General features: G+C 45.2%; 2 protein-coding genes across 3 annotated transcripts in view; both read right to left on the bottom strand.

The window, feature by feature from the left end:
• The window catches only part of MYLK2 (myosin light chain kinase 2), a 79,990-nt gene extending 76,671 nt beyond the window's left edge, over positions 1–3,319 (bottom strand). The window contains exon 1 of the mRNA XM_073607326.1: positions 2,920–3,319. The gene's annotated coding sequence lies outside the window, so the exon portion shown is untranslated. The remainder of the gene's footprint in view (positions 1–2,919) is intronic.
• A 34,275-nt stretch (positions 3,320–37,594) lies between these two features.
• TPX2 (TPX2 microtubule nucleation factor) lies at positions 37,595–66,717 on the bottom strand. 2 transcript variants are annotated; one of them, XM_073607323.1, is made up of 17 exons: positions 66,624–66,717; positions 53,942–54,086; positions 51,946–52,029; positions 51,736–51,784; positions 49,487–49,600; positions 49,265–49,384; positions 47,754–47,884; positions 47,496–47,650; positions 46,918–47,089; positions 46,488–46,626; positions 44,806–45,019; positions 42,079–42,174; positions 41,653–41,826; positions 41,418–41,564; positions 40,218–40,329; positions 39,752–39,939; positions 37,595–37,771 (listed from the first exon to the last, which is right to left on the bottom strand). In XM_073607323.1, exons 2-17 carry the CDS (start codon positions 54,024–54,026, stop codon positions 37,661–37,663), a joined length of 2,091 nt encoding a protein of 696 aa, XP_073463424.1. In that variant the 5' UTR covers positions 54,027–54,086; positions 66,624–66,717; the 3' UTR covers positions 37,595–37,660. The 2 variants fall into 2 exon arrangements, with proteins under 2 accessions (XP_073463424.1, XP_073463426.1); XM_073607325.1 differs by having other exon boundaries at positions 39,752–39,918.
• Positions 66,718–72,089: the final 5,372 nt, after the last annotated feature.

Below are 72,089 nucleotides of genomic sequence, written 5' to 3'. Positions count from 1 at the left end.
GTGTGAACCAGCTCCACTGAAAGCCGGTCACATTCGCATGTTATGCCAACTGGATGCAGTTAAAACGCATTCCAATTCGCATATATGTGAACCCTGCCTAAGTGACTAACAAATGAGATCCTAACTCCAGCTAACACTTTTTAAGCACTTCCAGTGTATTACCTTTTGGGATAAAAGATTTCACTAAATGAATAAGAGTTGACCGTTGTAAATCGTGCTAAATGGTTTTTCTCAATCCTCTAATTGCCGCTTATGCTGGACAGCTTGGCCCGTTAAAGGAATTTGAAAAAATAACAGACCTACTGGCTGGATCAACAACTGTGTGACATAGGGGGACTCAGAATAACAAACGTTGCTGTGTTAATGTTACTGACAGACTGCATCATATATGGCATTTTTATATTTTTCCAGAGGAACACTTTAACAATTCCATACATTGTCTAAAATAAAATAAAAAGTTTTGGCTTTAGATACACGTTAAAGTTATTTTTCATTCTCATTGACTTGTATTCTTTCAAACTGATTTTTATTTAGGAAACGTGTAAATCACACCTATGGCAGATATGACATAGCTTTTTTTTTTTTTTTTCTCCCATCAGTTCATGCCTCACAGTTATTAAAGTGGAGGTCCACCCTAAAAAAGGAAATGGCATTAAAATGCATTAAAAAAAAAAAAAAAAAAAAAAAAAAATGAAAATAAATTTTTTTTTTTAACTTACCTGAAACCCCTGTTGCTAGGGCAGTCTTCCTAATCTGCCTCTTCCTATTCCGCGGCGCTTCCACCTCCTAAGGTGAGTGGCCTCCGTTGCCTTCTGGGACATGTGTGTCCCAGGAAACAACGGGGCCATTCACAGAGCGCCGCTCGCACATGCGCAGTAGGAAACTGGCAGTGAAGCAGCAGGGCTCCACTGCCTGTTTCCCTTAGTTAGGATGGAGGCGCCGCTGGCCGATCCGATGGACGGATCGGCCTCGGGGGGGAGGGCAACATCGCGGGCTCGCTGGACAGGTAAGTGTCCTTATTAAAAGTCAGCAGCTACAGTATTTGTAGCTTCTCTGACTTTAAAAAAAAAACAAAAAACGGCCGGAAGCCCCCTTTAACTTTTGTTCCACCAGCCCCTCCCTACTAGATTGTAAGTTCACAGGAGCAGGGCCCTCCTTATACCCCGTACACACGATCAGATAAATCGTATGACTGATCGTTTGCATTTTGTTGCATATATACTAATACCAAATTCAACAGTGCATTTTTGCACTCTACGAAATGTACGATTTTTTTTTTTCAAACAATTCTGGAAAACCTTCCTGTTTGCATAGCTACGTATCGGAAATGATGTCAAATACGTGTGACCCCTGTGTCTGCCACGCCTTTTGGCTACTTCCGTTTGTGTTGTAGAGGCATATTCGTGTATTGCTCTCTGCGCGTTTTCATTTACATGCGTGTTTTTTTCGCTTGTTCTGTTAATGAAGAGAACTGTAAACGATTTTCTGTTCGTATGTTGGATCATTTTCGCGGGAAGAACGCGGTTTAGGTTCTGCCATCTCCTTCCAGCTTATTTTCGTATTTTCCGATCACCGCGTGGTGGTTTGTCTATCGATTTTTAGCGGACGCATACTGTACTGATCAAACGATTGTCGTTCACTGGGCTATCGTTCGAGCAAAGTGTTCGTATTTGTCCCTTCAGATATTGCGGGACGAACTGTCGCGATCAGGCTGTCGAAAGCTGTATGCTAACGATAAGACTATAGCTGCGATCAATCCGAAAGCGATTTTTATCATCCGATCGTGTGTACGAGGGCATAACCCTCTTGTATTGAATTGTGTGCTTGGTGTATTGTCTCTCTTTATATTGTAAAGCGCTGCTAAAGACCTAGACTCATCCTGGTTGTCATTTCTTTGAATCATTGCCACCTGGGAGACGTTTTAGGGTGATTAAAACAAGGACAAATAGATTTGGGCTATGTTTCCACTAGTGCGACTTTTCATGCGACTTGGGACTGAAAAGTCGCATGACAAATAGTACCCCATGACTTCCAATGAGTACCATTCATATCTGTGCGACTTCAAGTCGCAGCGACTTCAAAGTAGGCCCTGCAATACTTTGGTCCCACTTTGATGCGACTTGAGGTCCATAGACACAGGCATTGCTTCAAATCGCGGTAAAAATCGCGGCAAAATTGCGCAACTTTGGGGACGCAATAGTGGAAACATAGCCTTAAAGAGAGCTTTTTTTTCCCAGGGCTGTTAAGGCTATCAATGCAGGAATTAAATGAAATAGGTTTTATTTTATTGTCTTGTTTAGTTTTTTTTTTTTTTTTTACTATGGGGGCACTTCTTATACTTTTATAATATGGGGACACTTTTATATATTTATATATATTATACGCTTTTTGGTATAATTAAATCCTATATGTGGTAAATGCACGGTTGAAAATTGTGATGTATGAATAATGTGTGGAGTAGAAATGTAATTTCACTGTGATTTGTTTTACAATGACAATAAATCTTATCTAGCTTACAAACTTTTGGCGCTATATAAATCCTGTATAATATAAAACTTTCTATATAAGAAAGAAGAAATAAATAAAAAAAAAAAGAAAAGAAAAAAAGAAAAAAAAAAAAACATAGCTTTTAAAGGGCCTAAACCTCCAATATTTTTTCTTCTAAACCAGGAAAGGAATGACAGCGCACTGCTGGACCTTTTATTTTTTATTTTATGTTGGAAAAAACAAATGAAAAACTATAAAAGGGGCTGTATTAATACCATTGGGATTGAGAACTGATTAAAAAAAAAGAAAGCTACGGTGAAATCTTGTATGTTTTCCAAGTATTAATTAATTCTGCTTGTCAATATTTACAGACTACTCAGTATATTATACATAGGAGCAATATAAGTAAATAACAGAAGAAGGTGCAGTTACCTGGAGTGATGTTTTTCGGAGTCTCAGTAAGATGCAGTGACCTGGTCCTTGGTGTTGTTGATCTGATATAGAGAGGGGACATAGCTGTGCTCAGTGCACAATGCTGTGGGAGGGGAAGAGTATCCTTTACAGCCCGGGGTTGCGTTATTGCCACCAGACACACCTGTCACTGTTGGATCTGACTCCTCGGATACGTCCCATTCTTAAAGCTGAAGAATTTAAAGAAACACTGCAACGTCCACATGGCCCTTCTCCCGAACTCCCTACAGCCCTCTGTTCCTGGCTCCTCTATCAGGCTGTCTACTGGCATCTCCTCTTAGAACCCTCTACTCTCTATGCCCACAGAGCGTGCCCAAGTAGGGCACCAAGAGTTAATGCCACGAGCTGGGACACGGAATCCTATCCCCCCCCGCCCGCCCCCTGGCTTGCTCCCCTGCACTGGGATTACTGGGACAAATTTCAGCAGCTGGGTTGGGTCATTAGCAGCCATCAGTCATAGGAGTTTCCTGCCCAGGTTGGGCTTTGACAGGCAGGGATGTGAGGATGATCCGACTCCTTGTTTTTGATCGGGATGTGACCAGATCGATGAGGCTGCTAATCCAGGACCGGACCAGTCACTGCTCTTAAGAAATTATAAGTCGTGCTTTTGCCCGGAGAGTTCATCAACAAATAAAGAATTTGGGCACCAAAAGGTCTGACTTTTTTAAATGTAGAGCTGATGATCATAACTACCATTTCTTTATCTTTCCGGTACAGGTTACATAGCTCCCAACTGTCCCTGATTTCGAGGGACTGTCCCTGATTTCGAGGGACTGTCCCTGATTTCGAGGGACTGTCCCTGATTTCAAGCAATGTCCCTCATTCCTCCTCATTTTGGTCTGATCTATGTACTTGTATACAAAATGCACTTTTTATCTATCAAAAAGTGTTTCCCAGTGCTAAACCTTTCATCTGATTTCTAAATTGTTGCATTTGTAAATTCCAAAAGCCAATATAAAGGAATAGTAGTGGTAAAAAAAAAAAAAAGTTGGTTTAACAAATCTTGTTTTTTTTTTTTTTTTTTTGTACAATTCTCCTTTAACCTCCCTGGCGGTATGATTCTTTCAGATTTTAGGTGCTGAAAGCGGTACAATTATTTTGCATGGAAATTTGGCGTTTTATATTGTAGGTCTGTAAATCTTAACAATAGCGCACTTAAATCTGTCCAAACCAGAGTCTAGTAGATATCCCGGGTATGATAAAGTTTCAAACACAAAAAGATAAATTATAATATAATAAATAAAAATAATAATTTAAAAAAATAAAAATAAATAGTAATAAAATAAATTTCCCCACAATTCACTATCGCTCAATTCTGCAAGTGTTCTAATTTACTATCGCTGTTTTCTAGCTGGTCTAAAGCCACTTTTGACGTAAAGGGACACTTTTTGGTTGCTATGGACAATCTCCAGTTTCCAGGCAGAAAGAACAGTATATATCATGTAAAACTGCATGCAGGGCATGGGCCAAAGCACTGGGGACAAAAGGGATGTGAAATCATTTCATACAGTACTGTAATCTGTAAGATTACAGTACTGTATGTGTTATGATTTTTACACTTTTTTGAATTTGCCGCCAGGCTCCGCCCCCGTGCGTCGCGACGCTCGCAGGGAACGGAGCCTGGCACAGAGAGGTGTCAGGAGCCAGGGAGCGTCTCCGCTCGCCGGGCTCCGGTGCGCATGCGCACGGGACGAGCGCTTCGCCGCACACCCGTCCGCGGCCTGATGGTGCGGCGCGCGCGGGTGCACGGTGGTCCCCGTGTGCGCGCCGTAGCCCGTGCGGGTGCCCGGTAGCGCGTCACACTGACGCGCTCGCCGGGCACGGGGGGCTATATCTGACGGCTCCAGCACCCAGTCGGGTTGCTGGTTTGTCGTCAGCTCTCCCCTGTTCCTTGAGCCTGTATTCCCAAGTACTTTGCCTGATCTGTGTACCGAACCTCTTGCTGCCTGATTAACCACTACTCTCCTGGATTTGCCCTTGATATTCTGCCTGATCTGTGTACCGAACCCTGGCTTGTTTAACCACCACTCTGCTGGACAATCCTATCAGATACCTGCCTGATCTGTGTACCAAACCCCTGGCCTGTTTAACCACTTCTCTGCTGGACTATCCTGATTATACCTGCCTATTCCCTAACTTCTGCTTGTGTTTGCAGCCTTGCTCCCCCTGGATCCCGGGGCACCCGCTTCCAGCCTCTGAACCTGCTATCCGTCCGGAAGCCCGTGCCTCCGCGTGCCCCCAGCCTCCTGTACCCATTTCGGGGGTCTGGGTGCGCGTGGTCGTAAGGGCGAGCCGCTCTCGGCATCTCGGCCTCGGTAAGTACGTGTTCGTGACAGTACAAACCAGCCAGATGTCTGAGGCCGACAGAGCGCGCTCTCCTCTGGAGATCCTGTGCCAGCAAGTGTCTACCCTGGCGGACTCCGTACAGAAGCTACAAGAAGGTTATACACAAATTGATAACCGTCTGCAGCAGATCACCGGGTTACTACCCTCCGCAGCCGCAGCTCCTGCACCCAGCAGTGGGGGTCCGCTTCCCCAAGCTCCGGCCAACCCCACTGTGGTCATGGCCCTTCCTGAGCCCAGGGTCCCTACACCTGAACGGTTCTCGGGAGATCGCAAGAAGTTTAGGGCTTTTAAAAACGCATGTTCCCTCTACTTCGCCCTACAGCCAAGAACCTTCTCTTCAGAGATCGTCAAGGTGGGGTTTGTCATTTCCCTGCTTTCCGAGGAACCCCAGGCTTGGGCCCACAGCCTGATGGAACAGAGCAGCCCTGCCCTGAACACTATCGAGGCATTCTTTGAGAGCATGACCCAGCTCTACGATGATCCGCAACGCATGGCCACTGCCGAAGCTATCTTGCACCATTTGTCCCAAGGAAGAAGACCTATTGAGGACTATACAGTAGAGTTCCGTAAGTGGGCGGCCGACACCAACTGGAATGAGCCGGCCTTACGTTACCAGTACCGCCAAGGCCTATCTGAATTACTCAAAGATGAGTTAGCTAGGATGGAGACCCCTGCTTCCTTAGAGGAACTCATTCAAGCAGCTACAAAACTCGATCGGCGCCTTCGGGAGCGGCGCTCAGAACGGTTTCAGCAGCCTCGCCCTGCCTGGGCGTCACCACGACCTCACTCTACAGTACCCCAAACTTCACCTTCAGTTACCACTGCATCGGTCCCCGAAGTCGAACCAATGCAGCTCGGATTGGTCCGAGGTCCATTGACCTCCGAGGAGAAGCAGCGCAGGCGGCAGTCTAACCTTTGCCTCTACTGCGGAGGAACCGGGCACTTCCTGCGCAGCTGTCCGATCAGGCCCAGTAAGTTCCCTCAGTCAAACATATTGAACTTTCCTAACCATAACATCCCCAAGGCTTATGTGATGTTGTTTGTTTCTCTGCAGCTTCCGGAAAAGGAGACTCGCCTGCAGGCCATCGTTGATTCCGGGGCCTGCAGCTGTTTCATTGACTCCGCCTTGGCCCACAGATTGAAGATCCCTCTACAGACCAAAGAGCAGGATCTACAAATACACCTGGCCGACGGATCCCTTCCTTGCTCGGGTCCCATCACCCAGGAGACCCAACCTATTTCAGTCGTCACAGACTCCGGCCACCGGGAGTTCTTACGGCTTGACCTAATTCGCTCACCAATCTTCCCCATCATACTTGGCCTACCATGGTTGCAAGCCCACGATCCGCTAATCAAATGGAGCACCAAGTCAGTATCATTCTCTTCTCAGTATTGCTCCCAACACTGCCTGCTTCCGGATTCCAAAGTTTGTGCCACAATGGCGGTACCGCCAAACAACCTCCAACACGTCCCCTCTGAGTATCTCGAGTTTCAAGAGGTTTTCAGTAAACAAATGGCTGACCGCCTACCACCTCACAGGGCCTACGACTGTCCAATTGATCTTCTTCCTGGTTCCGAGATTCCATTTGGCCGGATATTTCCCCTTTCTGAAACCGAACTGGAAGCTCTAAAGCAGTACATAGATGAAAATCTTGAGAAAGGTTTCATCCGCCCTTCATCCTCACCCGCTGGAGCAGGTATCTTTTTCGTGGGAAAAAAAGATGGTACCCTAAGACCCTGCGTAGATTATCGACAACTCAACAACATCACAATTAAGAACCGGTACCCGTTGCCGCTCATTCCTGAGCTATTCCAAAGGTTTCGATCGGCCAAGGTGTTCTCCAAACTTGACCTCCGGGGGGCCTACAACCTCGTCAGGATCAGGGCTGGAGACGAATGGAAGACGGCCTTTAGATCCAGATTCGGTCACTTCGAATATTTAGTGATGCCATTCGGCCTCTGCAATGCTCCAGCCACCTTCCAACATCTAGTGAATGACATCTTCCGACAATATCTAGATGACTTCCTGGTGGTGTATCTGGACGACATCCTCATCTTCTCCCCTACGCTAGAGATGCACAGGAGGCACGTTAAAACAGTTCTTGCTATTCTTCTGCAACACAAGCTATACCTAAAAGCCGAAAAGTGTGAGTTTGAGAGATCAACCATACAATTCTTGGGATTCATACTCTCCACCAATGGGGTTGCAATGGACCCCCAGAAGATTCAGGCAATTCAGGAGTGGCCAGCTCCATCAAATAAAAAAGCAGTACAGAGGTTTATAGGGTTTGCCAATTTCTATCGGAAATTTATCGTGGGATTCTCTGCCATTGTGGCACCTATTACCCAACTGACTCGGCAGCATCATTCGTTCCAGTGGTCCGCAGCCGCTCAAGAGGCTTTCCTTAAGTTAAAAGAACTATTCAGTTCTGCTCCAATCCTTTGCCATCCTGACCCGACTCAACCCTTCGTACTGGAGGTAGATGCATCAGAAATCGCAACCGGAGCAATTCTTTCCCAGAGACAGGGACCAAAGGCCATCCTGCATCCAGTAGCTTTCGCTTCTCGGAAACTCAGCCCACCGGAACTCAATTACGACGTGGGTGACAGAGAGCTGTTGGCTATAAAGTTTGCTTTGGAGGAATGGAGGTATCTGCTGGAGGGGGCAGTTCATCCGGTGATGATCTTTACGGATCACAAAAACCTCGAGTACCTCAGAACAGCAAGACGGTTAAAACCCCGCCAAGCCCGTTGGGCCCTGTTCTTCTCTCGTTTTAATTTCCATATTGCATACAGACCTGGGGCAAAGAACGGGAAGGCTGATGCCCTTTCACGAATGTTTTCCGCAGACTCCCAAATACCCACACCCAGCACGATCCTCTCTCCTCAAAATTTTCTTGGACTAACTCAAGCAGACTTAATATCCTCCATCAAATCTTCATCAGGCACATGTACGGAACCAGCTGTGCATTCCCTGAAAAAATATGAAGACCTTTTCTGGATTAAAGGAAAAATATTTGTACCACAAGTGACTCGGTCCCTAGCCCTTCAGATGTGTCATGATCACAAGATGGCAGGACATTTCGGGAACAAGAAAACGGCTGAACTCCTTTCTCGTTCTTTTTGGTGGCCAAGATGGAGAAGGGACTGTAGGGAATATGTGGCGTCCTGTCCCCTATGCCAGAGAAACAAGGGCCAGAACACCAAATCCTGGGGTTTGCTCAGACCTTTGCCCATTCCGGAACGACCATGGGCTGACGTGTCCATGGACTTCATCGTTGACCTACCCAGCTCAGAGAGTTTCTCCACCATCCTAGTTGTTGTCGACCGCCTTTCCAAAATGGCCCACTTTCTGCCCATGAGGGGTACTCCCTCTGCCGTAGACACGGCCAACATCTTTCTAAAGGAGATCGTTAGGCTCCATGGAATACCAAGGAGCATCGTGTCAGACAGAGGCGTTCAGTTCACGTCCAAATTCTGGAGGGAACTATGCAAGGCTTTGGGTATCAACATTTGTCTTTCTTCAGCTTATCATCCTCAGAGCAATGGTCAGACAGAGAGGACCAACCAGACGCTAGAGCAGTACCTCCGATGCTTTTGCTCGGGTTCTCAGGATGATTGGGCGAGCCTCCTCTCCTACGCTGAATTTGCGTACAATAACTCTATCCATGCCTCCACCAATCAGACTCCTTTCTGGACCAATTGTGGGTTTCATCCCACATCCTTCGCTAACAACATTCCCGAAACGGCAGTTCCTGCAGTCCAGGATAGGATAATCTCGTTACAGTCCAATTTTCAAAGAATTCAAGATACATTACGCAAGACCCAGGAGGACTATAAGAAACAGTACGACCGGGGCAGAAAGGCAAACCCAAAATTTGACGTAGGAGACGAGGTCTGTCTGTCCACCATCAATCTAAAATTACCACTGCCATCTCGAAAGCTCGGGCCTAAGTTCATTGGGCCTTTTCAAGTCAGGAGGATTATCAACCCTGTGGCGGTGGAATTGACACTTCCCAAAACATACCGGATTCACCCCGTTTTTCATGTGTCACTATTGAAGCCTGTGGTGCCCAGCCCTTTTCCAGGAAGAAAAGAACCTCCTCCTCCGCCAGTCAGAATCGATGGCGAGAATGAATTCGAGGTGGAATCCATTCTTGGTTGCAGGAAGAGGGGCAGACAGTTACAGTACCTGATTCAATGGAAGGGGTACCCCCCCGAAGATAATTCCTGGGAGCCCGCCAGGAATCTACACGCTCCACAGTTAATTCGAGCATTTCATCAAGATCATCCAGAACTAATGGCCAGCCTTGGCGTCCAGTGTCCGCCCTTAGGAGGGGGGCACTGTCAGGAGCCAGGGAGCGTCTCCGCTCGCCGGGCTCCAGTGCGCATGCGCACGGGACGAGCGCTTCGCCGCACACCCGTCCGCGGCCTGATGGTGCGGCGCGAGCGGGTGCACGGCGGTCCCCGTGTGCGCGCCGTAGCCCGTGCGGGTGCCCGGTAGCGCGTCACACTGACGCGCTCGCCGGGCACAGGGGGCTATATCTGACGGCTCCAGCACCCAGTCGGGTTGCTGGTTTGTCGTCAGCTCTCCCCTGTTCCTTGAGCCTGTATTCCCAAGTACTTTGCCTGATCTGTGTACCGAACCTCTTGCTGCCTGATTAACCACTACTCTCCTGGATTTGCCCTTGATATTCTGCCTGATCTGTGTACCGAACCCTGGCTTGTTTAACCACCACTCTGCTGGACAATCCTATCAGATACCTGCCTGATCTGTGTACCAAACCCCTGGCCTGTTTAACCACTTCTCTGCTGGACTATCCTGATTATACCTGCCTATTCCCTAACTTCTGCTTGTGTTTGCAGCCTTGCTCCCCCTGGATCCCGGGGCACCCGCTTCCAGCCTCTGAACCTGCTATCCGTCCGGAAGCCCGTGCCTCCGCGTGCCCCCAGCCTCCTGTACCCATTTCGGGGGTCTGGGTGCGCGTGGTCGTAAGGGCGAGCCGCTCTCGGCATCTCGGCCTCGGTAAGTACGTGTTCGTGACAAGAGGCTTCGGAGGAGGACGGAGCCCGCGGACACTGCGGGGGACATCGCAGGATCCCGGGGACAAGGTAAGTAAGGAGGCACCAGGATCCTGCAATGTAATCCCGAGTGTGGCTCGGGGTTACCGCTAATGGTGCTGAATTTTAACCCCGAGCCACACTCAGGAAAACCGCCAGGGAGGCTACGGGGGCGTGGCCAGGGGTGTGTCCTATGCCTGCATACTTTTGCTGATAGGTGTCCCTCATTCCCATCTCAAAAAGTTGGGAGGTGTGCAGGTTACAGAATGAAAAGTAAAAAACTTTATCAGTAGCTACTTGCAAAAGCAACAATGCACAATGGCTCAGAGCTTAGAGTATATTATACTGGAATCGGAAGCTGCTTTGTTCTTATCCAGACAACGTACTCCAGCAACGCCCAGAGGCAAGCAAAACAAAACTCTTTCAATCAACATTAAAGCACTTCTAAACAAATTTTTGTATTAAAACAATAAACATTATACTCACTTGCTGGAATTGGAATGGAATTGCACAAAGCGGCCCCCTTCCCCCTCTTCTGGGGTTCCACGTAGGTGCTCTCCGCTCCTCTTCTTCTGTGCCTGCCCTCATAGCATGAGTCCATTCACACATAGAGCTATGGCTCGGCCCCGCCCCCTCACTCTCGTGATTAGCTCAGTGGCTGTGACTGACAGCAGCGGGAGCCAATGGCTCCCCATTCCTGTCCCAGTCATTGAGGAGGCAGAGTCTCCAAAGAGCCGAGGCATTCGTGCACATCGCTGGATCGAGAGGGAGCTCAGGTAAGTATTAGAGAGGCTGCTGCACAGAGAAGGTTTTTTTACTTTCATGCATAGAAAGCATAAAGGTAAAAAACCTTGAGCATTTAGAACCACTTTAACGTGATTGTAAACATTAAAGTGATTGTATAGGTTAATTTTTTTTTTTTTTAATAACAAACATGTCATACTTACCTGCTCTGTGCAATGGTTTTGCACAGAGCAGCCCCGGTCCTTCTCCTCTTGGGTCCCCTGGCAGCGCTCTTGGCTCCTCCCCCCGGTGAGTGCCCCCATAGCAAGCCACTCCCGAGCCCCCCGTGTGTCCATCATACCTCCTCACCGGCTGCGATTGACAGCCAATGAGGAGGAAGAGAGCAGAGAGAGCCTATGCTCTTGTGCACATCACTGGATCAAGATTGGGCTTTGCATTAAAGTGCATGGAAAAGTCTATTTTTTTTTTTGTTAAAAATAACAAACATGTCTATACTTACCTGCTCTGTGCAATGGTTTTGCACAGAGCAGCTGAGATCCTCCTCTTCTCAGGTCTCTCTTCGGTGCTCCTGGCCCCTCCCTCCCGTTGAGTGCCTACACAGCAAGCAACTTGCTATGGGGGCACCCGAGCCGCATCTCCCTGTGTCCATGTCCAGCCCCGTCCCCTTTCTCTCCTGATTGGCAGACTGACTTTGATTGACAACAGCGGGAGCCAATGGCGCCGCGCTGCTGTCTCAGCCAAAAAGGAGGGGAGTCTCGGCCAGCCGAGTGTCCAGCAACATCGCTGGATCTAGATGGCTCTCAGGTAAGTATTAGGGGGGCTGATGCACACAGAAGGCTTTTTAACAAAATTGTGTACTAAAGCGCTGATATGTGATTAAATATATCAAATTAGAAAATACCTAAATAATTAAGCTGCAACCATTCAAATAGTGCTCTGACGCTAAAATTATATGATAAACCAAACTACTTGATGCTTGATGCAGACACATCGGATGACGTCACTGGCTCCTCCCGACGCGTTGCATCACAAGTCACGTGACATGTGACGCAATGCGTCAGTAGGATCCAGTGACATCATCCGATGTGTCTGCATCAAGCATGGTGGATGCGGTAGGAGGAAAGCAATTCGTTAGCAGCGTCTGACTGTTCTCTAAGCGCTGATATCGTACAAGGATATGTGAGTGGATCTGCTTGTGCGCTGCATGTGTTGATGCGGTTGCTGATCATTGCGCAATGATGGGTTTCTTTTACCTCTATTTTATGAATAAATCAATCGGTGGAGCCAAGAGGATGAGCAGGATTGAATAGCAAATCATTAATGTTGTGTAATTTTGGGATTTTCTACCACCCAGCAATACTATCTATCACTGTGTTCACTGTGGAACTATCGGTTCATAAGGAATGTGGGACTATTGTTATTTGGGCTGACATCTGCTCCTTTGGAGGTGGGGGGTTGTATATCTCCATTGTTGGTGATTTAACATATTCATTAGCGGTGTTTTGAAGTTCTCCATATATTCACTGCTGATATGCACAGTATTTTTTCATTGTTAGTATTATTTATTTACATTCTTATGTAATTACCACTAATTGTTATTGCCTAATCACTAGTCTGTGCACTTTATTAGAAAGAAGGCTTTTATGCATAGATAAAAGACAAAAAAGAAGAAGATAAAAACCTTCTGCCTTTACAATCACATTAGGATAAAAAATGTTTTAGCTTTAGGACAACTTTAACAATTTTTAATCCTTATGCTGCTAGCATTAGTAAATAGATAGGAAGGTATATCATAATTTGTTTTTAACTTTCTTTCTACATTTCTTCAGTTGCTTCCTGGCTTCTGTCCTAGGCCAAAATGATACATCCCAGGAATCTTCAGGAAGGGAGGAGCGACTTTCTCAGCTAAACACTCCCTCCTGCCCGCATGCCTGAGCTAAAGGCAGATACACACCTCCCAACATTTTGAGATGGGAATGAGGGACACCTATCAGCAAAAGTATGCAGGCATAGGACACACCCCTTGCCACGCCCCCTTTAAAAGGAGAATTGTACAAAAAAAACAAGATTGGTTAAACCCACAAGTGCTTTTTTTTTTACCACTACTATTCCTTTGTATTGGCTTTTGGAATTTACAAATGCAGCAATTTAGAAATCAGATGAAAGGTTTAGCGCTGGAAAACACTTTTTGATAGATAAAAAGTGCATTTTATATACATCTATATAGATCAGACCAAAATGAGGGACAAGTGAGGAGGAATGAGGGACAGAGGGACATTGCTCCAAATCAGGGACAGTCCTTCGAAATCAGGGACATTTGGGAGCTATGGCGGATAGATTCCAGGAAGTAAAATACTACACGGATCATCTGCTCTTACTCAAGATGGCCACGGCTAGAAATGCTGGAGGGGTTGTTTTTCAATGTGATTTCTCAACAAAATAAAGCATGGAGACATGGATGGACGGGGGACTGTGCTTTGAGCATTAAATAGCGTTTTTTCAGCTTGTGGTGCTCCAACACACCAACGCTTTAACCCACCTGATTTTAGTAACTAGGGGCAACAGTCTTGCTTTTCCATGCTCTGGTTATGAACCATGCCTGCAATTCCTCTTATCTACGCACTGGTATGATTAATATCACTATAAGTGCCCTGTGAGAGACTGATGAGTGCCCAGGTGGCAGCCTTCTTTTCCTTTGCACGGGGGAAAACTGTCATGCTTGTGCAAGTGCTGACAAATTAGAATGTCATCTTAGAAGACTTTAACACTTGCTCATGACATATCGCCATATCAACAAATCTGCAAAATGTCATCCTGTTTTAAATTACGAGAGTAACAGCATCGGGCTATATATTACAGTACATAAGTTGTCAACCTGTACCATACCTATTCACCTTCCCTGCACCCCTGCAGGAACCGAAGAGAAGTCCTGAGTCAGTTTCGGGGTCAAAATTTGGATGAAGCTTACATAGGGCTGAAGCTCACCCCTACAAAGCAGCATTTGGGTTATGCTCTTGGCCATTCTGTTTATCTGTGGGGGTTAGAAGATGAAGTCACGTTACATTAAAGTTACATAGTTGTAAAAATGGGAAGGGTAAGTGGGACTTTAAATGAGGCACATGTGACCACGTGTCTCCATCCCTAAATCAAGTATTCTTCCAAAAGTTACATAGTCAGGTTGAAACAAAGACACAAGTCCATCTAGTTCAACCATAAAAATAAATAAATAAATAATAATCTTACAATCCCATTTGCACAATCCTATACCCACAGTTGATCCAGAGGAAGGCAAAAAACCCCCAGCAAAGCACGATCCAATTTGCTACAGCAGGGGAAAAAATTCCTTCCTGATCCCCCAAGACGCAATCAGATTTTCTCTGGATCAACTTTACCTATAAATGTCAGTACCCAGTTATATTATGTACATTTAGGAAAGAATCCAGGCCTTTCTTAAAGCAATCTACTGAGCTGACCAGAACCACCTCTGGAGGGAGTCTATTCCACATTTTCACAGCTCTTACTGTGAAGAAACCTTTCCGTATTTGGAGATGAAATCTCTTTTCCTCCAGACGTAAAGAGTGCCCCCGTGTCCTCTGTGATGACCGTAAAGTGAATAACTCAACAACAAGTTCACTATATGGACCCCTTATATATTTATACATGGTGATCATATCCTCCCCTAATCTCCTCTTTTCAAGAGAGAATAAATTCAGTTCCTCTAATCTTTCCTCATAGCTGAGCTCCTCCATGCCTCTTATCAGTTTGGTTGCCCTTCTCTGCACTTTCTCCAGTTCCCCGATATCCTTTTTGAGAACCGGAGCCCAAAACTGAACTGCATATTCCAGATGAGGTCTTACTAATGATTTGTACAGATGATATCTCTCTCTCTGGAGTCCATACCTCTCCTAATACAAGAAAGGACTTTGCTTATTTTGGAAACTGCAGCTTGGCATTGCATTCTATTATTGAGCTTATGATCTACCAAAACCCTCAGATCCTTCTCCACTATGGATTCCCCCAGTTGTACTCCCCTAGTATGTATGATGCATGTATATTCATAGCCCCCAAGTGCATAACTTTACATTTATCAACATTAAACCTCATCTGCCACATAGTCGCCCAATTAGACAGAGCATTGAGGTCGGGTTGTAAATCCTGTAAGGACGTTATTCCACTGCATAGCTTGGTGTCATCTGCAAAGACAGAAATGTTACTTTTAATCCCAGACCCAATATCATTTATAAAGATATTAAAAAGTAAAGGTCCCAAGACTGAACCTTGGGGTACACACCTTGATAACTGATATACCATTCAGAGTAAGAATCATCAACCACTACTCTCTGAATTTGGTCTTTTAGCCAGTTTTCTATCCATTTACAAACTGATCTTTCCAGGACTGTAAACTTTACCTTACACATTAGACCTGTGTGGGAAACTGTATCGAACGCTTTTGTAATCCACAGCCACCCCTCTGTCCAAGGTTTCACTTACCTCCTCATAAAAATAAATCAGATGTCTGACAACTTCTGCCTTTCATGAATCCATGCTGTCTGTTGCTTAAAATATTTTTTTTTACAGCAAGAACTCGTCTATGTGGTCTTTTATTAAACGCTCCAGTATCTTCCCAACTATAGAAGTTAAACTGACAGGTCTATAGTTACTTGGTAAAGACTTTAATCCCTTTTTAACCACTTGCCAATCAGCCGCCGCAGTTGTACTGCGGCAGAATGGCACGGGCAGGTGATTCGGCATTATGTTACGTCGCTTCCTCCGGTGGCCACTAGGGGCATGCACAGCTAGCCCCCAGAGCCAATGCGAGTGCCCAGCGGTCTCGATGACCGCCGGGCTCCTGCGATCGCTTGTAACACGGCGAGATCCCGGTTCTCTGAGGGGAGAAGTGACAGATCGCTGTTCATACAAAGTATGAACAGCGATCTGTCACCTCCCCTAGTCAGTCCCCTCCCCCCTTCAGTTAGAACACACACTAGGGAACACAATTAACCCCTTGATCGCCCCCTAGTGTTAACCCTTTCACTGCCAGTGACATTTTTACAGTAGTCAATGCATTTTTATAGCACTGATCGCTGTATTAATGCCAATGGTCCAAAAAAATGTGTCAAAATTGTCCGATGTGTCCTCCATAATGTCGCAGTCACGATAAAAATTGCAGATCGCCGCCATTACTAGTAAAAAAAAAAAAAAAAATAAAAATAATAAAAAATGCTATAAATCGATCCCCTATTTTGTAGACGCTATAACTTTTGCGCAAACCAATCAATATACGCTTATTGCAATTTTTTTTACCAAAAATATGTAGAAGAATACATGTCGGCCTAAACTGAGGAAAAAATTTGTTTGAAAAAAAAAAAAAAAACGGGGATATTTATTATAGCAAAAAGTACAAAATATATTTTTTTTTTTTTCAAAATTGTCGCTCTTTTTTCTGTTTATAGCGCAAAAAATAAAAACCGCAGAGGTGATCAAATACCACCAAAAGAAAGCTCTATTTGTGGGAAAAAAAGGGCGTCAATTTTGTTTGGGTACAACGGTGCACAACCGCGCAATTGTCAGCTAAAGCGACGCAGCGTCGAATCGCAAAAAGTGCTCTGGTCAGGAAGGGGGTAAAATCTTCTGGGGCTGAAGCGGTTAAATATAGGCACCACATTGGACCTACACCAATCCAGTGGTACCATTCCAGTCATTAAGGAGTCCCTAAAAATTAGAAACAATGGCTTTGAAATGACCAAGCTCAATTCTTTTAGGATCCGTGGGTGGGTGTCACCTGGTCCAGGTGCTTTATCCACCTTTATTCTGTCTAAATATTTCTGGGCCATATCACTTTTGAGCCACTGTGGATCATTTAGGGCTGTGCCAATACCACACCCAAAGTGGAACTAAACCCATCGATTTAATGGTTTCAAAAAGCAGATGCATTCCCAGCATGCCACATTTGCTTGTGCTCTCAATCAGACTGTCAAACCATCATGACTGATCACATGTGCAGCACTAGGGCAGTTTAAGGTCAAACGGAGGCTAAGGTGGCAGCTTCCTTGGCTGTAAAGAATAGGAGGGTTTACTTCCGCTTTAAAGTGAAACTTTAGACAGAAAATTAAGACCTGCTTGATCACTTCAGGCTGGCCCCTTTTGCAGGTATAAAAAAAAATTAAAATAAGTGCCCAAACTGTTTAACCACTTGTCAACCACAATAACGGTCATGTCAGTGGTAGCCCCCCCCCCCCCCCCCCAGTTATAATCACTCCCTAGGACTCATTTACCCCCTTGATCGCCCCCTAGTGTTTAACCCCCTTCCCTGCCAGTGTCATACAGTAATTAGTGCATTTTTATAGCACTGATCGCTGTATAAATGACAATGGTCCCAAAATAGTGTTGAAATTGTCCGATGTGTCCGCCAAAATGTTGCAGTCACGATAAAAATCGCAGATCTCTGCCATTACTAATTTAAAAAAAAAAAAATGAATAATAAAAATGTCATAAATCTATCCCCTATTTTGTAGACGCTATAACTTTTGCGCAAACCAATCAATATACGCCTATTGTGATTTTTTTTTTTTTTACCAAAAATATGTAGAAGAATACAAATCGGCCTAAACTGAGAAAGAAATTTGTTTTTTTATATATTTTTTTGGGGATATTTATTATGGCAGAAAGTAAAAAATATTGCTTTTTTTTTCAAAATGGTCACTCTTTTTTTGTTTATAGCGCAAAAAATAAAAACCGCAGAGGTGATCAAATACCACCAAAGGAAAGCTCTATTTGTGGGAAAAAAAGACTGTCAATTTTGTTTGGGTGCAGCGCCGCACAGCCGCGCAATTGTCAGTTAAAGCGACGCAGTGCCGAATCGCAAAAAAAGTGCTCTGGTCAGGAAGGAGGTAAAATCTTCCGGGGCTGAAGTGGTTAAAAGAGAAGCATGGGTTTGGGGGTTATTGCAGTTTCATACTTACCTAGGGGGACCGATGCTGCATCTGTCCCCCGGCATCTCTGCACTGAGAACAGGGCGATCGAACACCGCCGATGGCTCGGTTCTCTCAGCTCCCCGAGCAGAGAGCTGCTGCCTGTCAAGCAGCAGCTCTCCTGCTCCACACTCACTGGAGCGCTGAGCTGTGGAGGGGCGGCTCGCTGAGAGGCTGAGACGGGCATCAGTCCCACCACCTGGTGGATCCAGACTTCCTAAGTCAGGATGACGCGGTGCCTGGCCCGATATTGGTGACTTCAGCCCGCTCTCAGCTGAAATCGGGTTACAGGAGTGCAAAACGAATTGCACTCCTGTGATCTCATAGGAGAAGCCCAGCCAAACGAGCTCAGGCTGGACTTCTCCTTTTTAATATTGCATTTCTGAGCAATAGAATAGAAAACATCCCCTGTGAGTTTAGCTGCTCGTTCTAGAGGCAACAAAAAAGTTTGAGGGCCCAGTTCACACCAAAGAAACGCAAGTCCGGTTGCTTTTTCGCATGCGTGTTTTTTGATACGGTCCAGTGCAATTTTTCCCCCCTCTTTTTCCTTCACCTTAAATGAGGTGTGTGTAACACACATGTCCTCTTTTTTATTAAGTATTCATAGAAAACATAGGTTTATAATAAAAATTCAGGTTGTAACCGCACAAGTGTGCCTGGATTCGGACATCCATAATTACGGTAAGCTACAAGCAATATAGAACAGAATAATAATAATAAAAAAAAAGTTTTCAATTTTAAACAGTGTTTACAAGAAACAGATGCCCAGAGTAGGATTTATGCCTACAGGTTAACATAAGCCATTGAACGATAAGGGAAAAATTATGATGGAACGCACATTAATAACTGTTTTAGCAAGAGACATGATATCTGGTAAAAAGAAGACAATGGTGTAACTTATAATGTAAAGGAAGGAAGGAAGGAAGGAAGGAAAGAGGGAGGGGGGAAAGAGTCAAAATCAGAGGAATATTTGAAATTGGACCATACTGTGTTCCAGTGCGTTTTTGATGTGTTTTACTGTGTTCCAGTACAGTTCAGTGCACAAAAAAATGCAGACTGGAACTGCCCATACGCTGGTGGTGAACTATGCCATTGAAACCCATATAACCTACTATCCACGTGTTTTCGATGCAGAAAAAAAAAAAAATAAAAGCGCTCTGAGCTGCATGTGATGTGAACTGGCCCCTAAGGGTGTATCTCTGAAAAGCATCTGTTATCTTACCTTAAAGCAGCATGTTTTTAGGGAATAGAACACTGAGAATTTTGATTTTCAGCTGCTCTTAGTCTCCCTCTAGAGTGTATTTTAAGAAAAACAGTTACATTCACATCAACCCAGCATAAACCTGCTATTATCACCGTATTTCTAAAACCTATAGCCTGCATTCATACCTGAGCATTTTGTCGGGTGAATCCTGGGGCACGACAATGCTCAAAATAAATAATACCATTATTCTCAATGGTGCCCGTTCACACCTGAGCTTGTCAGCTGAAGCTTACAAAAATACTTAAAGTGGTTGTTAAACCAGTTTCGAATTTTAATACGATCCGTTTTGTTTCCTAATACTGTGCCCTCCGGTCTCTGTGTTTTACTTTAAAAAAAATCCTCCTTTACCGTACTTCACGTCGGCTCCCGATGTTCTATCGGATAGTGCCGGCGCATGCGCAGTATTGAAGGGCACTCCAGCTGATTTGCCGATCAGCTGGCCTGACGTAACCATGGCTCATGCGCACATCGTAGGAGGTATCTCTCGATAGGAGATACCATTTCACGGGCACAATTGAAACCTATACAAACAGCAGGAGGGAGACCGTAGTTCTCAGATTGTGCCTCGCTGTTGCAGGGCGGCTTTACAGTGTGCTGATGGTCCGGTTTTGTCTGTGTGAAAGGGCGGGTTTGCTGTGTTGAACATCCGGTTTTGTCTGTGTGAAAGGGCAGGTTTGCTGTGTTGAACGGCCGGTTTTGTCTGTGTTGCAGGGCAGGTTTGCTGTGTTGAACGTCCAGTTTTGTCTGTGTGAAAGGGCGGGTTTGCTGTGTTGAACGGCCGGTTTTGTCTGTGTTGCAGGGCGGGTTTGCTGTGTTGAACGTCCGGTTTTGTCTGTGTGAAAGGGCGGGTTTGCTGTGTTGAACGGCCAGTTTTGCCTGTGTGAAGAAAGGGCGGGTTGCAACACAGACAAAGCCAGTCCTTCAACACAGCCACTAGCCGCCCTGCAGCAGCAGTGATGCACAATCTGACAACTACGGTCTCCCTACGCTGTTTGTATAGGTTACAATTGTGCCCGTGAAATGGTATCTCCCACCGAGAGATACCTCCTAAGATGTGCGCACGCAACATGGTTAAGTCAGGCCAGCTGATTGGCAAATTAGCTGGAGTGCAATTCGATACTGCGCACGCGTGGGCACTTTTCGATGGCGGGCACTATCCGATAGAACACCGGCTCTCGTGTCATCGGCTGTGTCTCCTCTCTGCCCGTCTTGCAGAAGCAGGGGGCGGGGCCGAGGTTTCCACGCTGACGTCAGCAGAAGGAGAGGAGAGAGGAGACACGGCCGGTCACGTGACCAAAGGGAGCCGCCGTGAGATACAGTAAAGGAGGGTTTTTTTTTTTTTTTTTTTAATAAAACAGAGACAGCGGGGCACAGTATTTGGAAACAAAACGGATAGTATTAAAATATAATGTATATCCCTGCAGCAGGAGGGGGATGGAGAGGCACTGCAAGCAGAGAGGGAAGGACAGAGGAGACAGGCACAGGAGAGCAGGCTGCGGATGACTGAGGCACGCAAACAGACCACAATGTCAGGGCTCAGCAGCCATGATTATTGTGGTCAGTTTGCAGAGGGGAGGAGAGAAACTGGCAGGATCAGCCAGGTTTTTCAGGTGTTACAGAGGTCCAAATTAAACAGCACACAAGCACTGTGCTGTATAAAATGCTTTAAAGGAGCAGGATCCATATTTTTTTTCTTTGAGTTAACAAACGCTTTAAGCTTGTTTGGGGTAGAATCTTGCATTTTTGGCCACAAACTTTAATGTGATTGCCTGAAGACAGCACGTTTAAACAATTTTTCAGGTGCTCTTATATAAACTTTTATGGGGCCAAAAACACATGATCCTGTACTACAAGTAGCACCAAAAGAAGCCTCTAAATCATGTGGCTATGCTCTTGTAAAGTGTTAAAGAGGAAGGGAGGGTGTAAGACAACAAAAACAGCCCTCTGGCTCTTGCAGAGTCCAACTGTTACATTACAATTAATCATTTAAAAATAAAATGTGATTCGGGCCTGGTTCACACTGCCGCGACTTTAAAGCCGACATCTCAGGATGACACCGGCACAACTTGCATATGACTTCTTTAACAGAAGTCAATGCAAGTTGTGCCCAAGTCGCACCAAAAGTAGTGCAGGAACCTTTTTCTAAGTCAGAGCGACTCAAGTCGCTCCTATTAGAACCGTTCCATTGCACTTAGCGGGGCATGACTTGTAATGCGGCGGCATCTGCTCTCAAGGTCTGAGCGCATGTCGCACCAGTGTAAACCGGGCCCTACTGGGGATTTCAAGATTTGATTGCAAGACCCCCTCTGTGGCTTCAAAGAAGAGTCCACTCATCATGTACCTGTAGAAAAAAAAATGTAAGCATGTGTAGTGTCCACGCCCCCCCCGGCAATTAGTGCAACAGCAGCCAGGCACTCAGCGACATTCACTTTTCTGCCTAGGGGTTTCCTTTTAGATGTTTGTTGCTGAACACACTGTCACTACTTCTTAGGACAGTCCCTTTAATAATGGTTCAGAAAATGGACTGCACTGAGACGCCATCAGAAATATCCCAGGCCAGGCCAGGCATGCACTAAAACTTATACACAAGGCCCATACTGTATAGCAGCAATGGTCACCAAGATCCAGCAGTCAGCTCTGTACTCACAATATCTCCGGTTACTTCGATTCCTCCTTCCAATATCAGACAGGCATTTGTCCAGTGAACTCTCCGCCTCCTCCTCTTGGACAGGAACAGGGCTGCCTTGTCCATTTGTGCACTTTCCAGCCACCTACTGGGCACCCTCCCCCAGGGATTGGCTGAGATAACAAATATTCAGGCTGTTGATTTGCCTCTTCCGATACATTCTAGAATCCTCCAGATGGCAGAGAGAAGCAGTCAAACCTGCAGTCAGTGAAGCCCAAAGAAATCACAAGCTGCTCCACTGATTACACAGGTGCCAAAAATAACTGAATATACCTAGTTTTTTTTAGCAACCTATCTTGGAGGGTGCTACGCAAGCACTTTCCCCTATTCTTATCAAATGATTTCATTATTTAAATAGTAACTCCATTTATGTTGAGGGAAAAAAAAAAAAAAAGTAGGAAAAAAAAAAAAAAAAAAAAAAAACATTCCTCTCTGAATGATCCATGTACATTGCAGGGATTTTAACAAAAACTTTGTTGCAGATTCTTACCTTTTGTTATTCTGAAGAAATATCTGTTTGTTTCTCTGTGTCCACATGGAAAGCGAATTTAATGGGAGTGATTTTATAATTATCAATCAGCTGCTGCACCTGTAGGGCTCTAATGAGGAAAGTGGCAGGGTCTGCATTCCTTTAGATGTGAGTTCCTTTGGGGGTATCGCACCAAAAATGACATTTCTGTTGCAGGGGAAGCCCAAAATCTGACTTGTATCTTAGTGCAGACTTCTGGGAAAATTAGTGAGGCAATCACACAAGCAGGAAATTACATTTGGGGGGGGGGGGGGGTTAATAATAGTTACAATATGACGTGTGTCACCACAGTTTACCCTATATTTTGCCATTTCCTTAAAGCGGATTTCCACCCAAAAGTGGAACTCCCGCTTGTCTCTGCCATTTAGGCGCTGCCTAAAGCCTCAGTTCTCTCCCCCCCGCCATCACTAGTGTGGGCACCCGGCTGTGACAGCTTGCGGCTTCACAGCTGGGTGCACACTGCCATGAATGGCCGAGAAATCTTCTGGGACCTGTGATGTGTCCCAGAAGATTGCAGGGAAAGAGGAGGAGAGGAGTCGGCGCCTAGGCAGCACCTCATGTCAAAGAACTTTCTGAGGATCTGAAAAAAAGAATTGTTGCTCTGCATAAAAGATGATGGCAAACCTTGGCAACCCAGATGCCCAGGGCTCCTGTGCAATTCGCACCATAGCCCCTCCGGAGATGTGTGAACCGACTCCATTGAGAGCCAGTCACAATCTCTGGACATGTGAATTTGATGCTGGGAAACCCACATCCAATTCGCAATAGTGTGAACCTAGCCTGAATAAAACAAAGGTTCCCTTTCCATTTATTTCTCTATTTCAGTCTGTGCTCAATTTCTGATCAGTTCTACAAAATCATCCCTCAAGTATTCCAAGGCTGCCACTGCAGCTTATCTAAAAATCTATATACAGCACAATCACATGACCGAGCCAGACATGTCATCATGGGCAATGACAGACACATAACCCAGAATGGCCTTGTATAAGTACACATTACAGCAGCATGGCCTCACTTGTGAAGGGTCACAATGCAAGGTATATGGATCTATCCAGAACAAGATAAACCACGAAACAGCCAACCATACACTGATTGCTTCCCCCCCCCCCCCATGAATGGTTTTAGAAGAATATATATATCTATAAATATATATATATATATATATATATATATATATATATATATATATATATATATAAAATCTATATACAGTGGGGACGGAAAGTATTCAGACCCCCTTACATTTTTCACTCTTTGTTATATTGCAGCCATTTGCTAAAATCATTTAAGTTCATTTTTTTTCCTCATTAATGTGCACACAGCACCCCATATTGACAGAAAAACACAGAATTGTTGACATTTTTGCAGATTTATTAAAAAAGAAAAACTGAAATATCACATGGTCCTAAGTATTCAGACCCTTTGCTGTGACACTCATATATTTAACTCAGGTGCTGTCCATTTCTTCTGATCATCCTTGAGATGGTTCTACACCTTCATTTGAGTCCAGCTGTGTTTGATTATACTGATTGGACTTGACTAGGAAAGCCACACACCTGTCTATATAAGACCTTACAGCTCACAGTGCATGTCAGAGCAAATGAGAATCATGGAGGTCAAAGGAACTGCCTGAAGAGCTCAGAGACAGAATTGTGGCAAGGCACAGATCTGGCCAAGGTTACAAAAAAATTTCTGCTGCACTTAAAGTTCCTAAGAACACAGTGGCCTCCATAATCCTTAAATGGAAGACGTTTGGGACGACCAGAACCCTTCCTAGAGCTGGCCGTCCGGCCAAACTGAGCTATCGGGGGAGAAGAGCCTTGGTGAGAGAGGTAAAGAAGAACCCAAAGATCACTGTGGCTGAGCTCCAGAGATGCAGTCGGGAGATGGGAGGAAGTTGTAGAGAGTCAACCATCACTGCAGCCCTCCACCAGTCGGGGCTTCATGGCAGATTGGCCCGACGGAAGCCTCTCCTCAGTGCCAGGCACATGAAAGCCCGCATGGAGTTTGCTCAAAAAAAAAAAAAAAAAACACCTGAAGGACTCCAAGATGGTGAGAAATAAGATTCTCTGGTCTGATGAGACCAAGATAGAACTTTTTGGCCTTAATTCTAAGCGGTATGTGTGGAGAAAAACAGGCACTGCTCATCACCTGTCCAATACAGTCCCAACAGTGAAGCATGGTGGTGGCAGCATCATGTTGTGGGGGTGTTTTTCAGCTGCAGGGACAGGACGACTGGTTGCAATCGAGGGAAAGATGAATGCGGCCAAGTACAGGGATATTCTGGATGAAAACCTTCTCCAGAGTGCTCAGGACCTCAGGCTGGGCCGAAAGTTTACCTTTCAACAAGACAATGACCCTAAGCACACAGCTAAAATAATGAAGGAGTGGCTTCCCAACAACTCTGTGACTGTTCTTAATTGGCCCAGCCAGAGCCCTGACTTAAACCCAATCGAGCATCTCTGGAGAGACCTAAAAACCAACATTTACAATCCAACCTGACAGAACTGGAGAGGATCTGCAAGGAGGAATGGCAGAGGATCCCCAAATCCAGGTGTGAAAAACTTGTTGCATCTTTCCCAAAAAGACTCATGGCTGTATTAGATCAAAAGGGGGCTTCTACTAAATACTGAGCAAAGGGTCTGAATACTTAGGACCATGTGATATTTTCTTTAATAAATCTGCAAAAATGTCAACAATTCTGTGTTTTTCTGTCAATATGGGGTGCTGTGTGTACATTGAGGGGAAAAATGAACTTAAATGATTTTAGCAAATGGCTGCAATATAACAAAGAGTGAAAAATGTAAGGGGGTCTGAATACTTTCCCTCCCCTATGTATGTATGTGTATATATATATATATATATATATATATATATATATATATATATATATATATATATATATATAAACACACACACACGCATATCTATTATAATGTTTGGGGGTTCCAAGTAATTTTCTAGCAAAAAAAAAAAACAAAACTATTCTTAACTTGTAAACATCGAATCTCAGCAAGAGGCTCGATCCTTAAGTGGTTAAATGGCTGTGTGTTGAGTTATTTTGAGGGTACAGCAAATTTACACTGTTATACAAGCTGTACACTCACTACTTTACATTGTAGCAAAGTGTCATTTCATCAGTGTTGTCACATGAAAAGATAGAAGAAAATATTTACAAAAATGTGAGGGGTGTACTCACTCTTGTGAGATACTGTGTGTGTGTGTGTGTGTGTGTGTGTGTGTGTGTGTGTGTGTGTGTGTGTGTGTGTGTGTGTGTGTGTGTGTGTGTGTGTGTGTGTGTGTGTGTGTGTATATATTTGGAAAATAATTCTAACCTTGTCAATTTTTTTTTTTGTTCTCATTTACATCAAATAGAGACATATCCTTCACTTTATAGGATGTCACTAGGACAGGAAGACAGGAAATTTTATTCAGTGAGAGTAGATGAATGTTTTTATATCAGTTTTAAAGGTTTTATCCTACTGGGGATATACAGTATATCCACTCTTCCTGCCCTTGAGATACATTCATTGCATATTTGCTAAAAAAAAAAAAGTACGTGAATTTTTTTTTTTAATCATACTTACCTAGGTGGATGCTGCATCTGTCCCCTGGCGGCACTAACACTGAGAACTGGAATTAATATTAATTTGTTAAAATATGGAAGCAATGGTTTGAGTAAGAGAGGAAGTTTGGTTGAGAGTGAAAGTTGATTGCAAGGATATGTGGGAAAGGGGAGGGGAGGGAGGGGATGATAAAAGAGAGAATATGGTTTGTTCTCTTGCCTCTTGTGGTTTTTTTTTCCCCTTTCCTTTTCTTTAGTTCTGTTGTTTTTGTGTTTCACTTTGGGAAATGTACACTGACTAAATAATGTGATTTTTTTAAGATTGGAAAATATTTATATTCTCTCAATAAAAAAGAAAAACCAACACTGAGAACCAAGCATACACCGCTAACCAGTCCGTTCTGATTTCCCTGAGCAGCTCTGCCCCCACTGGAGTGCTGAGCTGTGGAGGGGACGAGAGCGGCTGGCTCAGGTTCCCAGAGGCTGAGCCAGCTGCCGGTCCGGGCATGTGGGCGGACCCTAACAACATGGTCACAGTCTTTCCCGAGCCTGAACCGCCTCTGTGACATCAGCCACTGTCTGCTGAGAATGGGTCACAGGAGTACAGAATGAACAGCACTCCTATGATCTGTAGGAGAAGTACAGCTAAATGAGCTTTGGCTGCACTTCTCCTTTAAATACTAAAGCTAGATAACTTATCTTTACATTGCTTTCCCACTCCAAAATTTCTTCCTGGCTTTCTGCTTAAAAAAACAAAAAAAAAAAACAAAAAACAAAAAAAAACACAAACCTTTCTTTAATAAAATGTGAATGCTCACCTGAGAAGATATTCCAGCCCATCTTAGAGTGGTTGTACAGTCAGGAGTTTTTTTTTTTTTTTTTTTACCTTGATTCATTAAGATAAAAAGCCTTCTGTGTGCAGCAGCCTCCCCTCATACTTACCTGAGCTCATCTCAATCCAGCGATGTTGCAGGAGAGTGTTGGCTACCTGAGAAGTGCAAAACCACTACACAGGAGCAGGCAAGTAGAACACATTTGTTTTTGTTTTTTTTTAGTTAAAAATAAGAAAACTTTAGTATCACTTTAAGCCTTTGGGATGTCTAAACTTCTGAGGGGTGAGCAAGACAGCAAAAAATAACAGGGCCAAGAAAACAACAGAATAGGGGACTGTCTGCCGATCAGAGAGCCACCTGTAGGACTTTACACTGGCAGCAGATGGGGAAGAAATTGCACGCCTGGTAGACCTTGAGAGTGGGAGTAAGAGACCAGGTGTCAGCCTTACAGGTTGAGGAAACAGTTGCCCGATACCTAGTTTCCACAAGAAATGCTCCTAGATAGCAGTGCGAGTCGTAATAATAAAAAGGGAAAGCAGATTCTAAAGACCCTAAGCTTGAACGATGGTCTGCCTCAGACACCTAGTGGAACAAGAAGCCAGGACACCCGTGGGGGGGGGGGGGAATGACCCAAAATAACAAAATCAATCCTCTTCTTTTAATCGAAGTGGCTGAAAGGCTTACATAGCTCGAACCCCATACAGACAATGGCAGGAAACATTTCTTTTGAACAAGGACTGGACAAAGATGGGAGAACGGCCCTGGCCCCCTGGTTAAAAAAAAAAAAAAAAAATTAAAGTTACGTACCGGTAACGTCTTTTCCTGTAGTCTTTCAGGACAGCCACAATAGAGAGATAGTCTCCTCCCCTTCCTCTGGAAACACTGCGCCAGCCCATAAATTCTCGCCTCCCCTGCCGGACCTCAGTTCTTTCAAGAGTACCTCCGGCCAGCTGGGGAGACACAAGAACACATTATTAACATACCAATCAATATCATTACCATATTGCGTTCTGGTCTTTAATAAGACCCCCCCAAGCTTAGGGTGGGTAACTAGGGCTGTCCTGAAAGACTACAGGAAAAGACGTTACCGGTACGTAACTTTAATTTTCCCTTTTCGTCATTTCAGGACAGCCACAATAGAGAGGATAATCGAGCACTTACCAATTAGGGTGGGACTACAGCTTGCAGAACTTTTCGCCCAAAAGCCTGCTCACCTGCCGCCACCAAGTCCACTCTGTAATGTCTAACGAAAGTGGAGTAGCTGGACCAGGTTGCTGCCTTGCATATTTGCTCTGGCGTTGCTCCAGCCTTCTCTGCCTGGGAAGTTGCCACTGCTCTGGTGGAGTGTGCCTTTATGCCTCTAGGGATCTCCTTCCCTGCTAAAGAATATGCCTGCCCAATAGCTAATCTAAGCCACCTGGCAATCGTGCGTCGGGATGCTCTGAGACCCTTTCTGGCCCCAGAAAACAAAATAAATAGAGAATCAGACTTCCTTATTGTTTTAGTCATCTCTAGGGGGTAAGCCACAGACGTCCCTGTGACAAGTTCACTTCCTTCCTCCACCACCAAAGAGATCTTTTTATTTGATGGGGAACCTGTACTAAGGTGTCTAGATCCCTCTGACTGTGGTCCCATACTCTTAGTACATATGACTGCAGGGGACGAAAATGTAATCCTGCCCACTGCACCGCTGGAAGAGTAGACGTTAGAAGGCCTAACGTTGACATTATGGACCTTTTTGACACCAGATGGTTGCAGTGGAGGGAGAAAACTGCTCTGTCCAGCTTTAGAATCTTTTCCCTTGGAAGGAAAACTCTCAAAAGCGTAGTGTCCAGCAGGTATCCCAGGTACACAATGCGCTGTGAGGGAATGAGACTGGACTTTTCTAAGTTCAGCAGCCACCCCAACCCTGTTAGTACCCGCTTTGTAAGATCGAGGTCCTTGATCAACTGTTCTGGGGATACTGCAAATAGGAGCAGGTCGTCCAGATAGGCTATGACTGACACCCCCTGGAGTCGCAGGAAGGCCAACGCCTCTGCCAGTACCTTTGTGAATATGCGGGGCGAGGAGGATAGCCCGAAAGGCAGTGCTTGAAACTGTAGATGCATTATTGTACCTTTCAGGTCTATTGCTAACCTGAGAAACTTTTGGGAGGTTTCTGCGATAGGGACGTGTAAATATGCGTCTCTGAGGTCCAGAGACACCATGTAACCGTTGTGTGGCAGCAGGGCCCTGACCGTAAAAATTTACTCCATGCGGAATCTTTTGTAGCAAATTGACCTGTTTAAGGGTTTTAAATTCAGAATCAACCTGAATTTCCCTGAGGGTTTTTTCACCACAAATACGTGGGAATAGAACCCCTCTCCTTCCTGCCCCTTTGGTACTCTGTGAACTACGTTCTGAATCTCCAGTTCCTTCAGGGCGTCTACCAAAGCTTCGGCCCTTGCTGTGCAGGTGGAAAGCTGCGTAACAAGGAACCTTTGCGGGGGGGGGCTTTGAGAATTCCAAGAGATAACCCCTTCTTATGACCCCCAGGATAAATCGATTGGGTGAGAGGGTCTCCCACTGTGGAAGGAAGGCCCCCAATCTTCCTCCCACCATGCCTAGAGAGTCATTGATCTTTGCGGGCTTTCTCAGGAGGGCGAAAAATCGCCCCTCCTCTGCCCTTGCCTCTTTGGCCCCATGTTTTCTTCCCTCGTTTGGGAGATTCCTTGCCTTTTTTCGGACGAAACCCCTTCCTTGCCTGAGCTGGGGCTTTCCATTTAAGCGGAAAGGACTTCTTTTTGTCCGCTGTACGGTCTAAGACCGTCTCTAACCCAGGGCCAAAGAGTAGATCACCTGTCAGGGGTATCCCGCACAATTTGACTTTAGAGGCGGTGTCCCCCGGCCAAGTTTTCAGCCAGAGCGCTCTTCTGGCCGAATTTGCCAGCGCCGCTGATCTGGCCGACATACGGACTGACTCTGCCGAGGCGTCTGCAATGTATGCGATTCCTCGCAGAATCGTGGGGAACGAAGCTAGGATAGTTTCCTTGGCTGTGCCAGCTTCAATATGCTCCTGAATCTGGAAAAGCCAATGTTCTAAATTGCGGGCTACCACAGTAACAGCCATTTCTGGCTTTAAATTACCCACAGTTGAATCCCACATCTTTTTTTAGAAGTGAGTCTATCCTCTTGTCCATGACATCCGACAAGGCCCCCATATCCTCGAATGCCAGGTCTGTATGTCTAGAGACCTGAGAGAAGGCGGCATCCAATTTGGGATTTTTATTCCAAATGGACCCTGGATCCTCTGAAAATGGGAACCTTCTTTTAAGGGAGTTAGAAAAAAAAGTGTTTCCTCTCAGGATCCTGCCACTCCTTTTTAATCGTTTCCACCAGAACTTCATGTACTGGAAAAACTTTTCTTTTTTGATCTCCCAAGCCCTTATACATAAGGTCATGGAGGGATAGGGGTTTCTTATCCTCGTGTATACCGAGGGTTGTATATATTGCCCCTAAGAGGTCTTCCACCTCATCCAGGGACAATTTATACCTGGAGATTTTTCTGGACTCCCCGTCCTGGTCTTCCCCTTCTGACTCCTCATGGGAGTCAGACGTGCCACTGTCCGGTTGCCTCAGCTCCACCCCGGAAGGGCCTGACATTTCCTCTGCCATAACTAAATTAGAAGATCTGGCAGGTGCAGAGCCCTGAGCATGAGGCGGGGTTGTATCCTGCTGAATGGGTTTAGAGGGAAGCTGAAACGTCTCAAAAAACGTTTTAAAGGATGAAAAGGTGGATGACAGCTCCTTCACCGAAGCTGCCAAACCAGACTGCTGTTCAGATTCCCTTTCCTTAACCAGGGAGTCTATGCATTCTTTACACAAAACCTTAGTCCATGCTTCCCCTAAACTGTCTCTGCAAGAGGCACACTTCCTTTTAGAGACATGAGTGGACTTTGTTTTTTCTGTAGATTTCTGAAATTACATACAAAAAACACATATTACATTCAGCATGTTTAAGTGGAAACAACCCTGGGAGTGTACCAGAACCACCTTAAGGGAACTGCGCACACCCCCCCACCCCCTGACCACCCAGGGGGTCTGCCCCCCCTCTAAGTAAGGAACCATACATGAGGAGGAGCAATCCTTAGATAGAGAGGACCCTTCCCCAGGGAACTCTTACCTTTGGAAGGCTGGAGATAGTGTCCGTATGAGTTGCAGCATCTGCCTCAGACATGACTGCAGGTGGTTGCCTGTGTAGAGTCTCACACTGTCTGCACGTGTAGCGACTCACTCCAGCCTGAGCCCGGCCCCCTATCAGCACCGCGACCCGGAACCGGAAGTCGCGGGTCAAAGGGAAAGCGTCCGCCCCCCCCCCCCCCCCCCCTCCCCTCACCGGAAATGACGTCACCCGTCGTCCGGCCCACTGGTTCCAAATTTTGCGGCCTGTACAGAGTACAGGGAGAGCGGACAGTCTCCATGCTGCGGCCCTGTGGACGTGATAGGGGTCCCCCACGACCTGATGCCGCGTTCAGCAAGGAAGGGGTGGCTTCAGCTGCGGTAAGCACCGCCACTCTTTATCCTGGAAGCCCCTGCTTCCCTAGGGATGTTTCTTTAAAAAGAAAGGCCACAGTCTCCCTGACTGCACCCGGCCTGGTTCCTCTGCACAGTGTCTCCCCACCGGAGGAAACACTAATAACTGAGGTCCGGCAGGGGAGGAGAGAATTTATGGGCTGGCGCAGTGTTTCCAGAGGAAGGGGAGGAGACTCTCTATTGTGGCTGTCCTGAAATGACGAAAAGGGAAAAAAGCAGAGACTACCCAAAACAAAACGTCCTGGGCCTCAAAAGAACCTTGTCCCTATCCTGGACTAAAGAACTAGATTTAGACCCTTGGAGTCACAAGGGAATGAATAGGGTTACCACATTGTTCAGGGGGTCTCCTAAGACCTCAAAGAGTGAGAGGCCAATGGTGGTTCCAAGACCCAAGTATTGGTCCAGACCCAACTACAAGGAAAGGATTCATGACAAGGAGAATCTCCTGGAATTAAAGCCCTTAGACTCGCATCAAGTGACGTAAGCCTTCCACATCAGATGTTATCCATTGATGGAAGTGGATTTTCTAGCCTTGAGAATTATAGGAATCACCAACTCAGCAATGCCCCAGTCCCTTAGTACCTAGGGGGCTAAGAGTACACAAATCAATATCCTGAATATCACTGAAGACACAGGACCCGGAACACCTGAGTGTAGAGACAACTCTTCCAGGTCCAGGCACTGCCAGCAGAGGAAATCTCCGTGCCAACTGTCTTAGCTTAGACTGTATATAGCTACAAGGTGAAGTTCTGCCCAGGACAGTATTGGCTCTGTTTGTTGCCACAACTAGACCTTTGGTTCCTCTCTGATGTACAGACTGAATCCAGACAAGATGACCAACAAGTTGTAACACTAGAGACATTTAAAATCAGATTCACCCAAAACAACAAGTAACGAGGTGCTCTGGACCGCCTCCTCAATCAAAAAAACTTCCGATTTTTCCAGAGGTTCAAAGAAACTCCCTGAGGACCAAGTATAGATCCCAGGAGGGACAGGCTCTGACCTTCACTGGCCTGGACCTGGAGGGAGCCTACAAACTGATCTTGCTGAAAGGAGACCTGAAGAAACACTCAAGGCGGCAGCCTGCACCTTTAGAGTGCTAATAGAGAGGCCTAATTTTTACTCCTGCCTGGAAAAAATCCAGCATGGCTGGAATTCCTGGTTGTTCCTGCCCTTGTTCATTTAACCAGGAATTACACCTTCTCCAGATCTTGGTGTAAATAGCCCTAGTCACTGGCTTGCGGCATTCTAGAAGGGTCTTAATCACCCTTTCTGAGAACGCCTGAGCCCCTCCGATACTACGCGGTTAGTCTGAGGGTGCCGAATAGGTCCCTGTGCGAAGAGATCTTCCCTGACCGGGAGAGCAAAATCGGGAGATATACGGCCAGCCTCCTTAGGACGGCAAACCAGGCCCTCCTCAGCCAAAACTGAGCTATCAGAATGAGATCCAGCTTCTCGCTCAAAAACTTCTGGAGAAGTATCGCTATTAGTCTTAATGGGGGAAAGGCGTAACAAAGGTTGAAGTGCCATGTATTGGCAAAGGCATCCATCCCCCTGGCTCGATCCAGCAGATGCAGGGAGAAGAACTAGTCAACCTTGTTGCTTTCTGAGGCAAAAATGATCCACCTACCAATCAAGAGAGTGCACAAAATCATTTGCTTCCTGTAAATACCTCACTTCCTGCGCTTGGAGCAGGGTAGCGCCGCCTCCGCTGCATGTACTTCCTCCCTGAAACCGGAAGTCTCGGGACCAGCGTTCCTAGCCGCTCTGCAGCTTAAGGATGAGAAACGCTGCCCGCCTGCAATGCTCTGTGGCATGATTCAGGGATCCTGGCCAGGTAGGCGTCCTGTCTGGCTAGCCTGCACTACCAAAGCGGCCCAGGTGCATGCAGCCGGTGGGGCCCATGACAAGGATCAGGGTCCCTGCTCTCCCTGAGCTTAAGCAGCGGTAGCCCTCTTCCTCCCTGACTGGATGGAGGGGTGCGCAGGCAAGGTACACCAGGGGCTCCTTCAGGATAGCCCTGAGAAATGGAGCTCCCCTAAGGGTCCTACATGCTCCCTTTCCGTCCGGCAGGAAACACAGAAAAAAAAAAAAAAAAAAAAAAAAAAAAAAAAAAAAAAACAAAACACACACACCTGAAGGGCCTGGAGGACTGCCTTTAAGCAATTTGGGTGTACGCGTTTCCTGTCCCGGAGGGAGGAGCCCTATGTCTCAGAGGCTGTCCTGGAAGACCAAAGAAGAAATTTCCCTCCATTGTCTGTATGGAACACGAGCTGCAAAAAGCCAGCCATAGATGGACTGAATCTTGGGCACCTTAGCAGGGACCAAGATTCAATCAATCTATGGGCAGCAGGGTGGATTTGATTTAAAGCACTAGTTAAAAAAAAGGCTCAATTTAAATCATTTTCAAAGAGCAACTTGTCTTCTGATCTGCTGTTGCCTAACAGACAGTCCCATTCACTTTAATGGGGTGGCTGGTGATGCGGCACTGACAAGGTGAGAGACGTGGCAGCAGCAGGTGAGTGGATGCCTGCTAACAGGTGCTGCCATGATGTATCTGAAATGACAGGTGCTCTTTAAATGTTAGGACTCATTCTTGCTGGTAGTTAGAATCTTTAATATTAGGAAAAAAAAAAAAAAAGGTTTCCCCATTTAGAATAATAAGCTGTCAGGTTAGTAAAGCAGCGATATCAAAACCTATGCAATCACATAGTGTGTAGTGTACATAGATTTGCAAAACAATGGGAGAGAGTAATATTCCTGAACTTTTTTTATCTCACGGTTACTGTGAAATTGTGTGAATGCATGTTCTCAGCTTGCATTCATTTAATGCGTTTACCAAAAAAGTAAATATTGCAGAATATACAGCCTCATGCTACATAACCAATCTCTATTTCATGCTGAATAAACTAAATTATTGTATCTTGCATAGAAAACTCTTTAGATTTTTACTCCAAAAGCATTTTATTAAAATAAACTTACATAAATTTTTATCCACCCTGATGGGCAGGCTAGTTCTGAAGTCAATTCATCGACTTAAGTACAACCAGCCTGTTGGATTTTTTTGCATGGATTACTGCCTACAGCTAGAGCTACTAGCAGAAATCATATTTTGGCAGAAGAGAAGGCTCCCTGCTGGCAGAACACAATAGCGCTGTGGGTGGTATTCCCACTTCCAAAACAGTTGGTGGAAAATCAAATCAACGAGTTGCCCATGTTTATCTCTCAACCTTTGCTTCGTAGAGGAAAAAAAACACTTAAAATTTGTTATCCTGCATAGGCCCAGGAAGGGTGCTCTGGCTTCTTGTTTTACCATTTCTCAGTGACTCATGCAGACCATTGTTCAGACCTGTGGACAGTGGCTCGGTCAAGTGTAATTAGGTCCTAAGAGGGAAGCGGGCATCTGCTACCACTTCCGCTCTGACCTAGGCGATCGGAAGCAGAAGTTCTGTTCTCCTCCCTTTAATCTTCTCTCACACGTGGCAGGTCCCAGAAGACTGCTTGACCACCCATGATGCACAGTGCTGCATGTGCAAGAACAGTGGGAAAGCCAGCTGAGAAGCTGCAAACTGTCACAGCTGGGTGCCCACAGTAAAGATGCCAGCGCCGAGGATAGACAGCAGATGAAATTGGCTGGGGTGAGCACACCGCTGGATCGTGGAACAGGTGAGTGCTTTTTTTTTTTTCCCCCCCTCTTTAAAGTTAGCAACTACAGTTTTTGCAGCTGCTGACTTTTCCACAGGAGACTGGCATTCTTCTTTAAAATGATATTAAAGTGGTATCTTTAAAAAAACAGACATGCTATACTTACCTGTTCTGTGCAAACCCATCGCCCCGATCCCATGTCGGTGCCAAGTGCCCACTCCTAAGCTCCACTCTGGTTCCATTAGATGCACGCAGGGTGTGGCCCAACCCCCACTCCCTCCTCACTGACCAAGTGACAGCAGCCAATTGGAGAGCAGCTGCTTTCATACACATCGCTGGATAGCGCGCTGGCAAGTATTGGGCGCATGCTGTGTGTGGAAGAGAATACCAATAATATCAAATTCTCATCCACCCTTTGTTTCCATCTTACTCTTAACCAGGGGTCTCCAAATTTTCTGAACAAAAAAGGCCAGTTTACAGCTCTTCAGACTTTGAGGGGGGCTAGGCTGAGGCCAGTGGGAGTAGAAAATCTCCTGGCTTTCTGTGCGAGTAAAGAATGTCCCATCATTGGTATCAGTGGGAGTAATATTGCCCCACTGCTGGTATTCTGAGAAAAAATATAGTGCTGTGTTTTTGGGAGGAATAGGACCCTGCAGGTGGAGTCAGCGGAAGAAATAGAGTCCTATCGTTTGTGTCAGTGGTAGGAATAGTGCCCTATTGGAAAGAAGAGTGTCCCAAGGGCCCGATACAAGCAAGGGGCCACATCAGGCACCCAGGATGCAGTTTGGAGATCACTGCTTTAATGCATGAAGGTGAACATTCAGTTTTTTTAACCATTTTAAAATTCAAATTTGGGGGAACAATAAAATGGCACCGATTTTTTTTTTTTCTATTCAGTTTCCTCCACAGGGGGCGAAACCTCAAGTGACATTACACCTCCTTGGCACACCTATTGACACAAATTATCTTAACATTCATGCAGGATCATAAGCCACAAAAATTCTTCCAGAACAAATTTTTATTCTTGCAGGTAAATCAGATATACTGTATATGAATACTCCCATGAAGACAGGAAGTGCAGGCTGAGGTCCGCTCTCCTGACGCCACTACCATCAGGTCAAGGCAGCGCGTCATGCCGCCTGCCAAGTCTGGATCTGCCTCGGCTGATGGATGTCTCAGCAAGCCGCTGAGGCAGCCTCTCCCCACATCTCAGCCATCCAGTGAGCGTGCAGAAGCAGAAGAGAGATACTGACAGCAGCTTTCCGCTGTGACAACAGAGCCATCGGTCCGATGCTCCATCATCCATCAAGGCAAGTATGAATCAAAAAAAAATAGCTCTTTTAAAGACAAACTAAACTAATATATATATATATATATATATATATATATATATATATATATATATATATATATATATATATATATATATATATATATATATATATATATATATATATTTTAAATAAATAAAACAAAGTTAACACACAAAAAGAAAAAAACGGTCCCAGATGATTACCGGGTGGGGGGTTGTGAACTTCATTCCAGCGCCACAGTGCTGCAGGAAGTGGGAGCTGGATCCTCTAAAAAGGCGGGTGTCCACCCACCTCCAAAAAAATTACATGCCAACATGTGGCATGTCAGGGGGTTACCTGCACTTAAAGCGAAAGTGCCAATTTTGGGTGGAACTCCGCTTTAAGTAGTTTAAGTTAAACTCCAGGTAGATAGAAGACAAACAAGCAGTTTAGGTATATGTCTTTATATTTGGCACATGTAGTCCCCTGTAAAGCAGAGCTTAGCTTGGAAAAGGAAGTAGCAGCACACGGACCAACTTGTACAGAATTAATCATGTGCCAACAAGGGATATACTGATAAGCGGAGAGATGGGGAAGAGACAAGTTTGTTACTTTAGCAGGGGAAAAAAAAAAAAAAAAAAAAAAAAAAAAAAAAAAAAAAATCAGGTTTTATGTTCTGCACCTCAGATTTGTGCATCTTTTAACATGAAGTCTCGGGAAAGGGGGGGGCACAACCCCCATCATGAATTGTCAGAGAACAAATAATTCAAGACCAGTGTGTGCAAGGAGCTGAAAATTAGGTGACCATCCACAGAAAAAGAAACAAAAACAACAAAACCCACACTAGGGTAGGTTAGAAAATAAATATTTGAAAATAAAAAAGGCCTACATTGGGAATTTTATATAGGTTTATTAACATAAAAATAAAAAAAAAAAGTTACTGTACACTAAATCAAAATTAACAAAAAAAAAAATGAAAAATGTTATAGCTAGTATTTACAGAGACTTTACATGAAACCCTTTAGTATTTGCACATTTCCCAAAAATACTTAAAAATGCAAATCTTAACACTACTTTTTTTTTCCCCCCCTCTACCCCAGTTTTTTTTTTTTCTTCTTTCTGCTTTGAGAGGGTTCCCTTGAGATATGATCTACCTCAAACATCTTTACACACTTGCATTACCAGATGCAATTTTCAGATCTTAAATCGCTCAGAAAATTTGGGGGATTTGGGAACGGTGAGGGGAAGATCGCTTGTTTTGACTTCCACGGGTTTGAACTTCCTGACAGGCTGAGCCTTGTGGACCTAAAAAATAAAAAAAAATAAATTAGCCATAAAGCCGAGTGTTATAGTCCAAACTTTTTTTTACCCATTTTGGATGGAGTAATGACTAGCAACTAGCAGGGTTTTTCTTTGCCATTAGTATTCCCAGTGGGAAGATTTTCCTTCAAGAACTGCAGTCTGCTCACATAATTTGTAATAAAAACCATCTTTGCCATTCTGAAGCTTCCCTCCAACCAACTTTGCATATCAGTTTATATATACTATGATTCTGTACTTTCCAAATATGCTGCAGAAATCTCCCTCCGCCGAGTCTGGCTGCAGCCATTTTATTTGTGGGCAGCTGAAGCTGCTGCCTGTTCACTCCCTGGATTTACAGACAGAGGCGAACACCTGCAGCTCTCATTGGCCCTCTTATGACCGCTCTCCTGGCAAACTCACAAGAGTGAGAGAGCTGTGAATGTAATAAGCCTAGGCTTATGACCAGACAAGAAATGGGAAGTGGACTGTATAAAAAAAAAAAAAAAAAAAAAAAAAAAAAAAAAAGTGTCCTCATTGGAAGGTCTTTCCTCAGGGTTATAGGCAACAACCTTCATGCGATTGTGGACATTAGCAAAAACAGCTGTAAGGATCGCCATATAACCCCCCCCCCCCCCCCCACTCAGCAATCCTCCGTTCAGGTACGTGATTTTGGAGGGGCCGCTCTGCCACAATATATGTGCATGGGGAGCGGTCCGGAAGCAGTTAAAGTGCAAAAAAAAGTATAACACCATAGAGTTGTATAGTATACAGTACAGAGCATCACGATTTCTTTAGTAAAGAAATTGGAGATCCTGTATATGTTCATTGATCAGCAAGTCAAGTTTTGTGGGAACCCCCGCTTCGTGCTGCTGGATAATGGTATCGCAATTGCATCACAAGATATTTTCATATCTATACTTCCATGTGTGGTGGGTAGGTCTAATGGGCCAGAAGGCGTAACCCTCTTTGGAGACTTTTGTTCTTCTGTTTTACCACCCCTTGATAGTGCATGGTACAGTTAGAGATTACAGTCAAGAGCTATACATTGTATTGGCTAATGTGGCCCTGAAGAAGCGGCGTTCCCGTGAAACGAGTTAACCTACTCATTAAACATACACTGTATGGTATAAAACGCTATGGTTTTATGCCGCTTTTTAAGGAATTTGCAAATTATATTAAAATTTTTTACTTTATATGTTGTGTTTTCAGAGGCATAGTCAAAGACCCACCTTTATTTGGTTCTCCGCCTTTTGACTTACACATGGGGTGATGCCAATGAGAATGATTGTATGGCATTCCACTCCCAACTTAAACAAATATTGTTTACAAATAGTTTTAAAAGTGCAAGTAAACCATCGATTTTTTTTGTACCTGTGGGTACTGTAAATATCTATCTCCTAAACACATGCACTGTTGTGGATATATTTATTGTATATGCAGAACACATCGGCACATGTGCTCTGAAGAAACAAACAGTCACCCTGTGCTTTTTCTTCAGAGCCCTGCACAGTGACCGGTGGCTCCCGTGCAATAGCAACTTCACGTGGCTCTGGCCAGTAACACAGCCAGAGTCCACTGATCCAGAAGATGGATGGGACCTCCGGCATCGACAATGAGGGCTTCATTTTCAGGCAAGTTTCGAATTATGTGCTAGTATGCGATGCATACTAGCACATAATGCTTTTACTTTCCTGGAGCACAAGAAATAATCAGATGGCCTCCCTAGAGTTTGAGGCAGGGAAAAAAAACAAAACAAAAAAAAAAAAAAACAAACACACACACACACACACACACACACACACACACACACACACACACACCCCATGACAAACCCACATAACACCACAACAAACTCTTGCACTGCTAGGGTTGTTCTGTATGACAAAATTAGATAGTCAGACAAATTAATTGGCAAGTAAAAGTCCTTATATGCATTTGTGTTTATATGGAAATAGTTTTCAATGCTACATTTGAGATGCCTACCACTTCTTGTCTTAACCGGTTAATCTCCTCCTTTTCCTCCTCTTCCTGCCGCCTACGATCCTCTTCTTCCATAAGCCTTTTCTGGGTCTCCAGCTCCGCTAGACGCCTCTCAAACTCCTGGCGCTCTTTAGCGCGCTTCTCTGTTGCCAACTCAAAGCCTTCCTGCACTATGGAACCAGAAAGGCTCTCTAAGTTTAGAAACAAAAAGGACAAAATTGGTGCAACAAGGAGAAAGGACAACACTGCTCATGGGCATTTGCCTTTTTCACAGATTGGTTTTACGTTATTTCAATAACCTAAATTTAGGTACAAAGCATGGCCCATTAGCAGTGTCCTACAAAAAAAAGAAGTTCCTTTTAAGTACCAGGAAACCCATACCAGAAAACTGGTGCAGTAACATGTGACAGACAATTGTGCCAGTCAAGAGAAGTGATGGAAAGTAATATTAGAGAAGGCTAAAACATACCTGTCAAGATTCGACTTTCCTTCTTAGGCACAAACGGCTCTTGGTGGGTCACAGTATTAGGCCGTGCTTTGAACATGGACATTTCCTTTTGCTGTTTAAGTTCTTCTTCAATCTGAATAGGAAGGAGAAAAAAAAAAAAAAAAAAAAAGTTTGCCGTCAAAGATGATCCAAAATCTGTTACCAATAGATCAAAACGGGATATAGATAGAGATACATATATCTTTTTCCTTTTCTTTTACCTGCAGTCATCACAACATTACATCATTCAGGTACTTCCTGGTGTTACACTTTTAACCACGTTACTCACCTGCTGTGTTCAAATGGTATTGTACAGGGTGGCACCTTACCTCCATTTCTGGGGTCCCTTGGCCTGCACTGTTGGCTCCCCCTCAGAGGTTTTCAAGAGGAAGTAAAAGGCAGGGGGAAAAAAAAAAAAAAAAAAAAAACCCCCACACACAGTAAGGCAAAGCCATAATGAGCTAGTATGCATAGCATACTAGCTCATTATGAATCACTTACCTGAGATGGAAGACCCTGAAGCGACCCCTCGTTCTCCTTCATCGTTGCCATCTATCCCGGAGTGACTTCCGGGTATCGCAGCTCCTGCGCTGTGACTGTCCGGAGCTGTGATGATGTCGCTCACGCGCATGTGTGAGGGAGCTGCTACTAACGGCATGATCGCCGTTAGTAGTGGCATGCTCAGTGCGGCGCTGTCTACGGCGCATGCGCCATAGACATCGGTGCCAGCCTTTTGCAAATATCTCCTAAACCATGTAGGTTTAGGAGATATTTGTTGCACCTACAGGTAAGCCTTAATCTAGGCTTACCTGTAGGTAAAAGTGGTCCCAGAGGGTTTACAACCACTTTAACACAGCTTCCTTTGGGGCATACATTCAAGTGCACTTTCGAGCTGGGCTGTGTGCGTCCGTAGACACAAAGTGTGGTTACCTCCTCCCTTACAGGATTTGACTGACAGCAGCAAGAGCCAGTGGAAGGAAAAAAAAAAAAAACACACACACACACACACTTTTGATTTCATAACCACTTTAAAGAATTACATCTTAGCTGGTTATATGCATGTATAGCACATGCAACTTCTTGGCTGCAAAGCATTTACAGATAAATGAGCATCCTCGGCAACCCTCTACATATTCACAATTTAAAATTACAGATATATATTTTTAACTCTGCTATACACACCTGACGTTTCCAAATTTGATGCCTGGTCTCTCCTCGTTTATCAAGTTCCAGCTTAAATGGTTCTGGTTGTGTTTTCTCCTTCACCTTTTTCTCAGGAAGACTGATGTGGTCAAAATCAGGTAGAGGCTGAGCCCTAAACTTGGGAGGCTAGAAAAAACATTTTTTTTTTTAAATTTTTTTTTAGCATCTATAAAAAGTAGATGGCAGTTCAATGTTCAACAACCCAATTGCTTACCTCTGCATTCCGAAGCTCTTCCAGTTTTCTTGACTTTTCTTCCATCCTTTGTTGGTCACGGTCATTAAACGAAAAGGGACACACTTCTACTTGTTTCTGCTCCACTAATTTTGGCTTGAAGGGGACTCCAAAATAAGGCATTGGATTGGCTTTGATAACAGGGACCGACTCCTCCTGTAACAAAAGAACATGTGGACCGATTTTTTCATATGCAGAGGAAAGTTCTTGCGCTAAACAACCAGATTCCTGTGATTATATATTTGAGGCATGTTAAGGACTTCAAGTGAACCGGTCCTTGTCTAAAATATGCCTAAACGTAATACTACTTAACTACAGACACCTGGTGCCTGGAGTATCATTTTAGAAGTATAACACACTGGGCTTCCAGTGGAGCCCCTTAGATCCTGGGCCATGGCCTGCACTTACCTTCGGCTCCTCTGACTGCATACGAACTCTGTTCTTTAGTGCAAAAGCTGGAGATTGTGGCATAGTTACAGGAAGCATTTTCTTTTCAGGAACCCCCTAAAAAAAAAAAAAAAAAAAAAAAAAAATTATTAAGGCTTGTGTAACAAAGATAAACACCCCACACCTTTGAAATCCCTACCATAATGAACTAACCCTTTCAGGCAGAGATTTTCATACATTTTTAATTACGCTTGGGTTGTGCAATAACCCTCAAAGCATACGCTTTGCATGGGCCTTCATCATTGGGGAAAAAAAAAAAAAAAAAAAACCCAACCCAACAACACACACGCAGATTAATTTTTCTACCCATTCCCCCAAAGTAAAAGCTAAAATTAGTAAGATTTGTTTTGGGTCAAGAATTTCTCAGGGGGACGTTTGGGTTAGGTTAGCGCCTTTAGGCGATTCAGTTCGCATTTGCAGCGCTATACAAATCATTCATTCAGGTTACAGAACCTCCGTTTCTCAAGCAGGCCAAAAAACAAAGTTAGTGTTTGTAAAGGCTCAGGGTTTACCTTCATGCATTCTATAGATGAAGGTTAAAGTGGGATTCCAGCCAGCTAAAAAAAAAAAAAAAGTTTAAGTCAGCAACTACAAACACTGTAGCTGCTGACTTTAAATAAGTAGACTTAACTGTCCTGGGTGCCCGCGATGTCGGCTCTCGGCACCGCCATCCTATGTAAGGGAAACAGGCAGTGGAGCCTTGCAGCTTCACTGCCAGATTCCTACTACGCATGCGCGAGCGGCGCAGCGATCTGTGAATGGCCCCATGGTGTTCTGAGAACACACAGTTCCCAGAAGACAACGGGGCCGCTCACTGAGGAGAACACGCAGCCGAATAGGAAGACTGCCTAGCAACAAGGGTTTAGGCAAGTATAAAAACAAATTTTCCCAAATATTTTTTTTTTTTTTTTTTTATTTTTTTTACGGGTGGCCCTCCACTTTAAAAAACCTATTGTGTAGCAGCAGCTCCTTCAATTTCCCCTAATACTTACCCAAGCCCCATCATGTGCATGAGAGCCAAGTCCGAGGACTCTCCCTCATTGACTGACAGCAGCAGGAGCCATTGGCTGTCAATCACAGCCAGTGGGGAGAGAGGGGCCAGGACCGAGCCACGGCTCTGTGTGAATGGACAGAGCAGCGGCTCAGGAGCAAGCTGCTTGCTCTGGGGGCACCTAGCAGGAGGCAGGGGTTAGGAGTGCTGGCAGGGGACCAGAGAAGAGGTTTGAGGCTGCTCTGTGCAAAACAGCACAGAGCAGGCAACTATAACATGTTAAGTTTTTTTTTTTTTAATTGCCTTTATTACTTTGTGCTAAACAAGGGTCCAAAACAAACTTGGAAACTACAAATGAATATACAGATTATTGTATAAGCCCAGAAGGTTACTGACTCCATAAAAACTGAATGATCAGTCAAAAAGGTCATTATTCAAGAAACCATTTGTAGTTAATGAGGGATGAAATGAAATCTTAAAAAGCAGTTTTAAACAGTGGCTGTTGAAGATAAAACCTGCAAGGCAATGGCACAATGTGCTAGAATGCAATGTATGCTAGCACTTTATGAAAAACTCACCTTGGAACAAAGCCCTCCAGCACTGTACTGTCACCGCTGAGAGGACTGACCTCTTCCCCTAGTCTTCCTTCTGGGTTTATCACAATGTAGTCCCTCAATGTAGGCCCTCAGTTCTGGCACAAAGCTCTTAAAGACCGGCAAGGTATGCCAGACCTTCAGAGCGCATGCGCCAGTGTTGTCACTGGCTACATTCAGGGCAAATATCTCCTAAACAGTGCACCTTAAAAGGAGATATTCATTTTATCTGCAGTCTTATTATAGGCTTATCAGTAAACAAAATAATGATGCGCTAATCCAATAGGTGAACAAAATTATAAATAGAGTGCTTTACTTAGATAGTAAAAAAAACTCAAAGGACTAAATTCCTCATCAGAGTGTTAAATTGCTTAAAGTGTGAAATCACCATTGAATGGTTGCAGCTGTTCCTCACACCCCATTTTAGATAGCAGCGCATACACCTATTATAGGCTTACCTGTAGGTAAAAAAAAGGACCAAGTGGGGTTTTACTACTGCTTTAAACATTCAAAATCTACTGCTGCCTATAGGAGGATTAGAAACTGGCAAACAAAGATATTGTTTTATGGAAAAACAGTACAGGGAACATCAAACACATAAAGGGTGAAACGCGTGTTAATAGACAAAAAAAAAAAAAAAAAAAAAAAGTTGGAGTACACGAAAATCCTATTTTCCATCTCACCCACAGAGAGAAAGGTAGTCTTAAGCTGGCCATACACCGGTCAAATTTCAGCCACATTACTGCTGAATCTATTGAATAAATCTGCTGCCAATTGTCTAGGCGTGGAATGTAGACAAGGATGGAACATAGTTTTGTCCAGGACAGGCTTTGCTCTACCTCTTACTACAGAGAGACTTCTGGCTCCAGCCTAATGGTTGTGTACCACCGCTGTGGCATGGTTTGACTGGATTTGGATCAGATGGCCCTCCAACAAATTGGTCCAACACTGAGAAACTCCCCCAAAAAATTCCTCCGATGACCAATTCCCCCATGCTGACAGGCCGCTCAAGACTGCCCCCTGCCAACAGGCTGATGTCCATTGGGACAATCATCCAAAAAGACATAAGTACGTAGCTCCCCTCCAGCCTAAAAGAGTACTCACCACCACATCGTGTAAAATCTTTGTTGGACATGGCCTGGAATGGAAGATGAACATCTCCTCCTCTTCATCTTTCTTCTCACGCTGTTGAATTCGCTTTTCTATTTCCAAATTAAAGCCAACTATCTTGGTGGGCTCTTTAACAGGAGGTTTTTTTGGTAGGATGGGTCCACCCTCCAAAATCTTCGGATTAAGCTCTTGGGCTTTGAACTTGTATCTAGAATACGGAACATTTGAGTAACCATGGTTAGGCGGTAATAGCAGTGTTTCAGAATGGTAGTATCAAAACTTCATTTAAAAAAAAAATAAAACTATAATATAAAATATTTTAATTACACACCACCCCACACAAACATTGTGCATTTTCTTTATGCACGTTACTTGTTAAAGCCTCCCTCATGTAGTCATCAAGCCACAAAGACAGCGCTGGATGCTGCCATTGACACTATAGTAGTCCCCTTCTCTCCCCCGGCTGCTACATAAAAAGGAAGGGACTGAATAAATATGTACAACGCTTGTGTGGGACTGTAATAGACAGCCAGCTCTAATTTTTAGTAACATTCTGCTGCGTGGAGCAGATGCATGAGATTTCCCTGTGCATGCACAAACACAAGGGTCTGCAAATTCCATAACAGTCTTTTGAGCATGCGTGGGAACGACAGCAGGGCTCTGCTGGGACCTGAAGCCCTGTGGCACATCTGTACGTGCAGAATGTTATGCTATCCAGGGTGAGAAATGTGAAAGTGATGCTTTGCACGCACAGAAATCTATTAAATTAAAAATGTTTAATCAACATCCGGAAGGGGGGGGGGGGGGGGGTGGTGTTCATGAAAGGGCAAAACAAAGGTTTGCTTTAAGGTGAAGGTCCACTAAGCAGCCATGTTGCACGCTCTCCTATGGGGAAAATTAACAAAAATAAAAAAAATTTAAAAAGTCTTAACCAAGCAGGCAGCGCGATTGGTTTTCTGTATGTGGTTAGGCAACTAGTTGCTTTGTCCCTACCCCTTAAGACACTGACACTTCAGAATTCCTTTATCTTGTATACATTTTCATACCCATGTACATCTTTTGTGATGAATCACATAAAATGCCCATTTCTATTCCATTCTTTATGGTACAAAGTCTATATATTTTTGCATATAAAGGGCTTTCTTAATCCTTGCTCAAAATGGCTGCTAGCAACACCCCTCCCATTGAGTGAAGAATGTGTAACTAAGACACCTAGAACCTGGAGGAAGTTCACCTTACATGGACATGACCAATAAGAAGCTACATGTATCTAGATAACGCTATGCTAATGATGCACTCCTTCACAGCACTAGTCACTCACCTATAAAACCCCATGTATCCAGGAACAATAAAAAGGAAGTAACACGTATCTGAGCACGGTTTCAGTGTGGTTCTTCTTGTGCATGCACCAAATTACATAGGCCTAATCAGGATAGGGACAGATACTCACCAGACGATTGGTCTGATCCATTACATTTTCATGCAATAAATCTTTACTCAGGAGGACCATGGAGACCCTTGTGGTCTTTAGTATGTATGTATGTATGTATGTATGTATGTATGTATGTATGTATGTATGTATGTATGTATGTATGTATGTATGTATGTAAAAAAAAAAAAAAAAAAACCCCACACACACACGCCCAATAATGGAAATCAAACTCCCAACTACTCACTGCTGTAGCTTATCGAGTTCTTCTGATTCAATCTCAGCAGAACTCTTGCAGGTTGTTGGTCGGTGTCGTTGCTTTGTCTGAAGCTGTGGGGTCTTTGGAAGAGTCACCCTGGCCTTCAGTTGTTTCACTGGTGATGGTCCTAGGAATCAAAAAGCCATGCAAAAATGAAGTCAAGCAGAGAAGCTCCTTATTATACCCGACTTTAGTACAAAATGCAAGATTGCTGTGTATTTGTATATATACACACACACACACACACACACACACACACACACACACACGGTCTAAAAAAATAAAAGAATTTTGAAAAAAGTCAAAAAACACCCAACACACAGAGCAGCTTCATAGAAACTGAAGCTCAGGAAGCAATGTTCCCCATAGGCAAAAACACACATTCCCATCAAGCATCAAAACCGTACTAGCAATTCACCTTCCATCTCCCTCAGCCGGCTGCGCAAGTGAAATCGTTGCGGGGTTCTCTTTTGGAAGGCCAGAACTTGCTCGGCAGTGGATGTGTACTCTGTGGTTATTTCCTCGAGTTTCCTTTTGTTACTTTTGGAGAGGTTGAAGGGTTTGGGCACAGTACGAACCAATTTGCCAGCCTATCAGATAAAACAAAAAAGTTAGCATCTACTAGGAAAAAAAAAAAAAAAAAAAAAAAAAAAAAGTGTTTAATACAATATAATTTTTTCTGCAAAAGTGCATTTATTTTTGTCCCACTTGACTTTGATACAAGGGCAAAAAAAAAATTTGCACAGTAAAATATGCATATTTTGCTCACAGACAACTTAAAACTACAAACCAATACATATTTTCTGAAACAGAATAAAATTTATGTTGCAAACAGGACGTTTTTAACCTGCCCAGATGGCAGATGTAGGAAACTTGAAATGTATTGCATATGTCATTTTTAAATGAAAAAGTTAACTCCAGGAAATCCACAAAGAAAAAATAAATAAATATATATATATATATATATATATATATATATATATTTGAAGGTCTCACCGGAGATGGTGGATGCTTTCTAAGTTCGGCAGTAAAGTCGACTTGTTTGTATTCTGTTGCCTGTTCATTTGGATGCCGCTTGAGACGGTCATCAGTGTGGAAGTGGAAGTCCACAGGCTTTGTGGCCTGAATGGGCACCTTCTTTAATGGTTGATCTATGAATAAGGCAAAAGTGTGAGTTTCTGGCCATCAGCATGGTTTGTTTTACAGGTATAGATTTGGGGGGGGGGTGTCACATCTTAAACCAAAACAATTTACCTCCTGCTAAAGCAGATTTAAAGGACTCTTCATTCTTTTTCAACACCTCAGCCAGTTCCTGCTGAAGCTGCTGCACCTTCTCAAGTTCTTGCTCCTCTGTGTTCTTAGCCTTCTGAGCAAAAGGTTTGCGTCTGGGGGGGGGGGGGAAACAAGAACTATTTCAGGCAACATCTCAATGCAAAAACGATTACAAAATCCCAGGTGAGCAGGTACCACCTTTCTATAGTCTACAGCAAGGTTTCCCCAACCTTTTGACCTTGCAGGGAACCCTTGGCAAAAATGTTTGAGATCTCGGGGAACCCCTGAAATAATGTATACATCTACAGCTCACAGAACACTGGTGTACTCAGATAGCTGTTAACATAACATTGAAAAATAGATTAATCGATATTAAAACATACTTATTTTAGATTAAAACTCTGCATGCTTTTTCTGTACAGATGCTCAATTCTGGGTCCAACTTGAGATAAACAGTGCACAGGTGGTAAGGAGAGCGTAAACTTGAGGGCATATCACATTAGCAGTGGCACCGTCACATGCAGAACAATGCAGGGAAGCTGCTGCAATCAGTCCCCTTGCGGTGCACCATTCTCAGCCAGCCCCTCATCCCCTGCTGTCTGATCTCAAATGTCACATACAAGCACCTGGGATGGACAGAAGGCAGGGAAGGGAGCACAAGAGCCAACGCTATAACTTCCCTGCCTAGCTCTGCATGTTGTTTCGGCAGAGGGGATGCGATCTACCCGTCAGCTGGCTGCTACCGACTGATAGATCGTAGCAGAACCCCTGGGAACCTCTAGTGCAGGGGTGTCAAACTGGTGGCCCTCCAGCTGTTGCGGAACTACAAGCCTCATCATGTCTGTGGGAGTCATGCTTGTAACTGTCAGCCTTGCAGTTCCGCAACAGCTGAAGGGCTGCCAGTTTGACGGCTATGCCCTAGTGGAACCCTGGTCTCCAGATAAAAGTGGTTTGCTCTAGCAAGTAGAAGTATAGGCAAAACTTTTTTTACCCCCATTTTGGATAGCGTAAAGTAGGGTTATAACCCATGTCGGTTTTTTTTTTGTTTTTTGCCATCTGTGTCCCATTGCAGATATTTTACTTCACTTCCTGTCCCATAGCCAAACAGGAAATGAGAGATAATCCTTGCAAATTAAAGTGGTCATAAAACCTTTTTTGCTGCAGCTGACCCCCAGAACCTCCCCTTTTCTTAGCTGAACCCGAATGTTCCAGCCACTGTCTCGGGTCCTCATTGGATAGATAGCAGTAGTAGCCATTGGCTCACGCTGCTGTCAAAGCCAGTGACATGGCTTTGAGGATCGCCAGTCGTGGATAATACCAGGGTTATGGCAGCCATCTGCTGCCATAACAACGGTATTTAACATCAAAGTAGCGACTTATATCCACGGTGGGTGGTCCGGAAGTAGTTTTAAAAGTATATGTTGCTGAGGCTGCATGGACGGAGCTAAGGTTCACACTGAAAATTATACATGTTAGCACCCTTGGTGCCTTACTTGAGAACTGTGGGAGTGGTGGGCAAAGGAATTTTGGCCCTCAGCCTCGGAAACCCTTCAGCAACGCTTGTCGATAGATCTTTGTTGATTGTAGTGTCTGTGGATTTGCACCTAGCTGACCTGCAAAATACATATAGATATAAAAATGTATTGTAAGTAAACATGACAAATTCCTGGCACCCAATCTTCCCAGCTAAGATTTTTCTTCCCTAAAATACATACAGCTTCTGTTTCTTCATAGGAGGATGCTCTTGCTTTGGAGTTACTTTCTTTCGTTCAGCTCTGATTTTTGCCATTTGGCGGTTCCTCTGTTGGGCTGATAAACGTTTGGAAGACCTTAAAAAAGTAGATACATAATTAGTAAGGGAAGGCTTCAAGGTAAAGCAGACTTTCACACCGATAGAAAAAAAATAAATAAAAAAATTAATTGACCATTGAATTATCAAAGTGTTCTGTCTTCATTTAAATACAGTCAAAAAAAAACTTTTGGTTACTGTTGAAACAGTTAGAATGACAAGTTTTATTGCGGTTTGCCTTTCTCCTCTTGATTGTCAGGTCTTCGCTGACCTAGAGACATAACACGGAAAGCTAAAAACTTACAGCTGTCCCAGCAGGCCCTTTAAAACGGCAAGGAAACCAGGGAGTTCACAGCGAGCCAGACTAATTATGTAAGCTAATGGTTTCTAATCCACCCACAATATATGCACAAACCCTTACACCCATGCTCATCACCAGCTCCAAAAATGCAACTAGTATCTACAATTTATGCAAGCATTACCCATTCCACATACCCTTACAGTGGATTTCCAGTCAAAAATTAAATATATATCCTTCATTTAAAAAAAGTAATGAAAATCTGCATTATGCACTTTTTTTGGATTTCTAAAAGGCAGATTAGTAAAAGCGAATCAAAACCCTACTCTATGTGACTGCCGTTTGTCGGAGCTGCCGAATATGGCTGCTTACTTACAGTCGCTAGTAGCATTGTCAGTCTGTTCACTACTAAGCCAGTCACACCCTGTCCAGCCCCATCCACTGCGCCCATTATGTCATAGCTTCCTGATGAATGAGTGCGCAGAATCATGTTCAGTCTCCTGGAAGTGAGGCTCCTAGCTCTTATGTACATGCCCATTTGTTTCACAAAGCAGCGAGATTGCAGTCACATGACGGGGCATACTTCAACCCCAAGTTAAAAAAAATAAAAAAATATTAAGTGTAGATTGTTTGCTCAAAAGTTGTGGGATGGAATTTTTTTTTTTTTTTTACATAATGGCAGTGATCAGCGATTTCTAGCGGGACCGAGATATAGCAGCGGACAAAAATCGGACACTAACTTTTTGGGGACCAGTAACACGAATACAGTGATCAGTGCTAAAAAATATGTACTGTCACTGTACTGACACTGGCAGGGAAGGGTGTTAACATCAGGGGCAATCAAAGGGTTAAATGTGTTCCTAGGGAGTCCTTCCTGTGTGGAGGTGCTTGTATTGTGGGAAGGCAGAGATCCTGCTAAGCAAAAACATGGAACACAGGATCACTACCTTCCCATGCCTCGAATGATTGGCAGGTCCAGGCGGACATTGCGTCCACCAGACCTGTGGCTTGGCTCCCAGTGTCCAGGCATAGCGGGAAAGGGTCGGCGGCGTGATTCTGCACAGAGCGGCTGCCCTGCCGCAGTAAATGTGCGTGGGGTGCTCCACATCAGGTTAAGTCTGCTAACACGTGACCTTCCTAAGGGGGGGGGGGGTTTGTAGAAAGATTTAAAGGGTTACTAAACCATCTTTTTTAATATAACATGTCATACTTGCCTCCACTGTGCAGTTGGTTTTGCACAGAGTGGCCCCGATCCTCCTCTTCAGGGGTCCCTCAGCGGCACTCCTGGGTCCTCTGCTCTGGAGAAGCGCTTTCCTTCAGGACAGTGCGGGCACGCTCAGAGTCCTGCTGCATCTATCGACAGACAGCAGGCCCCGCCCCAACATCATTGGATTTGATTGACAGCAGTGGAAGCCAATGGCTGCGCTGCTTTCAATCTATCCAATCAGGACAGGACACGAGACACCGGCTGGAGCTGGTGTGCTTGTTTCCGTCGTGGGAATTACAGAGCTCAAATAAGCAAAAAAAGGGGGGCTGCTGCATGACAGGGAGGTTTTTAACCCCTTTAAGAGAGGAAAACTCAGTTTGATTAAAGCAGCCTATTTCTCTCTAAACACCTTGCTTGGTTCACCAAATTAAAAAGTCTTTGGAGGAGCTCTCCCGATATACTTGTTATATGGCTAAAAGATTTTACAGAAAAAGAATATTTCCACAACAGGTAAAAGTATATTTTGCATTTTTGTATTCATTATTATAATTTTTTTTTTTTTTGATTTTGAATAAAGAGAAATCAGGTTTCAACCATAATCAAGTGCTTTAAAAACAAAACCTTGTTAATCTATGCCGTAACAAAAATCGGTACGAAGAACATATCCCACCTTCTGGCCTTTGTCTTTGGAGACTGCTGCTTATTGGCGACCACAATTTCTGTGAAAAGGACATGAGGTATGCTTAATTTTATGAGACTACATACACACAAAAAAAAAAAAAAAAAAAAAAAAAAAAAAAAAAACAAAAACACACACACACACACACACACACACACACACACACACACACACACGTAAGGTGACAGACTGAATTCTTACCTGCTTGTGCGATGTTCTCACTTTCAGGGTTCTCTGTGGTTAGAGCAGACTCTGGCGGGACATTTTCTACATCTGCAACCTGATCTGTTTTGACATAGATCATGACAATAAGCACATTGCATCTTTTACTTACCATAGACATAACCCATATTTTCTCATGTTGCAAGATTCTCCACTTTAAAAGTAAAATTATAGGCAAAAATCAACACCCCCCCGCCTATAATAAGGTTTGCCTGTAGGTACTGTGAATATCTCCTAAACTAGCAGTTTAAAAGATATTCAGAGTGCATGCAGTCAATGACATCAGCGCATGCGGTCTGAAGGTCCAACTTACAGTGCTGGACCTTAAAGTGAATGTAAAGTCTTGTTTTTTCCCTGTAAAACATAACAGGTTATACTTATCTGCTCTGTTGCAGTGGTTTTGCACAGAGCAGCCTTGAAACTCAACTCCTCGGGTCCCTCTTCTGTGCTCCTGGCCCCTCCCTCCTGTTGAGTCCACCCACAGAAAGCAGCTTGCTATGGGGGCACCTGAAAACAAAGTTGTGGTTTGGCCCCGCCCCCTCTCCCGATTGGCTGACTGAGAGCAGGAGCCAAAAGTGCCGCTGTGTCTCAGCCAATCAGGAGGGAGAGTCGGACATCGCTGGACAGAGATGGGGCTCAGGCAAGTGTGAGGGGGCTGTTGCAGACAGGCTTTTTTTAATGCATTAAAAAAAAAAGGGGGGGGGGGGGGGTGGAAGAGAGAGAATCTGCCAAATGTAAACAGATGTCTGTTCCTAGGGATCAGGAACAGCGATCTATTCCCAGTCAGTACCCCCTTCCCAGTTAGAAACACCTCCCTAAGACAGTTTACATTTTGTAGCCGCTATAACTTTTGCGCAAACCAATTTACACTTGAGTGTTTTTTTTTTTTGTTTTTACCAAAAATATATTGGCCTGAACTGAAGAAATTTGTTTGGGATATAGCAAAGTTAAAAAAAAAAAAAAAAAAAAAAAAAGCCTTGTCAAGGGGTAAAATGCCATGCAGCATGATATTCATCTTTCTGGTTTTGTTGAGTGAAAAATACTCACTTATATTTATACTTTGTGGCATTTAACTGCCTGAGTTTTCACTGTATTGACTGAAGTTGTCTGTCAAGCAGTGCTTGTGTTGTAAGAGGAAAGCCTGTATTCTCTACATCCTTCATAGCGAGGTTGATTTACGAGACACAGAGACACAGAGACACAGAGACACAGAGACACAGAGACACAGAGACACAGAGACACAGAGACACAGAGACACAGAGACACAGAGACACAGAGACACAGAGACACAGAGACACAGAGACACAGAGACACAGAATATATATCCATCCAAAGTTAAGGGCAGAGGATTTAATAGATGGAAATTTGAAAAAAAACTGAAGGTCCAAATAAGCCTTCAAAAACCTGGAAGCCGATTGGTTTCTATGCAGAGCTGCACCAGATTTTGCACTCCAGTTTTATTAAATTAATCCAATAGTGTCAGGTGGCCAAGTCCTTTCAGAAACTGGAAGCAGATTTTGCACTCCCCAGTTTTAGTAAATCAACTCCAGCGTGTAGATCACCAAAAGTGTGTAAGCCCCGCTTCACACCGGGTGCAGCTTTGAAGTCGTGCTACTTCAGTGCAATTTCAAAGCCGCTGATAAGCGAGACTTCATACACAGATATCAAACCAAGTCGCACATTAAATCGCACAAAAATAGTGCAGGAACTTTTTTTTTCTTCAAAGTCACACCCATTTGACTGGTTCCACAACAGTAAATAGGGTGCGACTTATGTGACTGACCTGTCAAGTCGCACCCGGTGTGATCAAACCTAAAAAGTTTACTCTCAAGCTGTGGGGATTTCTAACAAGGAAATGAGCAGAAATTGCACAAAGTGTACACAATACCCCAACCACTGCAGTGATTTTATGGGAGATGCAATTTACATTTTTTCTGTGTTCAGTTTAAAAAGTGAATTTTCTTAAACTCCTTACCGAACCAGGAGTCCACATTATTATCATCGTCACCAAAGTCGCACAAAGGAACGTCATATGTATAGCTTTCCTGCAGGTCGGACATGGCTGCCTTGCCTCAAAGACGACCGATGTGAATCAATTCTTCTGGGCTCGCCTCACAAGCCTGTTACAAAGAAAAAACGCATGTCAACACAAGCACATTGCGAAGACTAGGAATACGTTTTTGGTTACACTAAAGCTAGCATAGATCCAGGACATAAAGCAATTTAATAAAAGTTTTTTTTTTTTTTTTCCTGCTCTAAAAAGTTATATGCACTATTACCAAAAGTATTGTGACACCTGCCTTTACATGAACTTTAATGGCATCCCAGTCTTAGTCCGTAGGATGCAATATTGAGTTGGTCCACCCTTTGCAGCTATAACAGCTTCAACTCTTCTGGGAAGGCTGTCCACAAGGTTTAGGAGTGTGTCTATGGGAATGTTTGACCATTCTTCCAGAAGAGCATTTGTGAAGTCAGGCACTGATGTTGGACAAGAAGGTCTGGCTCAAAGTCTCCACTTCAATTCATCCCAAAGATGTTCCATCAGGTTGAGGTCAAGACTCTGCAGGTCAGTCAAGTTCCTCCACCCCAAACTCGCTCATCCATGTCTTTATGGACCTTGCTTTGTGCACTGGCGAACAATCATGTTGGAACAGGAAGGGGCCATCCCCAAACTGTTCCTACAAAGTTGGGAGCATGAAATTGTCCAAAATGTCTTAATATGCTGACGCTTTAACAGTTCCCTTCACTGGAACTAAGGGGCCAAGCCCAACCCCTGAAACACCTCCCCACACCATAATCCCCCTTCATCAAATGATTTGGACCAGTGCACAAAGCAAGGTCCATAAAGACATGGATGAGAAAGTTTGGGGTGGAGGAACTTGACTGGCCTGTACAGAGTCCTGACCTCAACCAAACAAAGAAAATATCCAGTGAGCAACAGTTGGGTGGAGGATAACTGGAGTTGGACATACCGGTAACTTTATCTAGGAGTCTTCCAGAACAGCCTCAGACATAAGGCTCCTGGGAAGGGAAACACCCAAATTGTTTAAAGGTGGTCCTCCAGGCCTTCCCCTTCAGTTTCCACAAGAACCGCTGGAAGGCTGTGAAAGACATGTCAGTATATACCCTTTGCACCAGCTATAAAAACACAGGGTGGGAAACTAGGCTGTCCTGGAAGACTCCTAGAAAAAAGTTACCGGTAAGGCCAACTCCGGTTTTCTCCCATCTTCTTCCATGAAAGCCTCTGAGATAAGAAACTTACTGTTAGGTCCTCCAGGCAGTGATCCCACCCTTTCGCCCAAACACCTGTTCTTTATCAGAAAACAGGTCCAAGAGTTAAAGCGGGGTTCCACTCAAAATTTTTAACTTAATCTTACCCCCTTCAGTTAATTGCATAGGATGTTGAAATGCCACCCGAAATTTTTTTTTTATCGCTGTAATTACCTTTATAGTGGCACTTCCTGTCTCTCCTCCCATGGGAGTAGGCGTGTTTATTGCCTTTCCCCAGCGCTGCACTGTCTCCTGGGAGCTTAGTGTCAGGCTTCCCAAGATTCAGTGCGGGAACAATGATCATGCGCGTGAACAAGCTGTGAATGAACAACATTCACCACATCCAGGAAATCAATGCTTGTGGGCTTCACAGCCAGCATCACATTTTTAAAGTTATTCTTTAGTACGAAAACAGACAGAGGCTGAAATATTACACCCAAACTGAGTATTATTTTGGGATTAGCAAAAGTGTCTCAATGGACAAAAGAAAAAAAAAAAAAAGAAAAAAAAAAAAAAAGAAGATTGGTCACCGGACTCCCACTTTAATGCTTTGCGAATGTGGAGTAGCTGGACCACACTGCTGCTCTGCAGACATCCTCTGGAGTGGCACCGGCCCTCTCTGCCCACGAAGCCGACACTGCCCTGGATGAATGTGCCTTAACTTGGGGCGCTTGCTCCTCTGCCAACCTGTATGCCTCTAATTGTCATTTTTATCCATCTGGCAATAGTGGCCTTTGATGCTTTATATCTCTTGTGTGGTCCTGCCAAGTTCACAAATAGACCCAGACTTCCTGAAGTCTCTGCTGACCTCTAAATAAGCTAAAAGGCTTCGCCTGACATCTACTAAACTAAACCTTCCTTATTAACTTCTGAGGAGGAATAAAATGATGGCAGGATAATGTCCTGCGTTCTGTGAAACAGAGGATACTTTAGGGAGGAAACTAGGATCTGTTTTGAGCACAACCCTGTCTTCCAAAATTAACAAAAATGGCTCTCTGATCGAGAAAGCCTGCGACTCACTCTTGCGGCTGAAGTGATTGCAATCAAAAAAAGCTACCTTAAGAACCACTCACTTAAACTTCAGATTTTTCCAGAGGTTCAAAGGGACCAAGGATAGATCCCAGGAGGGACAGGCTCTGACCTTCACTGGCCTGGACCTGGAGAGGGCCTTGAAGTTCTTTACAAACTGATCTTGCTACAGGGAGACCTGAAGAAACACTCAAGGCAGCAGCCTGCACCTTTAAAGTGCTAATAGAGAGGCCCAAATCCACTCCTGCCTGGAAAGAGTCCATTATCACTGGAATTGCCGGTTCTTCAGGCCCCTGTTCTAACTAGGAATTGAATCTTCTCCAGACTTGAGTAAATGGCCCTGGTTTACGGCATTCTAAAAAAGGGTCTGGACTCCGAGAACCCTCGAGCCCTTAACAGCTGTTCCTCAGATAACTTGCTGTAAGTCTGAGGGTCTCAAATAGGTCCCTGTATGACCAGATCCTCCCTCACCAGGAGAGGAATCTGGAGGATATATGGTCAGCCTCTTTAGGACGGCAAACCAGGCCCTCTTCCTCGCTCAAGAACTTCTGGAGAACCACCGCAACTAGTCTTACTGGGGGAAAGCATAGCAAAAGGTTAAAGTGCCACGCATTGGCGAGGGCATCCATCTCCCTGGCTCAATCCAGGGAGAACTTGTTGCTTTCTGAAGTGAAAAGATCCACCTCCGCCCGGCCCCAGAACTACACAACCTGTTCGAACACTTTCTGGTTGAGCGACCATTCATCTTGTTTTACTCGACTGGTCCGCCACTACCATAGCGCCCTTTGACTTTGGCCGAAATGGACATAGGCTTAGCCAAACTCTGCTGGCTACCATCCCAGCAGTGTAGTAGGAGAGCCTGCAATGGGCACTGGTAGAACCTTGCCCAGGAGAGTGCTGGGAAACAGGAGGTCATTAAGCCTATCACTCTCATGTTTGATATGGGCTTCCCGATTGTTCTAAAGCTACGCCACCGCTAGACCCACTTTCTCCATCCATGGGAGAAAGACTTTCCTCTGTTGAAGATATCTTGTATCCCAGGTACTGTACTTCCTGGGTTGGGATCAGCTGGGAATTGTCCCAATTGCTGATAAGAATGGGCCACAAACAGAAGATTGTCCAAATAGGGGGGGATCAAGGTAATGGCCCCAACACGCAGTGGGGCTAAGGCTTCTGCCAGGACTTTCGTGAAAATCCTCAGAGAGGATGCTACTCTGAATGGCAGTGCCCTGAATTGGAAGTGAAGAACTTCTGAATTCACCCTGACTGCTAGTCTGAGGAATTTCTGGAAATACTGATGTATCGGCACATGCAAATATGCATCCCTGAGATCGATGCCATATAACAATCAGGAGATTCATTACTGTGAAGAGACACCATTGTGAAACGCATTAATCTGGTAAACTTGTTCAGAAGATGGAGATTGCAGATTAACCTGAAACTTGCCTGATGGTTTTCTGACTACGAATGCATGGGAACACCCCCTGGCAGCATTCTGCATGTGGCACTTCGCTGATGACTTGTTGATCCACCAGCTCCCCTAACAGCAAACTCAGAGCCCCCCACTTTCTCCTGGTCTCTGGGTAACGGGGCAACCAGAAAAGTGGGAGGGGGAATGGCATTGAATGCCAACTTGTAGCAGTTTATTATTTCCAATATAAAACAGGCTTGAAGTTACATTGGTCCATTGTGGGAAGAAGTCCCTCAATCTTCCTCCCACCGGGAGGGGCTTAGCGGCAGTCTGAGGATTGAATAATATTCCTCCTTCCATCCCTTCTGACCTGTCCAGTGTTTTTTAGGCCGACCCGCTCTCTCTCTCATGTTGAGTCTGCTGCCTGTAACCTCGATTTTAAACACGTACCCCCCCCCTCATTTCTGGGAACAATTTTTTCTTGTCCTGGGTACGCTACAGTGCCTCCTGACGCCCAGGTCCAAAGAGGTGATCACCTGAGAAAGGCAAGCCACAAAGCTTGAGTTTTGACGCTGCATCCCCTGACCAAGCTTTTAACCATACGGCCCTTCTTGCAGCATTTACCAGTGCTACTGACCTGGCTGCCAGGTTCACTGACTCCGCAGAGGTATTTGCTAGGAAGCCGACTGCTTTAAACAGTAAGGGAAAAGATTTAAGCAGTTGTCTGGAAGTGCCGGCAGAAATGTGGGATTGCAACTGCGTTAACCAGCATTCTAAATTTCTGGCAACGCAAGTAGCTGCAAGGGCTGGCTTAAGCCCAATAGAATAAGCATCTCAAGCTCTTCTTAGCAGCACGTCCCCCCTTTTATTCACGGGGTCCTTAAGGGATCCCAGGTCATCAAAGGCCAAATATGTCTTTTTGGAAACCTTCACCAGCGGTGCATACAACTTTGGTGATTTTGTCCCAAGGATGGGCCACGTCCTTTTCAAAGTGAAACCTGCGCTTAAGACTACTTAAAAAGAATAGTCTTCTTTCAGGGTGCTCCCACTCCCAGCAAGATTGATTCCACTAGAAATTTGTGCATGGGGAATACCCTGGATTTCTGTACACTGACCCCAATACACGAGGTCGTGCTTAGAAAGCTGTACCGACTCCTCTCTGATCTTCAAGGTGTCATAGATGGCCTTCAGTAAGTCCCCCACATCGTCCAGTGCCAATCTGTACATGGACCCTCTGGAGGAATCTTCCTCTCCCTCTGAATCAGACCCCGAGTCCGCTTGAGAGAAGGCAAGCAAGCCTGGGTTCCCTTTCCCTATTCACCTGACTAGGTTCTGATAGGACAGACATACTTGCTGCTCTGGATAGGGGCTTAGAGGGACCCTATCCATCATCCCTTTAAAAGATTAGAACGTGGATGCAATCTCATATTTAACGGGTGAAAGGATCTTATGACAAGCCGTCATAGAATCGTCCTTAACCAAACTGCTGAGACAATCAGGGTAAAGTGTCTCAAACCCCCCCCCCCCCCAATCGGAACCTAGCTTTGATCCGCAAACAGTACACCTTCTCCTAGGGGGCTGCATCTGGGCCTTATCCTTGGCTTTACCCTAAAAGCCAAAAGAACAAACAAAAAGGCCCACAAGTGCCTGCACCAGACCTTCACCACCACTGTGATTGGGATCAAATGGAGGAAGAACCAAAGTCAACCGCCTGAGGTACTGCAGTGCCCTCCATGGCTCCTCTGTGGGGTCTGTCACTGGTTCCGGATGCCTTGCATGTTCACTCCCTACAGAACCTCGACTCCGACACCCCCTGATGTAGCTCCGCCAGAAGTAATCAGTCACATTGCTTCATCTCGTTGGAGCGCAGAAGCCCCGCCTCCGACACACATACTTCCTCTTTGTCATACCCAGAGCTACCAGGTGAACAGGCGCTGCTCTTATCCACCAGACATGCACCCTGCAGCTACGCTTGACAACGCCCATCCGCCAGACCGGGGTCACTGATGGCAGCGGAGGAATAGGCAACCAGCGGAAATGGTCCCGCAACATTGTCAGGGGTCCTGACTCAGTTACGGCAGCAGTAGCAGGACCAGCAGACCTGGTTAGAGGGGCGCTGAGGCAGAGGAGAAGGTAATTTCAGGTGCTCACACAGGACAGTCCTGAGCATGGAGCTCCCTTAGGTTCCCAACATGCCTCCTTCCCGTCCAGCAGGAAACAAAAAAAAAAAAAAAAAAAATGAAGGGGAAGGCCTGGAGGACCGCCTTTAAACAATTTGGGTGAAAGCGTTTCCTGTCCCGGAGGGGAGGAGCCCTATGTCTCAGAGGCTGTCCTGGAAGACGATAGGAGAAAAATGCCTTGATGTCAGAGGAGAATGGGCAAACTGGTTCCAGATGATAGAAAGGCAACAGTAACTCAAATAACTCATTACAGCCAAGGTTTACAGAATACCATCCCTAAATGCACAACACATTGAACCAGATGGGCTACAGCAGCAGAAAACCACTTTAGTTATGACCCTTGTGATTTTTCTGTTTTTAATATCAGTTACAAATTAAAAATAACCCCTCTGATTGAGACTAGGTTCACACTACTGCAAATTTACTGCAAATTTCTGGAGGCAGACAGTAAACAATTTCTCAGAGATGTGAACTGTGTGCTGTGCGTTTACTGCAAGTTCAATTGAAACCTATGAAGATATAATACGCACTGCAACCAACACGCATAGGACCCCTCCCCAAATTAGCAACGCATAGATGTGAACCAAAGCCACAGAATAGATTCGCAGGTCATATAAAAAGTGTGTTCCTACACTCAAACCCGCTGTAAATTCGCATCAGTGTGAAACCAGACTTAAAGTCATTGTAAAGCTTTGTTTTTTTTTTTTAAACAAACATGTTATATTTACCTCCTCTGTGCAAGGGTTTTGCACAGAGTGGCCCTGATCCTCCTCTTCTGGGGTCCTCCCGTGGTCCTCCTGGCTTCTTCTTGAGTGACCCCACAGAGCCGCTTTCCATGGGGACATTGGTGAGGGTGTGCTCCTGAGTTCTGCTGCTGTGTCCGTTGACAGGACTCGGCCCCGCTCCCCCCGGTCACTGCCAATGGCTCCTGCTGCTATCAATCTATCCAATGAGGACCTAAGACAAGGGACTGGAGCTGCTGTGCTCGTCCCAGTCGCTGGAAAGATTGGGTTCAGGTAAGGAGGGGGGGGGGGGTGCTGCAGCACAAAAGGTTTATCACCTTTGCATTAAAAAAGGTGGTAAACTTGAGGGTTTTCAACTCCTGTAACAGAGCAGACAGCCGACGACTGGCAGTCACCAGCTCTCTGCTCACGGAGCTGTGAGAACTGTACAATCGGTGTTTGAGAACTCAGTTCGTTAGAGTCGGTCGATGACCTGACTGTTTTGACAGAACTATGAAGTAATTAGAGAAAGTCCTGGACAGCCGCACTCAAACTGATATGTTGCCTTTATTGAATAAAAGTCATCAAAGATACATGCCACAGCAGAAAAACTAACGCGTTTCACTGTAGTCAGTGCTTAAGCATAGCTATGCTTAAGCACTGACTACAGTGTGAAATGCGTTAGCTTTTCTGCATTTTTCTGCTGTGGCATGTATCTTTGATGACTTTTATTCAATAAAGGCAACATATGAGTTGAGTGCGGCTGTCCAGGACTTTCTCTAATTACTTCATTGTACAAGCATTGCCAGCACCTGTTGCTTCCAGCATGGAGGAGATGTTTGCTTTCGATCGGCCTTCCTAGAGCGGGGATAATTTTCTCTTCTGTTTTGACAGAACACCGGCAGAGTATAAAGTAAACAAGGACTTGGCCGTTTTGACAAAACAGCAAGTAAGAAGGAAAAGTTACAAGGTAAATGTTTGCCAGCACACCATGGATCAACAAGGAAGCGTCCAAGCGAATTATTTAATGCACGATCACATCAAAAGTGTAGTGCAACGTTTCGGAGTCACGTAGGACCTCTTCGTCAGGTATGCGATCTTTTCCAGAAACGTGTGTGATCGGAATATGGAGTACTAAGGAAAAAAAAATAAATAAAAGCTGTCGGCGCCTTGGAGGCAGCCATGTTTTTGGTTATCATCGGGCGGACTAACAACGTTCTTTTATTATACCATCTACTGTACTGTATAAGCTGCCTGTGTTCTGCTAAAACAGCCAAATATCTGCAATTATTGCTGCTGCAGAATATTGACACTTTGGACATTTTCACTTAGGGGTGTACTCACTTTTGTTGCCAGCGGTTTAGACATTAATGGCTGTGTGTTGAGTTACTTTGAGGAGACAGCAAATTTACACTGTTATACAAGCTGTACACTCACTACTTTACATTGTAGCAAAGTGTCATTTCTTCAGTGTTGTCACATGAAAAGATAGAAGAAAATATTTACAGAAATGTGAGGGGTGTACTCACTCTTGTGAGATAAAAGTTGTTTACCACAATAGGGGTTTGGTTTTAGTAACTTGACAGCTTAGAGTCACTCACTGTGGGTTCACATTAGTGGCTGCCAAGATTGTGTAATAGAAAGCACCTAGACCCCATTAACAATTGGTTTCTGTGAGATTTTACGTAACGCACCACATTTCTGAGCGCATTCCAGGAACCCACACGTGACAACCTTGCGGTGCCATTAATGGTTAATGGCGTCCCAAACGCAGCTACCAGACGTGCATTTTGAACTACAAATGCAGCAAATTGCACATTGGTAAAAATGCAGGGAGCTGGACACCAAAAAAAAAGTGGGAGCTTCTTTGCATTGCATAATGTAGCCCATTCAGATGAACCCTATGTGCAACACACAGAAATCCGTGCCCCCAAACCCGGAGGGCGGCCAGTCATATATGTGGCATGACTGTACCTGCCACCCACTCACAGTATTTTTGCTAGGAGCAGTTAGATGGTTAAAGAGGAAATCCAATAATTTCTATAAAAAAAAGTTAAAAAGCTCCAGGGTCGCCGACTTGTATGTGGGAAGCTGTCTGACTTCCTTGCGTTTTACGGCCGACTTCTTGCTGCACATTCAGACTGGTCACACAGCCTCCTGGGACCTGTGACTTGACAGGGGGGCTGTTTAAAGCGGAGTTCCACCTAAAAATGGAACTTCCGCTGTCCGGATTCCCCCTCCGGTGTCACATTTGGCAACTTTCAGGGGGGAGGGGGGAGCAGATACCTGTCCAATACAGGCATTTGCTTCCAATAACGGCGAAAGATCGCCGCAGTATCCGCCGCGATCTACGCCATGTTCGGCCCCTCCTCTGCTCCCCCGCTGCCTTCTGGGAGAAACAGTTCCCAGAAGACAGCAGGGATCACTGAGAATGCGCAGCACGACTTGCGCATGCGCAGTAAGGAACCAGGCTGTGAAGCTGCAAGGCTTCACTTCCCGATTACCTTACTGAAGATGCCGGCGCCTGCACCCAGGAACAGGTCGGCTTCGGGAGAGGACATCGCGGGCGGCCCTGGGACAGGTAAGCGTCCTTATTTTAAAAAGTCAGCAGCTGCAGTATTTGTAGCTGCTGACAAAAAAAAAAAATTTTTTAGGCGGACCTCAGCTTTAAGTTTTCACTCTGACCACCTGGAAGCAGAGTGGAAGAGGAAGCGGGTACCTGTCAGAAAAAATAAATAAAAAGTAATTTCCAATAATGAAAGACGAGAAGGAGGAGGGTGGGCACCCTTTTCAGGTGAAGCTCTGCTTTAAAAATGTAACTAAAGTGGCAATGGATGGATTAGAACCAGTGACAGTTTTTATTGCTGTCTGTGCGCCGTGCCCCCCTCCCCCACCCCATTAGGGAGATTCATCCTATGTATTGTTCACTATTAGCATTGAAATTAGGAGAACCCCAGAATTTTGGGTTATCAGAATAATAGAGGGGGACTCTTCCCAATGGGGGGACACTAGGATTCCCTCACTTCCTGTTTTGACTATGGGGGGGGAGGAAGTGAAGATGAATCTCACCAACTGGACATTAAAGCTGCAAAAAAAAAAAAAACAAACAAACAAACAAACAAAAGACAGGGGTACAGCCCTTCCTTAGGCTAGGTTAATGCCTAAGCAGCTCTACGAGCGGTTTGCGCACAGGTACAGCAGCCAACTCATTTGAACAGGCTACTGTGCCTGCGTTTCATGCAGGAAAAAGGTTCTGCTTTTTTTTTTTTTTTTTTTTTTTTATAAAGAGAAGTATGGAAATAGTTTTTTTTTTTCCTTGAATCACACTTACCCATGTGAATGCAGCATTGTTGTTTTGATGCAGCTGCCTGCTCCGACACTGTATCGACACTGTATCGACACTGTATCGACACTGTATCGACACTGTATCGACACTGTATCGACACTGTATCGACACTGTATCGACACTGTATCGACACTGTATCGACACTGTATCGACACTGTATCGACACTGTATCGACACTGTATCGACACTGTATCGACACTGTATCGACACTGTATCGACACTGTATCGACACTGTATCGACACTCGCAGCAGTTCGTAGAGGGCAGTGTGAACTGCCTGCAGGAGAGATGCGATGCGGGAACCAGCACTGGAATCCCACACCACACAAGTGTGAACCTAGGCTAAATGTTACAAAAAAAAAAATAATTAAAAAAAAAAAAACTTGAAGATCTTGGCAAAAATTCTGTAAGCCAGTGTTCTATCAAATACTGCCTCCTGAGGGGTCTGCCCAGTATGCAATGTCACTCCAGCTGATATGTTGATCAGCTGGCGTGACGTTAACAGGGTGAAATGTGCAGAACTAGTTCAGTATTCGACAATCTGCTAAGCGCCAAGGGAGAATGCAATGGTCAGATTCTGCCTCGCTAATGCGGAGCGGGTTGTAGGTGGGTTTTAACCCAACCTTAGACACAGCCAAAACCCACTGCCTAACATACAGGCCGTTCAATACAGGCAAAACGGCAACAGCAAGGCAGAATCTGACAGGTAAGCTCTCCCTCTGCGCTTAGCAGATCGTCAAACACTGTCTTCGGTCAGCGCATGCGCTGTGTTGACGTCACGCCAGCTGATCAATAAAGGACGAGCTCAGGCGTGTTCGCAACCCCCACATGCCCAAGCCCGCCAGGAAGCCGGCACTGCACAGCGCTAATCACAGGCAGTGAGACATTTCCCCCCGATCCGCGGCTGCACAGATCGGGGAAATGTCTCACTGCCTGCGATTAGCGCTGTGCAGCGCCGGTGTTCTATCAAATAGTGCCTTTCGTCGAAAAGTACCCGAGCAGAACGGAAGGGCACTCCAGCTGATTTCCCGATCAGCTGGCGTGGCGTCACCATAGCGCATGCGCACATTGTAGGAGCCTTTTTGTGACGGGAGATACCATTTCACAGGCACAATTGAAAGCCATGCAAAGAGCGGGGGGGACACCGTAGTTGTCAGATTGAGCCTCGCTGTTGCAGGACGGGTTTTGTCTGAGTTGCAACCCAGCCTTATGGCCCGTACACACGATCCGAATATCGTACGACCTTTTTCGCTCAATAGTCGCAAGTAGAAATTGAATAGGTAACTAAAGCCACAAAAATTCTCCGACAGAAAAAAAAAAAAAAAAAAAAAAAATCAGAAGTGATGTCATGCTTTGTATTTGTATTGTATTTTTGGCCGACAACTGTACTGACTAAACGAAAAATCGCATGATCTGGTATCGTACAAGGAAAATATTCGTGCTTGTCCGATCGAATGATAACGGACGAACTGTCGCGTTCGGCTCTCGAAAGTAGTGTACACGTGATCCGAAAATATTCGGATCGTGTGTACGGGCCATAAGACACAGGCAAAACCGGACCGAGAGCACATTGTACACCCGCACCGCAACAGCGAGGCACACTATGACAAATACGGTGTCCCTTCTGCATAGCATTCAGATGTTCCTGTCGGGGGGGGGGGGGGGGGGGACCCACAATCTCCTTACGATGTGCGCATGCGATATGGTGACGTCACGGCCAGCTGATCAGGAAATCAGCTGGAATGCCCTTCCATTTTGCGGTGGCCACAAATCAACAGAACACTGGCTTCCTGACGGGCTCAGGGCATGTGGGGGTTGCAAACACACCCGAGCCTGTCCTTACTGATCAGCTGGAGTGACGTTTGGTACTGCGCATGCTCGATAAACCACCGGTAAATTCCTGTGCTCTGCATTTACATAGTTTAGTTCTTTCAGTGGACTACAGAACACCCCCTCAAGGTTAGAAGAGTCGGGGGAGGGGGTATCTATAAATACCCTGAAAACTGCCTCCCGAATGGGAATGCCCGGGTGCTTTCACTCCGGGGCGGTGCGCTTGCAGGAAGTTAGGAAAAGTCCTGCAAGCAGCATCTTTGGGGCTGTTCGGGAGCGCGCTGTATACACCGCCCCCCAAAAAACACCCCTGCCCATTGAAATGAATGGGCGGCGCTGCAGAAGTGCCGCAACACAGGCGTTTTTAACCCCTTTGGGGCTAAAAGCCCCCAGCTAGCAACCGAAAAGCACCAAAACTAGTCCTAACGCAGCCCGAGTGTGAAATATATATATATATATATATATATATATATATATATATATATATATACACATACATATACATATATACATACACACACACATAAATTTGGGAATACCATAGGAGAAAAAAATATATATATATATATATATATATATATATATATATATATATTTATAAAATATGAAAACACCATAAAAATGTATACAATATACACCCCGCCTACATAGATGTAAGAATGTTATAGATTACATAGAACCATATCAGTGTCTCATTATTCTCTCCATAGAACTTATACTGGCCGCCATATCTTCTCCTCCCCTCTATACTTTCAGTCATAAACAAAGAGCAAACCCAACCGACCATTGCCGTCCCAGCACCCGCTCCACACCGTGTTGCACCTCACCGTACACCCCGCTCCGGTCTCCCCACCCCCGGCCGCTCCTTACCGACACACAGCCGCCAGCTCCGCCGCTTCCCGCACGTTACTAGTTTAAATCTAGACTTGCTTTCCAAACAGGCCAATCGCTAGTTTCGGACGCCACGGCGATTGCCTATTGGTCAGAAGCCTTGGGGGGGGGAGCAGTGAATTCTGGGAAATATAGTCCCTCTGAGGGGCCGGGCCACGTCCTGAAGGTCGGAATGGACTCACATTCCCAAGATCCCTTGCGGCGCTTCTGCGCAAATCGAAATTTCCCCGCCTTCCCTGAGGAGAAGGGATGTTAGTTATTCTATAGTACACGCACATACACAGGGCCCTCCTCACTGATACAGTATGTTCATTATGAGGTGAACTGCTGACGGTTATTCATTAAAGTGTAAAAACACATCAGGGTGTTATGTGAGCGAAGTCAAATATACAATAAATGTGCTTATTCAGTGTGCAGTAGTTTATGAAGCTGGTAATATTGAAGAACATAATGTATGTAAGGATGAGCTTTGGCGTGTTCGCATGCTGCACGTGCCGAGCCCGCCAGGAAGTCGGCACGGTGTTGCGCTAATCACAGGCAGTGAGACATTTCCTGATCTCTGCAGCCACACATCGGGAAATGTCTCACTGCCTGTGATTAGCGCAGCGCATTGCCGACTTCCTGGCATGCAGCATGTGAACACGTTGGAGCTCATCCTTAAATGTATATGAACCTTCAGGCTGGGTTCACGCTATTGCGAATTGGATCCGGGTTCCCCGCAAACAAAATATACACATATATCAGCAGCAATGTTGTGCTGTGGTAGGCCTCATTCACACAGTGTATATGAATGTGTACCTCCAGTGAGGGTCGTGTTTACCCATACTGGGACGCTCAGATGTTCTGTTCATCCCTGTGAAGGTAATCCCCTTAAAGTGGTTGTAAACCCACTTTTTGGACTTCTACCTATAGGTAAGCCTAGAATAAGGCTTACCTATAGGCAGTGGAAATATCTCCTTAATGTGCGCCGTTTAGGAGATATTTCGCTTGTAGTCCGCCAAAGATTCCAAAGGCGCATGCACGGGGAAGAAACTAAACTAAGTGCCGTTTCTTCCCTAGCCTGTGCCGCTAATCGCGGCGCGCATGCGCGGGAGTGACATCACTCGGCTCCGGCAAATCACAGCTGGAGTCCGCGGCACGGAAGGAAGAGGGGCCAGAAGATGGATGCTGCCTACACAGTGGACATCGCTGGATTCTTTTGCAGGTAAGTGGCACATAATGGGCTAGTATGCATTATGCTTTTCATTTGCAGCGAGGAAGAGAGGAAGTAAAACCCATCAGGGTTTATTTCCTCTTTAATGCCAATGAGGACACAGTGGCCATATAGACACAGTCGCTGCTCCTAATATGATATCCATGCGGGTGAGAGTCCCCTGCTTTGCAGGGAAATAAACTCCGTCACATTCACGCTGTCAGAACAAAGATCCGCCTTGTTTACATAGGCAGAGCTCCGTTCTGTGTGTTTTACCAATGATCAGTGGGTGCCCGCAGACTTCCATAAACCCTGCCTGCCTCCTGGCGTATAAAACCCCTTAAAAGGCTGGGAGGCGCCAGCGCCAAGGGGTTAATGACTTCAGATCAGGCAAGGACAACGTTACAATACTTTACTTGGCAAAAGTGCAGAAATAGACATTTTGCAACCCAACAGGCAAGACATGGTTCTTCCCTACTCCTAACTATAACTACAGGCTAAGTGCTGCCCTAGCATACCTGAAGAAGTGTAGTATAGCAATCTTAGGGCTCATGTACACACAGAATAGGTTGACGGCCGGAAACGAAAAACGGTGGTCAAAGCATTCCTATCCTGAATACGATTCTTCCGCGTTTTGGTGAGAGAGGTTAAACCTTCCCTAACCACAGCAGCTTCTAAACTCTTGTGTAGGAAAATCCCTTGAGGCCTAATGGTGATCTCCCGAGTTAGGGACAGCTGACATACTTCTGTGTAGAGTGGGTTACAAGGCATGGTGGGTGTACTGCAAGATGAATTGTTGGTCGCCAGACACTTTTTGAATGCAAAGAGATTTATTGTCTCTTGAACAGAACTGTGGGAGGGAGGGTTAGGGCCAGGACACCCTTAAGTAGATGCAATGATAATTGACAGGCTCCAAGACTTCTATAGGCAGACAGCTATACAGGCGAAGGCCCCCAACCGGACACCATTTCTGTATAGGTAGGACCGCTGTCTCCTATGGCAACAATCTTGTAACAGTTACTAACTGTAGTTGTATTCAACTATTGGCAGCATAAACAGTTCTCCGCGTACTCCACAGTCTTTCACTAGACTTCTGATCCAATAGCCACTGGATCCCCTAAGCTCTTCCACTTTTAGCACTCAGTATCTTCCTCACGCCCGCTTCCCTGCTGGGTCCCTGGCTTGGCACTCACAGATGCTCTTCAAGCGTCACCCCCGCTGACCCGCTAGGTCCCTGGCTTGTCACCCACTGATGCTCCACAAGAGTCACCTCTGTTGTCCCGCTGGGTCCCTGGCTTGGCACTCACTGAAGTTTTCCCACTTCTTCACCGTTCCCAGCTAGTGAGAAGACCGCCCTGGTACTCGCTTCAGCTTACTCACAGTGGTCTCCGGTAACAAGGTGGATGGTCCTTTAGTGGTGAAAACCTCCCCTTCTACCTCCGACCACAGCTGGTTCCCTGTCTGGCTGAACCACTACTTCTGGTTGGACTACAAGCCTGCAGTCTCAACCCTACGCTGTTTCTCCTGCTCTTGGATAGGCTCTCAGACAGCCTAGCACCCAGATGTCCCCGGGATAGGCCTCAGGCTTACGACCTAGCAGCCTGGGGCAGCATAACACACTTCCACCCAGACAGCCCTCCAGGTGGCACAGAACCCTGATCACCCGACTCCACCCAAATAAATAGGCTCTCCCAGCAGTCCAAGGGACCCAAGAAAATCCCTGCCCATTGGCTGAAACACCCCATCCATTAACGTCTGAGCTTGCAAAGTGCCTGTCTTATCTAATGTCACTAGCATAGTACCACCCAGTGACAGAAGAGAAAGAGTGCAACAAGTCCAGATTTAGAAAGGAATCAATTGATCTCCTAAAAATTGGCCAAGGCATCTATCGCCTGGCAACTAAATTTGATAGCAACCCTACTTAAACATCAGGGTGCTACACTTGTAAAAGTCTGTGTGCATGGACATGTAGGCTTTTAGGGAGTTGAGTTTAGGAGCTTTGGCAAAAAAACGTCAAAAGCTCAGAAACTCAAGTTTAGAAGGTGTAGTGTACATGAGCTCTTAGTCCTTCATAGGCATTTCTCCAGCACTGATATCTTCAGGGTGAACCCCAAGTTAAAAGTCTCTGTTGCAGGCCATGACAAGCGACATTCTCCTACTCATATGGATCTCTCCGTCCGTCTCCATCCCTTTACGGGTCTCACAACCCACCATTGTGCTTGAACTCCTTGGCTTCTCTCTCGGCTCTAGCCTACAGGGGCAACAACGGCTCCACAGATTGCTGTCCCATTTTTATATCACACAGGCCAAGTGGGCCCAGACGGGAACCCCCTAAAAAGCATAAAAGACCGGGCAAAGCATTAACCCCAGCCAGGACAGCACCCACTGCCTGCTTTAGCCTGCTTACAGGAAGGACAGCACATAGTGTGTGCAGGAGAGGAGTGTGGAGAGTATGACAGCGTGTAGTATGTGTGGAAGAGGAGTGTGGACATTATGACAGGTGGCTATATGTGTAGTAGAGGGGTGGAGAGGGTATGACAGAAGGCAGTATGTGTAGGTGGAGAGTGGAGAGGGCATGACAGAGAGCAGTATGTATAGGAGAGGAGTGGAGAGGGTATGACAGGAGGGCAATATGCATAGGAGGAAAGTGGAGAGGGTTTGACAGAGGGCAGTATGTGTAGGAGAGTAGCAAAGAGGGTATGACAGAGGGCAGTATGTGTAGGAGAGGAGTGGAGAGGGTATGACAGAGGGCAGTATGTATAGGAGAAGAGTGGAGAGGGTATGACAGAGGGCAGTATGTGTAGGAGAGTAGTGGAGAGGGTATGACAGAGGGCAGTATGTATAGGAGAGGAGTGGAGAGGGTATGACAGAGGGCAGTATGTATAGGAGAGGAGTGGAGAGGGTATGACAGAGGGCAGTATGTGTAGGAGAGGAGTGGAGAGGGTATGACAGAGGGCAGTATGTGAAGAAGGAGAGTGGAGAGGGTATGACACAGGGCAATATGTGTAGGAGGAGAGTGGAGAGGGTATGACAGAGGGCAGTATGTGTAGGAGAGTAGCAGAGAGGATCTGACAGAGGGCAGTATGTGTAGGAGAGGAGTGGAGAGGGTATGACACAGGGCAGTATGTATAGGAGAGGAGTGGAGAGGGTATGACAGAGGAAAGTATGTGTAGGAGAGGAGTGGAGAGGGTATGACAGAGGGTATTGTGAAGAAGGAGAGTGGAGAGGGTATGACAGAGGGCAATATGTGTAGGAGGAGAGTGGAGAGGGTATGACAGAGGGCAGTATGTATAGGAGAGGAGTGGAGAGGGTATGACAGAGGGCAGTATGTGTATGAGGAGAGTGGAGAGGGTATGACAGAGGGCAGTATGTGTAGGAGGAAAGTGGAGAGGGTATGACAGAGGGCAGTATGTGTAGGGGAGGAGTGGAGAGGGTATGACAGAGGGCAGTATGTATAGGAGAAGAGTGGAGAGGGTATGACAGAGGGCAGTATGTGTAGGAGAGGAGTGGAGAGGGTATGACAGAGGGCAGTATGTGTAGGAGGAAAGTGGAGAGGGTATGACAGAGGGCAGTATGTGTAGGAGAGTAGCAGAGAGGGTATGACAGAGGGCAGTATGTGTAAGTGAGGGGTGGATAGGGTATGACAGAGGGTAGGATGTGTAGGAGAGGAGAGTGGAGAAGGCATTGCAGAGGGCAGTATGTATAGGAGAGAAGTGGAGAGGGCTTGACAGAGAGCAGTGTATAGGAGAGGAGTGGAGAGGGTATGACAGGAGGGCAGAATGCATAGGAGGAAAGTGGAGAGGGTATGACAGAGGGCAGTATGTGTAGGAGAGGAGTGGAGAGGGTATGACAGAGGGCAGTATGTATAGGTGAGGAGTGGAGAGGGTATGACAGAGGGCAGTATGTGTAGGAGGAGAGTGGAGAGGGCTTGACAGAGAGCAGTATGTATAGAAGAGGAGTAGAGAGGGTATGACAGGAGGGCAGAATGCATAGGAGGAAAGTGGAGAGGGTATGACAGAGGGCAGTATGTGTAGGAGGAGAGTGGAGAGGAGTGGAGAGGGTATGAGAGAGGGCAGTATGTGAAGAAGGAGAGTGGAGAGGGTATGACAGAGGGCAGTATGTGTAGGAGGAGAGTGGAGAGGGTATGACAGAGGGCAGTATGTATAGGAGATGAGTGGAGAGGGTATGACAGAGGGCAGTATGTGTATGAGGAGAGTGGAGAGGGTATGACAGAGGGCAGTATGTGAAGAAGG

Source organism: Aquarana catesbeiana, linkage group LG12 (genome assembly GCF_042186555.1).
Source record: "Aquarana catesbeiana isolate 2022-GZ linkage group LG12, ASM4218655v1, whole genome shotgun sequence".
Classification (NCBI taxonomy): Eukaryota; Metazoa; Chordata; class Amphibia; order Anura; family Ranidae; genus Aquarana; species Aquarana catesbeiana.
The sequence above is the reverse complement of the archived record's forward strand: the minus strand, read 5'-3'. Positions and strand labels throughout refer to the sequence as shown.

Bases quoted from the DNA above. Each gene is read 5' to 3' on its own strand.
- TPX2 (XM_073607323.1), bottom strand. From the start codon at position 54,026: ATGTCCGACCTGCAGGAAAGCTATACATATGACGTTCCTTTGTGCGAC. The intron at 47,885-49,264 runs GTAAGGCACCAA...CCCCCCCCCCAG, and splicing joins ACCACTCCCACAGTTCTCAA to ACGCAAACCTTTTGCTCAGA. The intron at 41,565-41,652 runs GTAAGCAATTGG...TGTTTTTTCTAG, and splicing joins AAGAGCTTCGGAATGCAGAG to CCTCCCAAGTTTAGGGCTCA.